The sequence below is a fragment of the Podarcis liolepis genome (assembly GCF_965112155.1).
Source record: "Podarcis liolepis genome assembly, chromosome: 1".
NCBI classification, from domain to species: Eukaryota; Metazoa; Chordata; class Lepidosauria; order Squamata; family Lacertidae; genus Podarcis; species Podarcis liolepis.
In genome coordinates, this window is record NC_139554.1 from 90,195,617 (window position 1) to 90,267,705 (window position 72,089).

The 72,089-nt window shown below is 43.0% G+C and overlaps 1 long non-coding RNA gene across 1 annotated transcript; it reads left to right on the top strand.

Annotated features, from left to right (window-relative positions):
- Positions 1-21,522: 21,522 nt before the first annotated feature.
- Positions 21,523-38,260, top strand: LOC310701410. Its single transcript, XR_014523041.1, has 3 exons — positions 21,523-21,622; positions 27,737-27,842; positions 34,557-38,260. It is a non-coding gene; the product is annotated as an uncharacterized lncRNA (long non-coding RNA).
- The last annotated feature ends 33,829 nt before the right edge of the window (positions 38,261-72,089 follow it).

Here is a 72,089-nt window from a genome sequence, read left to right on the forward strand (position 1 = left end):
AGTACATGAGCTTGTCCACTCCATTTCCCAGTTCTAGGTTTTGGTGCAGAATGGCCGATAATCAGGGAAGACCACTGAGTTTTCTCTTACAAGCTTTTAAAGTACTATCGTGGTTGAAATTCCAAATCCTCACATCACACTCCTTGCTCCTCGCTGCAAAATCCCCCAAACTGATAAAAAGAGGTATTATAAATGGAACCACATTTTGACATATTTTTCTGCTTCCCATCAAAATGAGATCCGACCTTGAAACTTAATTCTGAACTGTGTTTCAGATGACAGGAGATGGACATACAGCTAAGCTTGGTGTACCAAGCCAGTCACATCAATACCATCCATTTAGAAGACTTTTATAATACTTTAACAGTCTTGGATCCCTTCCCCCGCCAAGAATACTGGGAACTGTCATTTGTTAAGGGTGCTGGGAACTGGAGCTCTCTGAGGGGTCTCCTAACAACCCCCAGAACCCTTAACGAACTACATTTCCAGCATTATTATTATTATTTTTTGAGGGAAGCCATGGCTGCTGATGGGTGCTTGAAATGTATGTGTGGATGTGTTTAATGAAAGGCAGGCAACCTATGAGGAAGTTCTCTTGTGAGGCTTCTCTTCATTTGAATGGAGAATGTCATGGCAGATTGTGACCATTGCTGGCCAAAGGAGATAGTTCATCCAGGGAAGATGCCTGGGTGCATGTATTAATTGCTGCTTGCAGGACAATTAGGTTAACTGAGGGCAGGACATTTGTCCAGATAACCAAGCTTATCTCTGAATTCCCTGGATTTTATGGGTTTCAGTCTGATTCTGAGCAGGCCTACAGGGTGTTTTCTGGGAGGATTAGCTGGACCTCCACTGGAACAATTCCATCCCTGGTACAAACTGGACAGGAGGCCTTTTAAATTATTATTCCCCGCCCCCTCCGTGTGCTTCTAATTCCTCTTATCTACTTGCCTCTGCTAAGCCAAATAGCTCTGAAATGGGAATTAGCATTGGGTACATGACAGGATGGGTGGAGAACATACTTCTTGGAGGGGATTTGAAAGGCTCATGGACATGTCATAAACTGACTTTGAAAACCACTCCTCAGAGTGTGCTCAGCAGAGGGATGGTTTGTGTCATCTCTCTCTTTCTCTCTCTCCACCCCTCAACTTCATTTTATCAGGGGTATTAGTTTGGGAAAACAGGAATGTACACAGGCCAGCATTAACAAGACAATGAACTTACATGACCTAATGTCTTATCCATCTTAAAACCTGACTCTGTATATTGGTGTTCAACCTCCAGAACTCACCGGATTTGTACCGGCACAAGAGTACAACTTGTTCCTTCGTTCTGGTATCACCAGCTCCTGGCACTGCTACCCTCTCAGGTGCCTTGAATCAGGGCAATTTCGCCTAGCTTTCTGCCTTATGTGCTAAATTTTCTATGCACGCACAGAGGGGTTTTCCTGTGGGGAACATTCCAGGATTTTATTCCTGCTCACACAGCGTGAAGTGATGCAATTCAGGAACCGCTTCATCATTTTATTCTACAGACTCCTTACAACACACTGGTTCTGGAGAAAGGCCACTGCCGTACGCAGGGAGCCTGACTGCAAGAATTTGCAGAATGGTGTAGCACAAATGAAACAGCTGGCTCAAATTTAAAGCTTCCTGAAATGTCTGGGGCATTGGAAATGATTTAATTTGTTGCTGTCCTGTGACATTGGCTATGATAAATCCCATGCCTGCCTGGTAAGGAGGAGTTCAAGGTCTTCTGTTCTTGCTTCTGCAAAGCACCTGGCATTGTCTTCACCATAAAGGGGAGTGAGATGCCATCCCATTGATTTTTAGGGAAACCTAAAGTCATGCTACTTACGTTCAGCAGATGCAAAACCATACGGGAATGCTGCACAGAGCAGAGTTGCACCAGTAATGCAAAAAGTTGCTTGACTTAGGAGAGCTGAGAGGGGCAAGCAATTGCAAAGGCAGCTCCATCTTCCTCCAGCTACTGAAGCCATATTAAGCTTTGAAGGAAGAGGGAGCTGTCTATCCAAGTGCCTGCTTGCAGCCTCTCCAGCTCCTCAGCTCTGACCCAGTCAAGGATAGAAGATGGAAGATGCCCTTGTAATGACACCAGAGCAGAGGTGCCGAACAATTCCGCAGGCTGTTTCTGTTAAATTCAATGGCCACCATCGTGGGTGGCTTATAGGGGCTCTGTCCCTGATCCCATCCATTCTCTTTGCTATTTGTAGACCTGCTTTATGCTTTCTGGTGCCTGGTAGGATTGGTGCTGCAGACGAACTGAATTTAGTAAGAGCCTTTTCAGGCATCTGTGTTTAACATGTGCCAAAGTGGGTGGCAAAGCACCATCTGGTGTTTCAGTAACATCACTAGTGGGCTGGATTTTATTTTCTTGATGGGGTTTTCTGCTGATAGCTGCTTAGGTTTTCTTTTAGACTGTAACCTTTCACAGGGGATTGTTTTATGTATGTACGCAGGCGCTTGTGAGGTGCAGCTGAATGCTCATTTCACTGCGGAACACAGGCTTCCTAAGATCTGTATACCACAGCAAGAACAGCAGCAACAGCAACAAAACAGATTTTTAAAATCACACTGCAAGTGTTACCAATGCCAGGATATCTGTGCTCTGTTTCTTGTGAATAGTTCCCAGCTCTTCTGCAGCTGTGAATACATCACCTGACTGTTACTGTTAAATGTTAAAGGTGTGCCTTTATTATTTTTTATTAAATTTGTATGCCATCCTATACTCATAGATCTCAGCTCCAATTATCACTGACTACAATTTTCATATCTCATTGCCATTTAGCTCCTACATTATAATTTCCTCTTCTATATGCTTCTAAATAGTTCGTTTCATGCATCGAATGAAGTGGACGTAAGTGCACGAAAGCTTATGACACAATAAATTTGTTAGTCTTTAAGGTTCCATAAGACTCTTTGATTGTGTCTGCCGCAAGAGCTCAACGCAGCTCCCCGCTCCCCCCGAGGGTGGGGTGGGAATGAATAACATTGCATACTGTACATATTTTCTTCAAGGATTACCAGGTACACATGCTTATGCCCTGTTGAAAGCAGTCGGGGATCAACAAAGAAGCATAAATGAAATTAAGTGGTTTTTAGCCGTAATACTATAAGGGAATATGAAAAATGGATTACTAATAGGTAAAAAATTAAGGTCACAATATTTTAAGATTAAAGACTAGGATAAACAAAGAGGGGAAGGATTTACTGAACTGGAATACAAAAAAGGGAGGCGCGAGGAGGTCCGGCAAAGAAGCTAATGAAAAATAAGTAATGGAAAGATTGAGTTGTTTTTAACTATTTTTATTTTGTATTTTTCTTTTTCTTTTTTCATTTTGTAATATTTTGAAAATTTTAATAAATATCTTTAAAACAGAAACAAAAACAAAGAAGCATAAATGGGCACTGACTGCAAGAATGTAGCTTAATGTGATGCTAGCATAGTGATACTGCTACGTTCTACCTGCACAGGCTAAAAAACCTCCCTATAATTAGAAAGACCTGTAGCTCAGTGGCAGAGCACATGTTCTGAAAACACAGGACACAGACCTAGTCTTTGACACCACCAGTCTTTTCTAGACGTATTCTCCATGGATTTCTCTTTCCACCTTTTAAAATAATTCAAGCTAGCAGCCATCACTATATCTGATGGTAGTGCATCTCAAAGCTCGGCAACAAGCTATGTGAATAAATGTTCATGTTTGTTTGTCCTGGCTCTCCTGCCAGTTTCTCTGCAGTGCCTTCTAAGCTCTACAAGCATTTTTAAAAATACTTTTTTAAAGTAAATTTTATTGGTTTTATAGCTAGCTCTCACTCAGGTTTACACACACACACACACACACACACACACACACACACACCCCTGTAGCTAAGGGAGCCATCATAAAATGGAATTAGTGTTGGATGTAAGAATGTTGGGCACTTTTGCACATCCATTGTGGGAGTGTTGCAGGAGTTGTTCTCCTGGTGGAGTGGAGCTGCAGCTCTCCCAGCAGCAGTGTTGTGTCTCCTTACTTGGAGGAAAGACTGCGGCCTATGCAGATGTACCAGTGGAAGCACCTGGTTGGCTCAGCCCATGCACCAGTGTAATGCCATCAAAAAACTTCCACCCTCCAAGGCACTTTATAATCTGCACATTTGCTGCTCTTAAGAAATAAGCAGTCAGTGGTGTCTGGGGCTCATAGGGCAGAAGGCAGGAAGATCAACTATGGGTGGAGCCAGAGCCAGTGATAGGTGGGGCCAAGTATTTCTAGTTTTGTCCCTCCCCCCTCTTGAGTTCCACAAAGGCAGTGCTATCTTCTAATCAAGATACAAGAGATGGGAGGAGGAGGAGGTCATGGAAAGAAGGTAATGGAAATTGGAGAATTTGAAAAGGATGGTTTTATTTTTTCTTCTTATGTTTTTGCTTTTTTCTCTTTTTTCTAATTTTGTCTTTTTTTCTTGTGTAATTTAAAAAAATTCTTTTGTTTTAATAAACATCATTTAAAAAAAAACAATTATGAGGAAGCTGGCAAGTGGTGCCACACCCTGGGCTGGATGTGAGTAAAAAGGCAGTCAGGTGGGGGCTGGCTGAGGTTGGAGGATCAACAACTCATGTGCCCAAATGGACCAGCCTCCACAATAAACAAAAATGCCACACTTCAAAAATAACTCAGGTGACTCACATGAAGATTTCCAGCTTTATTCGCAATCAGGTTGCTTGTTTGCATGGTTATCAAATTGCAAGTGAATGTGGAATCCAAGCTCAACCTGATGGTGGAGGGATGCATGATGATTTATCATTTTGGCCACATTCACACCATACATCTTAGGTACCTAAGAATTCTGGGAGCTGTTGTTTGTTAAAAGTGTGGAGAGTTGAAAGGAGGTCCCTTTCCCCCTCCCAGAGCTAAAATCCAAAGTGGTTTGACAGTCAAGCCCTCTCCACAGGGAACTCTGAAAGTTGTAGCTCTGGGTGGTGCTTTGGGATGTTCCAGCCCTGCCATTTCAAAGCTGAAATAATACTGAAGATCAATCATATAGAGGCTTCTTGAAGGCATTCTCGAATAGGCATGAGAATTGCATGCCCAAGTGAGGGGCATGCAAGGACCTCTCAACGAGGTACTTTAAAATACAAAACCTGCTTGGGAGAGGCGAACAACAGTGGACAGGGACCGTCATTACCAACAGTTTCCTTCTGCTTTTCTGCCTTACTTTACTATTTGGGGAGTTTTCTCATTAGCTTCTAACAATCTCAGCAAATATGTGCAATTCTGAGGACATATTCAAGATGCCCTGCTGGTTACACTGAGACATTAGAGTCCCATGTTGCTGTCCCTTGTTTGAGTTCAGACACAATGCCACTAGTATGTTGGTTATCTTTGTTGTGTCTTGGCTGCTTCAGTTCTGGTTTGGACACAAGCTTTAGATCATCACTCCCCTCCCCCAAACTCTTAAACAACACTGAGTATTTTTTCTGATGGAAATAAGTAATAATTGCGGCTTTTAGTAGACTAACCAGCTGTGCATGTGTGAGTGTTTGAGGAACATAGAGCTGTCAGCTGTTTTCCTCAGCAGAAATCCGACTAACCTTTATGAGCTCTGTGGTGGGGGAAAGAATGTGTCTTATCAGGTAGTCTTTGTCCTTGCTTTTACTCTATCCTTCTGCCCCCAGCAGCCCATCTTCCCCCTACGGAAGTGTGGAACTAGTTATAAACATATCACAGTTGGGTGAAGGTGCTCGGATGACAGTGTGGAATTGGAGTGGATGAATCCATCTAGTTTGAGTTCTCTCACTTCCTCATTTGCCCAATCTTAAGTGCAGTTGCCCACATTTCTAAATCAGTTTGTGATTTAGATTCTCATGAAAATTTGTCAGCATCTTAGTTCACATTTCTTCTAGTATATATATTTTATTGTACACAACTTTGCCCAATATAGATTCTACTATAACATAGATTCTAAGTGCCAAGTCAATGGTCTGAGGGGAAAACTCTGTGATAGGAGCTTCCCTGTCCTCCTGTCCTGGACACCTGTTCCGCTCCTAGTTGGGGGAAACAGTGCCTCCGCAGAGGGCATGTCAGCCATAAATGCCACTGTTACCAGATGTAACCTTAAAAACCTGTAACACAAAGAACTAGTGCTTCATCTTGTTTCCCCCTTCTCCCTCACATTCTTTTTTCCCTCATGTGTTAGGTTTTTTAGATTGTGAGCCTGAGGTCAAGGACCATCTTAGAACTGATTTTTGTAAGCTGAGAGCATTTTTGGCTATAGGACAGGGTATAAATAAGTGCTGAAAATAAACAGCTAAGTAATATAACACACGTTTGTATGCTATGTTCTCTTATATATACATTTTAATGCACACTTTCCTGAATAGATGAATTTCTGTACACATTATTTGGTTGGAGGACTTCATTGCAAAATTCAGAAGAGTGTGCATTTTGAAGGTAGGTGCATTTCAGTTTGTGTATTGCTTCAGGAACTTTGAGTTAGTTAAAGGGTAAAGGGATCCCTGATCATTAGCTCCAGTCATGACCGACTCTGAGGTTGCGGCGCTCATCTTGCTTTATTGGCTGAGGGAGCCGGCATACAGCTTCTGGGTCATGTGGCCAGCATGACTAAGCCCCTTCTGGCAAACCAGAGCTGTGTATGGAAACGCCGTTTACCTTCCCGCCGGAGCAGTACCTATTTATCTACTTGCACTTTGACATGCTTTCGAACTGCTAGGCTGGCAGGAGCAGGGACCGAGCAATGGGAGCTCACCCCGTCGCGGGGATTCGAACCGCCGACCTTCTGATCGGCAAGTCCTAGGCTCTGTGGTTTAAACCACAGCGCCACCTATGTCCCTTGAATTAGTTAGGTACGCATTAAAATGTTAACCAAACTGAATTTTGCAGTTAAGTTTAATCGCACCGGAGGAAGCGCATTGGATGAATGGGACTGCTTCGTTGGATGCTACCCAGTGCCTCAGATTGACAAAAGGATCAGGAATGCAAAGTGATAAATTAAACTTCCATTAAATTTGAAAAGATATCTAATGGTGACATTGGACATTTCAAATATGACAGTCAATATTGAATTCTCAATATTTGTTTTAAAAAGTCAAAATCTCAAGCAATTATCTGCACATTAAGTCCCAGTTTGATTAATGGGAATGTGAAGTCTTCCAGATACACAATCCAATGTGATAAAAATGATGATAATTTGGAAAAATACCTAAATACAGCAGATGCAATTCCATGGAGTTGAAGTGGTATTCATAACTCAGCAGGACAAGCTCCTTTCTGAATAATGTTGCCTAAAGGTCCTGTATGACATAAGATACCTGGGGTCGGTGGCAGTGCATGCTGGGTCATAGATTAAGAGTAACTTGAGGTCAAGCTATGCAACTGGACAGGGATGACTGCTGAACTGTAGAGGACTGTTTCATCAGAAACTACAACTTGTCCCAAGGTGAAAGCCATCCTTTTTGTTTTGATTTTCATTCCGATGCATAATGCAAACATTTACTTGCACTGTACATTGTCAGGCCCTGCTGATTTCTTATCTGGGGGTTTTGTTGTCACAAGAAAACAAATGCCTTTTGTATTTTATTAATATCATGAGGTCCTCCTGTTAACAAGCCAGCCACGGGACGCAGCTGGAAACATGATGCTCTGCAAACCATGTGTTTTTAAGATGCCAATCACTCTAGAGGCTAATTGCTGTAAGCAAAGTTTGTCTATTTTCTGAGATTTCTAATAGACGACATTCCCGGTCTTTTACTCAGATAGTGTAAGAACATAAGAAGAGCCCTGCTGGATCAGACCAAAGGCCTATCTAAAATAGCATCCTGTCTTCCACAGTGACCAGCAAGATGCCAATGGGAAGCCGGCTTGCAGGAGATGAGTGTCATAATGCTCTCCTGCTGATGTCCCCCAGCAATTAGTATTAAGAGGCAAGCAGCCTTTGATCTTGGAGGTGGTAGCCATTCATAGTAGACTCTGAATGTCCCTAATCTCCATTTAAAGCTAAGCTGATAGCAAATCATTCTCTGCCTTAACCAGCCAGTATGCAAGCAGGGTATGGTTTTGTGCAACCACAAATGATGCTTATGATATAGCATGTGCCATCAATATAGGCAGAAACCAGATCCTCAGTCAAATAATTCCTCTCTTCCTCCACACAGTGGGAATTTGTTTAATCAGAGGATGATAAATAGGATAAATTCATAGGCACTGTTATATTGTAACTTCTTTGTACTTCCAAATTATACTTGCATCTACTCCACTTTTTTTTTTTAAGACTCCATACCTTTTGGCCAAAATTTGCTCAGCACAGATATAAAACTGATTGTTATCTAACTATGAAGCTAACATATTCAAATATGTTATATTGTTCTCCATACTTCTTTGATCATGTCACTAAGAATAAGAAAACCAATCCCCAACATTCTGTTTGGAAATGTTAATCAAGCTGTAATTATTAGACAGATTATAGTTCCCAGTCTAAGGCCCAGATGGTGAAATAGTCCTATGATTGCTTCATTGGGCACCTAAGGCCTGACTTATTATTTAATGTCTTCATTTACTCTAATTCCATTCTCAATTTTCCTTGATGACAGAGAAATGAACAGTGATTACAGCAAATCCAGACTGCCTGTAGGAAAGGTGGTTACTGTAAAAACAACAGAGTCTTGGAGCAATTTAAAGACTGAGATTTATTGTGGCTGGGGACGGAGGATAAATTCAGCTCAGTTCTCATTGAAAGACAAACTTACCACTTCTCACTTCCCCAAACAATATGCGAGCCAAAGCACAGCATCCTTTGAATTTGCACTTTTCCAAATTTTACAATGCAGTTCTCTAGTCGAGCAAGGTATACGAAAATGCATATTATTAAACAAGGTATACAAAAATACATAATATCGGGAAATAGCATACAGAAATGTATTATATTAGGGGAAATTGCTTGCAAATATATATTTGGCTAAAATCTCACTCAAATGCTGATTAATTTTCATAGGTTTTTTTTAAAATCCAATTTGAGGTGCATTTAGGAAAGGAAAACTTAGAAATGGAGAGTATCAGAAATTGACAGATTTGTCCATCCCTTATGCTGGCATATGTTTTTGTGGACTAGAGGACAGAAAAGCTTATGTTACCATACATCAATTTGTCTTTAAGGTGCCACAAGACATTTTGGTTTTTTTGCTGCAACATAAGATGCTTCCCACCCTCTCAGTAATGCAGCAAAATATTTGCTAGATGTTTGCATGTACATTTGCTATGTACTTGAAAAAGTAATTTTGAATCATCTACCAATTCCTTTACTTTTTTCCAAAAAAGAAAAGAGGGGGGCGACACTTAGAATTGCAGATGGGTAGCCCAATTCTCCCATTGCAAAAATGGACTTTGGAAATCCCCTCCTGCCTTATACTAAGGCCACACTCATACCATACATTTAAAACACTGTGATGTCATTTTAAACAGTCATGGCTCCTCTCAAAGAGTTCTGGGAGCTGCAATTTGTAAAGGTGTTGAGGGTTGTTAGGATATATTCCATTTGGAAGTAATTGTTTTGAATGCAAGAGCAGAAGACCTGCCACTGCATCTGTCTGGTAGATAGAAGTGCAATCCACAACGGACTACACCTGCCCCATTCTACCCACTCTTCCAGGAAGAACAAAAAAATCAAAATTGAGATTGGTGTGTGAAAATTCAGGTATGAATCCTTGGCCCTTGGAGATGTAATTGCCACTTTATTTTACATCTTAATATTGCTTAGGACAGATTTCATTTTCCCCATGTAATCATGGCATTTATTTACTCACTTTTGACCTGATATGCTTTTCCTTATGTTTCCCTTCCATGAGATTGGTATGTGTATGAAGTGCTTTTGGTTTTCTTAAAATGTCCTGTGCCGTACCTGTCAAACAAAAATGCATTTCATCAGGGTCACCTTTTAAATCCATCTAAGTTGGTGGCAATCACTGTGACTTGTGGAGTTGATTTCCATAGTTCAAGTATGTGCTGTGTGAGCAAGGACTTTCCCTTGATTCTTTGACCATTCAGCTTCACTAGATCTCCGGTTTTAAAATTACTTCTCCCTATCCACATTTTCCACATTAGGCATAATTTCACACACCTCTAGCATGATGGCTGCCTTCATTGCCTTTTTCCCCAATGCAAAAGCCCCCTGAGCTGTAACCCTTCCACACAGGGGAGTTGCTTGAGGCCCTTCTTCATTTTGACTACTCATTTCTGCACCTTTCCCAGCTCCACAATATCCTTTTATGAGATGTGGCCACTGGAACTGACTGCAGCACAAGTAGGGGTCGCACCACATTGACTTACAACACTGCTCAGAGGCCCTTCCAGAGAACGTAATGCAGCTTCTTCCTCCCACTACAGCCTCCTTGTCTCCGCACAAGACTGACGCAGGAAGATTTATGCCAGCCTGGAGGAATGGGCTGTTACTCAATTAATGTAAACAATGTAAGGCATATAATTTTCTTGTAATTAGAGCCCACAGAATACAAACTTCAAAAATGTGCATCTAAAAGTGCCATTGTTTCCAGCCTGGGCTGTTTTTTATTGTGCAATGCACTCCATGTGCACCTAACCCATGGCTTCTCTTGACTAGGAGCAGAAGCATGTGACTTCTATTACGACAAGCGTATTTAAAAAGGTAGTGGCAAAGCAGCTGCCCATGTATGTCTGAGTGTTTTATTGGTTGCAAGCAGGGCTTTCCCCCCATCCAGAACTTGATGGAACTCAGTTCCAGCACCTCTCAGGCCACTGCCATTCTAAGAGACTGAGGGAGGTGTTCATGGTGCGTTCTGGCACCTCTTTTTCTAGAAAAATAGCACTTAAAGTAAACATAAGTTGTCATTTTGGCTGCAGATTTTCCCCATGTGTGTACCCATTAAACTTTCTAAAATGTTGCAATAAACCATTAAAACTTCTCACCTCTTAAGGATAAAACAACATTCAGGTTCTTGCTGTGACATCTCCATGCCTATTCTCTGCAAGTACTACCAGCCACAACTTTTGATTCCTGTAAGTCAAAACGTTGCACTTCGAAAGTGAATTAACAAAATGGCTGTTTGTCCAGGGTTCACAGAGCAGCTTCCTTTCTTTGAGGGGTGTATACCCATAAGCACATCACTCTCACAAATGGACACCTTCATCTGTTCCACCTACAGCAAAACGTGTCTTTCCTATATGTCTACAGCCAGAGCAGGCGCTGTAATTCTCCAAGGGTTTGACCTCACCCCTGAAGGTGCACTCTTCTTTTGTTTCCCGAAACAGATGCATGACAAGCAACCAACCAACTCCCTGCAGAGAATGCTGGGAACTGTAGCTCTGTGGCAGGCAAACTACAGTTCCCAGGATTCTCTGGGGAAAGCCATGTGCTTTAAATGTATGGGGTGTACACAGTTCACTACTGATATAAAGGGTTTTCACGTCCAGGTTCCCAATGCCTTCCCCCTAACCTAAAGATTTTTTGTGGCATTCAACTAAGTTTGGATCTGATTTAGTCATTTTTCACTGTGTGTACTCTAAATAAAACTTAGTTGAATATCACCCTCGGTTGCTCCCCCCGGGGGGGGGGGGACACGGGAGGCAAGGGATCCATGCACACTGAGGATTGAGCTTGCAGTGGTTTCAATGCAGTGTGCCCCCAGGTGTCTGGGTGGGCAGTCTTGCCAAATGAGAAGGGAACATCGTCCTAGCTGCTGCCCGTCGCTGCTGTTGGCTGGCTGGTTACAGCGGCATGAGAAATGGCTACATTCAGCTACAACACTGGGATAACAATGGCCTTTTTCAGACTCTGGACTTTTTAAGTCTCCCATGTGAAGTGGAGCAAGAAATTAGACAAAACAAAATACTAAAGAATAAACTGCGAGGTACAAAGTAGATGCCCCACTGGGTCTTTTCTATAGCTGCTTTCTGTAAGTCAGCGAAATCCAAGGCAGGAGGGAAAGGGGAACGTTCCGTTTAGAGATGAAAAGATTCAGGAGGAAAGCTAGAGCGGGCCACCAAATGCTGTAAAGGCTGCTAGAAGGAAGAGGGAAAACAAGCTTTTGCCAGGTCCACCGATGGAAGGGCAAGAAGCGATGAGTTCAAATTGCTGCAAAGCAGGTTCTGGCTGGACATCAGAAAAAGCCTTCCTGGGCTAGAGCCAGGCTTGGGCTGTAATTCTAGCCACGTCCACTCAGAAGTCAGTCTTGTTGGATTCAGTGGGACTTCCTCTCACGCAGGTGGGGTTAGGACTGCAGCCATGCTTAGAACAGAGCCACTGAAAGGGAGAATGGGCCTTCTCTAAGTATGACTAAGCCCCTCTCCTGCAACCGAAAGAAGGGTTTTCTAATGGAGCAGGAAAACCCGGGAAGTGCTAGCATCTCCAGAACGGACTTCCCCTGCCTTTGGTACATTGTCCTATTTTACACATTGTGGTGTTTTATACACCGTGCTGATATTTAGCTGTGATTCCTGCACTGCAGTGGGTTCGACTAGATGACCTTTGGGGTCCCTTCCAGCTTTATAATTCCATGGTTTTGTTTAGAACCTGTGTCACTCCAGATGTTCCTATAATATCTGGCCAATGGCCACGCTGGCTTTGGCTGATAGGTAAAGGTAAAGGAACTCCTGACCGTTAGGTCCAGTCATGACCGACTCTGGGGTTGCGGCGCTCATCTCACTTTATTGGCTGAGGGAGCCGGCATACAGCTTCTGCGTCATGTGGCCAGCACGACTAAGCCGCTTCTGGCGAACCAGAGCTGCACACAGAAACGCCGTTTACCTTCCCGCTGGAGTGGTACCTATTTATCTACTTGAACTTTGACATGCTTTCAAACTGCTAGGTTGGCAGGAGCAGGGACCGAGCAACGGGAGCTCACCCTGTTGCGGGGATTCGAACCACCGACCTTCTGATCAGCAAGTCCTAGGCTCTGGGGCTAATAGCTGTAGTCAAAAACAACAACTAGCAGGACACAGGTTTCCCACTCTTGGAGCATCTTATTAGCCATACTGTTCACCATAGAAAAACACCACCTTTTCAAAACTTTAAAAACAGAGTTTCAGTCCTGTCTCTTGCCACCTTGCCATGCCTCATTGAGGCTATTGCTGAAGGCTGAGAAGGATGTGGATTCAGGTATTTTTTTTAAAATGTGACCCCAACCCCTGTTCCTCCAAGCTGAACATGCCCCCCCCAACCCTTCATCCCTGGGACTTAAAGTTCTATGCCCAGCTTTCACAGGGTGAGTGACTCTCTAGCTGCTTCTTCCTTCTCATGGTCTGAGTCACAGTGCTGAGTCCCACGCAGTTCCCAGTGAGAGCAGCACTCACGGCAAGGGCTTGAACTTTAATTCATAGCTCTCCCTGGAACAAACTTCAGTCATGCCCTGGACGAGCTGGAACAAAGGATTTCCAAAGGTGAACAATGTGGTTGTGGTGCCACCGTCTTCCTTGCCTCGCTGTCTTGCTGGTTCCAGCCAGTGAAGGTCTGTCAGGCTTTTAACAGGCCATGGAAAAAACATTTTTCACAGAACATAACTTTTACAGAACACATAATAGTGCTGGACCTAAAACCCAGCCTTTAGGGGACGGCAATTGGTGGAAGAATTTGGACCCTTAGAGTTCAAATAAGAGGCTTGATTCAGGTCCCTGAAAAGCAACCCCGAAACAACATGCATGACCCATTTTTCCCAAGTGCCAGTTTCTAAGTTTTCTGAAGGCACTTCTATGCTCTGTGCTCCAAAAAAAAAAAAAAGTTTTCAATTTAGAGTGCTGACATTTAATGCATGGACAGATCCTGGCTATTTCATTCCATTTCATTATTACGTTTGCATCCTACTTCTGTAGAATTCAAGGCAACCCAGGCAGGAGTTCCCAGGCAGTCATGACAGGCTGTTTCCTTCCAGGTATTCTTAAAAAGCAGTATCAGAGTGACACAATCTTTCATTTGCCTGGATGAATTGAATCTCCTGTTGGGGAACTGAAGCAATGCAGTCATGCAGCACACCACACGAAGGAATTATGCACCTCATAGACCAGAGATTTACATAGGATTGCAACCAAACATTGTGGAACAATGAAGCATGGTGTTGTTTTGCACGAGCTCCCTCAAAAGTGGCATTGCTCCATGTAAGATATTAAGGAGCCATAAAGACTCTTTGACTTCAGGGATCATATTTAGAAATGGAAGTAATATTATTAGATGCAAACTCTTTGCTTATCTGTATATTTATTGTTGTTGTTTAGTCATGTCCGACTCTTCGTGACCCCATGCACCAGAGCACGCCAGGCACTCCTGTCTTTCACTGCCTCCCGCAGTTTAGTCAAACTCATGCTGGTAGCTTCGAGAACACTGTCCAGCCATCTCGTCCTCTGTCGTCCCCTTCTCCTTGTGCCCTCCATCTTTCCCAACATCAGGGTCTTTTCCAGGGAGTCTTCTCTTCTCATGAGGTGGCCAAAGAATTCGAGCCTCAGCTACTACTTTAAACCATCATAGCTTCTTCCAACGAATTCTGGGAGCTGAAGTTTGTTAAGCATGCTGAGAGTTGATAGGAGACCCCTATTTCACTCACAGATTTCTCTGAGAGACGTAGCTCTGTGAGGGGAATAGGGGCCAGAACAAAACTCTTAAGTCCAGTTGCACCATAGATTTGTATAATGGCATTACATAACTATATTACTCTTGAGCACTCACTAAGGGTTCCTGCACCAGCTAGCCACCAGCACTATCCAAGAGGCAAGCAAGAGTAGGCATTGGCTGTGCTGCCAAAGGTATAAACCATGTGCTTTGCTACTCCAGATAACACTAGTGAAAGAGAACACTTAACCCTTTCCTGCCAGCTCTGGGGATTACTTGCAGCCAATGCAGAAGTAAAAGCCCCAATTTGGCACCCTCTGGACCATTAGCAGTGGTGATCAAGGATACTTCAATAGTACGTGCCCCCTAAAGTAAATAGGCAAGTAGCAGATACTGCTGCTATTTCTACCAAGGCTGAAATATACAAAACTGGGTCATTTGACAGCTAATGTACAAAGCACGTTGGGCTTCATCTGAGAGCATAAGTTGTCTGGGATACAGGCTGTGGGTATAAAAGCTTCTTTCAGTGAACAGATGTAGGGCTCTGCTGGGGAGATTGTGAAACTTCTTTGAAGCCTGGTTTGCAGACGCAGTAGAGTCACCATCTCCCCATCACATGTGCTTCTCTTGGGGACATAAGTAAATATTGACATTTGTTCTTATCTGCAAAATTAAAGAATGATAAGAAAGGAAATGTCTTCAGTCTAGGATGTAAACAGAAACATCTGAGTCTGGCATTAAGTCACCACTATGAAGCCCATGGATCATTGGAACCTAGGAATTGTTATTCTGATTCCATTCTTTTAATACATTGTTGACAAGCCAAAACTAAAGCAAAAGGGGGGGGGGATTCTGTATTTTAACTAAGAGTTAAGTTGGATGGTTAATGTTTTTAATTTTCCATAACTGGCTATTCTATTCTAAAAAGACAGGAAGTTTAAATTTTAAGGTTAAAAAGAAAAATTCAAAGATTGTGCATCCATGACATCTTACTACATTGTCCTCCTAAAGCATCCCCCCCTTTTCCCACCTGAGGCAATGGGGGGAAAGATTCGAGCTCATCTAGAAGTATAGCAATGTTAACTATTTTAAATTATGAAATATGTTTCGCTATCAGTTAGCTGTCCTGTAATTAACTGTACAATATGGTGCTCAGAAGTTAGCTCCACTGAGTTCAATGAAAGATACTCCTGGGTAAGTGGGTATAGGATTAGTAGTAGTAGTAGTAGTAGGTGGCATGAAGCCATCAAAGTAGTGTACCTGGTGAAAACAGAATAAAACACCAAAACACAAGCTCTAAGAATAATAAAATCAATTCAACAAACTCTAAAACAATAAAACCACTCATACAAACTCTGAAAGCAACTAGTTCTCATCTTGCCTCCATCCTTTCTGCCCTACCTACAAGGGCAAAACTGAGCCTAAAAGCGGGGAAGCTGATGGCCACTGCCAATCCCCTGCACTGATTAAGTAGAAGGCTGGCTGAGGTTGGCACTGCCTCCTAATGAGCCAGCCTCCACTGTTAGCAGCTGTTTATTTGCTCTGATGCAGGAAGTTCATTGAATCTCTTCCTCAGAGAGATCTACTTCTCAACTTTCCACATTTCCACTTTCCACATTCCACATTTTTTGGTGCTATCTTTTCTGGACTGGATGGAGCAGATGACACCATCTGATGGACCGCCAAGGGAACTGACAGACTCACTTAGGGTTTGTCACTGGGAAATGAATCGGGTGATAACAAGGGTTTCAAGTTTGTTTGTGACAAACTAGCACAGAGAAAGAGAACGAGGGAAAGTTATCAGGCGGGGGTCGAATACTTTCCCCCCTTTTCTTCAATGGGGTTCCTACTTCACGTTTGCAGTTTCAATTGTAATAATTTGAATTTTTTAAATTCAAAGCTGAAAGCCTTTCAGCTGGCCAAAGATATATAATTAAAGCTTGGCGTGTTTCTCTAGCCACAACAATGCAGTCAGAAGCAAAGAGCCCTGTGTTCATTGGAGCTTAACCCCAGGAAGCTATGCAGAGGATTGCAGTCATATTGATCCTAGTAATCTGGGTATTATGGGAAGTGCTACTGTTCTTTGCGTGTGTATACAGTATATAGAGCACTTCCAAAATGTACCCCTGCTTGTACCTGAATATGTAAGTGTATCCACTGGACAGCCAGAAGTACCAAACACAAGAAAGCAACAAAGTCACCCAGCAGGCTCTTTTTTTCTTGGGACCTCTACCACTGAAACAAGGCCTGTGGGCCATATTTCTTGCCAAGAGCTATGTATAGGGTGAATTTTATCCCTTAACCCCTTTGCCTTCTATGGAGATCTATAGAGTTTCAGCTGTGTCCCCACTAAGGAAGATATCTCTTGTCCCATCCAAAACGGGGGCGTGAAATAGAACCCTAGAATTTTAGCTCTGTTTTCCTGATCTGTTTCCACACGTCTCACTCCAAGATAATTCATACTGTGCATGGTGACAGGGCTGAAGGGTTTGATTTGTTGGAGCAACAGAAGTATGTAACCTTCCACCCTGGAGAATTGTACACATTTGCTTCATATCCACGGACATCTCGGGTCTACCGAGCTCAGCAAGTTATATTTTTGCAAAGGTATTTTGCACCATATGTAACAGAAAATGGCAACCTGGACAATGGCAAAAGGGAATTAAGAACAGTTTTAAATGAAAAAAGAATCTGGGAATGGTCTCTGTGGGAAGAAACAATGCCTTTCCCAGGGACAGTTTAAGAGCCGCCAGCCTTGCAAAAAGGACCAAAGTTCTACAGCTAGCATGTTGTTGGATCAAACGTACAACGCACCTTTCAAGGGCCTTTTGTACCCCATGGAATGGGACCCTAGAGCTATAACCTCTGAGCAGAAGTCTTAATGAAATGTCATCTTCCCACCAGATGGAAGAAAGTGACAACTGCTATAAACCATCAAGCTGGAGAAATTGACATACACATAAAAAAGAAATCCATGACAACACTGTGAGTGTGTCACACATACCCAGTCAACGGCTATCCCTTTAAAAACTCAGTTATATGCTACCATTCCCCAAGCACCAACTGATTTAAAAAACAAAACCATAGAGAGTTCAGTAAGATTTCATAGCCAATTCATATGGTGCCAAAATGACTTTTCTTGGCAACACTGTTTTGCCAAGGTAGGGCTGGGAGAGATCCCTGTCTGAAATCCCAGAAAGTTGCTGCCAGTCAGTGTAGACAGTGCTGAGCTAGATGGACCAAAGATACACTGAGCCAACGTTGATGAGAGTGTTGGATTAGGACCTGGGAAACCAGGGTTCAAATGCCCACCCAATCATGAAGCTCATTGGGTAGCCTTAGGCCACTCACTATCATTCAGGAAAAGATGGGGAGAAGGAAACCATGTATGACGCCATCTCAAGCTCCTTGGAAGAAAGGAGGGATAAAATAAAACTAAAACTAAAAATGTATACCCAAGTTCTGGGGTTGGCTAGTGGGTACCCTTCGAAATGCAGACTCAGGCAGGATGAGCTTCATAAATCTGGTTCTGTACCTGGTAGGTCACACTTCCAGATTTTGGACCAATTTCAATTTCATAACATTGTGCACAGAATTCTGAAACTCTTTAATATGCTCCAAAAATACGCAGGCCTGATAACAGCCAGAAAACAGGTATATCTTAGGGAAAGGTGAACCTATTAGTATTTTAGTAGTAAACTCTTCAAGCTAAGCAGACTCAACATTAGGAGCATAGCCATAATTTCCTGATAGTAGTGAACCTAGAGTGAGATGCCCCAAGGTTTTATTGATGATCGGCTGCACTGCGAATACTGATATGGAGCACTTTTCTTCTTAAGTTGCTTGTTTCGCCATGAATGTCTGGCCTGGCACATTGCAACCATCTTTTATATCTGTTGTGTTACAGCACTGGGACAGGTTTCAGCATCCATTGGCGCAAAACATCCAACGGTGCTGTAAAAGACTGGCTTTCTTTTCAGGAAACGGTCCAATATGTTTCAAGCTTTACAGCTCTTTTCCAAAAGTGTCTTTTTTCCATTTGCAACTCTCTCTTTCCACTCACCCCATTTACTCTTGCTTGATTGACCATCCTCTGGATGGGCAAATCTATCAATCTTGGTTTGTCCCAGTTTTGTCACATTTCCAGTCTTCAGCCAAGTTCTCCGCATTTCCACATCATTGTGAATATTCGTTTATTTATTTCATAAAATTTATATACCTCTTGATTGTAGGGAAAAAACCCTCAAACCTCATCAAAATTCATCCACAAATTTCTCTGAATATGTTTGCATTTAGTTTCGCCTTTCACACATTTTTCTAAAGAAACTTCCCCAAATCGAATGCATTTTTTGCATGTTGCTTTCACTAATATAAGCATTTGAATGCACACTTTACTCCAGGGGATGTATTTTTAAAAAGATTGCTGGAGATCTGCACAGCTAAATTCAGAGAAGTGCAAATTTTGAAGGACAAGTCAGCTTCGGTTTGTGCATTGTTTCAGAAAGTGCAAATTCAACAGGTTCATCTTTAAATGTGAACTGAATCAAACCTCTCCCCCAGCCCTACCTCAGTGAGCCATATGCCCAGAGAGATGTGCATAGACTTGCATCCTGAGGTCTTTTTCAACAAAAGGTAACTGAGGTCTATGCAGTCCGCTTAGGAACCCCTAATCACAGCTTCACATCTTCTGTCGCTTCCTTCACTTTAATAGCTGAGTTGCAACCACACCCAGCCCAGCAGCTGAAGCTTTCTTTGCCTTCAGTTTTCCTGCTGGAGCACCTTCCTCATCTATATTAACAATAGATAACTGGTAAAAAAAAAAACAGAGGGGACTGCAACAGACAAAAAAACAACAACCCACCCCTGAGATGAAACACCTCCTGCAGCTTCCAAGATGGTTTTTACAAATGCAGTATTTCATCCAGTGTTTGATCAGAAACATTATCGGTGCATGATCAAGTGAATACAAGTAAAAACCACATTCAGACCTCCCTTGCACAATATGGGACTGACTGGGAACAGAGATATTTGGGATGGGATTTATGCACACTTTGAGCATTTGCCTGTTCAAGTGTATGCATGAGCAGGCCTCAAGTGACAGCAATATTCTGACCTTTATATATTGATCTTTAGCTCTGGCTGTGTTTAAAAGACAAGGAAAAGTGAAAAGGTGGCAGTCTTATAGTCTCTGAACAAGACACAGCCCTGTCAGAATGCCTAACATTTTTAAGGGTAGCCCAGTGGCTACTAGTATCTCAAATGAGAAAACCACATGGTGGAAAAGTCTGATCTTGGGATAGTAACAATAAACCCTACGACCTCTCTGGGCTGCAAACCTAAGGAGCAGGTGCTTGTATATGTGTGCCTGTTTGTATAGCAAAACCAGGTGAACAGTAAATATCACAAGGAATTTCACTTTCTCAGGAGTCTCTTCTTGAGGCCTATCTGAGTCTCCATTAGAAAGATTGTTAAATCTGGATGTGTGGGATTGTACATGGAAGAAGACAGATTTATGGCCCTATGCTCAGGCAAGGTCAGAGCTTGTGTGCTGTTGGGAACAAAGGGACCGGGCAACCTTGGAATGAGTCACTGCACACCTGGTCAGCTAGAGGCCACGGCTTGCAATACCCTGCCCACAGCATCCCTGAAGAACTGTCTAGCCCTTTAGAGATGCAGAGATTTCTGGATACAATATACATTGGATCTAGCTTCCTATACAATGTGGCCAGCTTGGGATGGGCAGTGTATGAAAAACCATCCCCAAACAAACCATCTTCCTTCTGGGCAATCATTGAAGGTATTGAGAGTCCTGCTTTGTATTGAAGGTGGCAACAGCCAGGAAGATAAGTGGACCACACACAATTGTGTGACCAAGCTAACCACACGTTTAATATGACAGAGCAGGAGGAATCTGTCATTTTTTTCAAGCAGCCTATGTTCCTCTGCTTCTTCAAAGCAAGGCGTTGTGGATGAGTTGACCCTGGAGAGGAGCTGCACTGCTGCCACTTTCCAGTGGCAAATGCTCTTTGATGTTTCAGAGCTTAATAGTAGTAAGTGTGAAATTTCACCATCCCTCCCTCCTGCCAGCAGCACTCCTGGAGTCCTAAGCAATGGCCACCCGGTGGTGGAGCTTCATGCTCCGGCACCGGGGGGTGGAGAGCAGGCTGGGGCAGGGCTGGCACACACCCCGCATTCCTCTTCCTCTGCCAGTGTGGCCACCAAGCCAAGGTGGCAGCTGATTGATTGATAGCCACTGCCATAATAGTAGCCAGCATGTGAAATGGTCATGGGGAACCTCTGTGGGCATTTCTATAGGTAGGCACAAACCCACCTGGAATAACAGCTCTCAATGTTGCATTAAGTCTTCACTTCATTTGAGCTTTTCCAATCCTCCTCCTCCTGTACATTTGAAAGACCCTTAGGGTGTATGCACCACCCTTGGCTGTTCTGGCTGAGCATTGCAGAAGTTCATTAGGCAAATGCAGTTGCTTAATTCCAGTATCCCATCTCCTTGCTTCCTCCTCCTTTTGTCTTCTGATCCTGTGTTCACTTCTTCTGCTTCCAAGTGGGGATCAGTATTCCTCATTCTTGAGTTATTACTCAAACAATTATAGCTGAGTTGCTACAGAGTAAACATTTTTGTTGGCTCGGTCCTTAACACAATGAAATGTTTCACAACCACCTCTTATTTTATATTTTAATTACCTCCGGTTGCTATCAAGTTTCAGTTCCTTCCTTAATAATGAGACATCTAAGTGCAGTTACCACAAACTCCTGTGGTAGAACGCTAGAAGCCATAACTCTGTTTGCTTTGTTAATCAGCCTCCTCTAAAATAAAAAAGGGTATTCTTATGTGAATTTGCCACACCTACAGAGATAACAATACTATTGTTCTTCATCCCTGTTTTTCATGGAAATGACCATTTTTCTTCTCTTGCAGTAACCAAATTTGTCACTCCCTTGGTTTTGGCTGATTATCAGAACTTCAGCAGAACAAGTTTCTTCTTGGAAGGACTTCCCATTGGAATCAGTGCTTCTGGGTAAATATCTAAGCTATCACCTCTGGAAAAGATTCTGTTGCTAATTAAATAAAATTCCGTAACTTTAAATCTCTAAATGCATACCTCCCCTTTTTTTGAGGATGTTGGCACAGGAAGGAAGGGCTCAGATTTTCTGAAGTTTGAACTTGTGGGCAGAAAGCTAAGAGCATTAGGTAGGGAGGGGAAAACCCTTCTTCAACCTTTCCCTTTTCATTACTTTGGAAATATGGAATGTAAAGCAACCTCTTACTTGGATATTGTTACAGCAACGGACCAGAGCAAAAATGACTTTGGAATCGGATGAGCTCAAATGGTGAGGGGAGTGTAGATGGTTCAGATTTTGCCATGACATGCATTGCAATGAGCACTTGATTGCTGTAGAGCAAGAGTGGGGAATCTTTTCCAGACCATGAGTCACATACCTCTAAGGACAACCCTCCAGGGGCCAGAAGTGGGCAGGACAAGGGGCAAAATGCTGGCATAGGTAAAAGCAACACATGTGGCTCTTACCTTTGTGCAGGAGGATACATTCCAGGCACACAAAATCCAGAGCTTCTATATACACATGCACTTCTCTCTTGCTCTGCACAGGCAAGTGAAATACATCATCACAGCTCTAGGATGAGACAAAAAGACTCCTGGAAGTCACAGAACAGAACTGGCAAGGGGCTGGTCCTAGGGGAGACTGAAATGCAAACTAACCACTACCTTTGGAGGAAGCAAACTGGAAGGAAAAGTCCTCTCTATGTTTCATCACCCAACCAGGCATGTCTATACAGACTGCCTATCAGAGTGCCTTTCATTTTCAGCCACACCAGTTAATTAAGTAAGAAAAGTTTAACCGCAATTAAAGCTTTAGTTATTTAATCTACTAATTAAATCAATTAACCATGCAATTGAAGGATATATGATAAGGACTGGGGTACTGGCTGATGACTAATATGTTCTCTATAAATGCTATATGGGGCTGTCTTGCGATGATGACTTGATGAGCAGAGAATGACACTCTGCACATGCTCTAGAGACCTTGGACAGTTAATCTTCTCATAAGAACCCAGATGGATGATTGAAAGCCTGGCTGTGCAGACAAAACTCCCAAGACCAGGGCTGAAGATTCTAGTATGCCAGAAGGACCTTCCCCAGGTCTGCCTCTATAGGATACCCTGGAAGGATATTCAGGGTAGGTTCCTGGCCTCACCTCCACCAGAGCAGCCTCCAGCCAAGTCAGAGGCTAAGTCACCCCTCCCAAACCCTTGAGAGTGTTGGAGTCAGAAGGCTCAAGCCCTGGAAGCTAGTTGATGACAGAGTGAACACCTGAGAACCCAATGTCACAAAGCAACTTTAGAGTAAAGGCTTCCTTGAGAGTAATGGTACAGGGATCTTAGCGCAGACTTCAGCACCGGCAGCTGGTATTGGATATGATCTGGGAGGCCAGGCTAATGAGCCTTCAGCTGGAATCTGCTGTTTGCTGAAGCAATGTGTGCCATTCATATCCCTACATGACCCCTTTGCTTCCTTGCTCGCTTGTTACTGCATCTTCTCAGTTGCTTCTGGATCTTTGCTTATTAATGCTGCCCCTGGATTTTGCTTTGACTTGGATCTCTCTCATGCCTGATCCTGGCTTCACACTGCAGTTTAAGCAGTGGTTGGATGGCCATCTCTCTTTACCTGTGATTCCTGCATTGTAGGAAGTTGGACTAGATGACTCTTGAGGTCAATTCCACCTCTACGATTCCATGATTCATGTTTGGGAGCAATGTTGCATTGCAGTACATTGCTCCCAAGGCACTGTGGGAAGAGTGGTTGGTAAGACATGGTGTGAGGCTATTTCCGTAGCATTCTACTGGCTGCCCCTTCTGGTAGCAACCTCCTGAAAATATTGGAGAAATGTCTCCCCCAGCTTCAGAAAGCAGCTGAAAATTAGTTTCCGTTTTCATGGTGGGAATAATGCTTTGGGGAAATTATGATATCTATATACTGCTTAATGCCAAAATAGGTTTCTAAGAGAGTTGCAAAGTATAAAAACTAGCAATACAAATATTAAAATATAAACAACCATAATTAAAATGGCCAATAAAAGAATCCTGATAAGCTAAATAAATCCGTAATTAAAATAGACAATGAAACAATCCCATTTAAGCAACAAAGTAATTGAAGCAAGAGACTCAGAAAGAGAGATCAAGAGAATGCCTGTATGGATGAGATTTCAACCCAGCTGCACCCACTTGCATCCATGCATTCTGCAATAGAATGGCATATGTTCTTTCATTAGAATAAGAGAGACTAGAAAAGAAACATAATTGTCCTAAAATAGCTTATCAACAGCGCAAAATAGCTCAAGAATAAGGAATACCGATCCCCAGTTGCGAGCTGCCATGTTTGAAATGGCAGGCTGTGAATACACTCTTGTGTCCTGGTGTTCATGTGTGTGCATTTACATGCATGTGCTTAGAGACAGGATGTGGACCTGTTCTCCGCTCTCACATTTAGCTCCTAGAAATTTTACGGGAGGTGCAAAAAGCCTGAAGAATTAGCAACTCAAAATGCTAACAATGAACACCCAACAGGCAAGAACAGACAGAAAACAGAGTAAATGATATACCAAAGAGAGGGATGAGGAAATGGAGACTCTGGTAAATTGGGAGAGTGGGAGATGATTGTATATGCGTGTTCTGGGAGTGTGCTTCACTTTCCACCTCTGACACACCTTGCTGTTGTCATCCAGTCATCTCTTTGAGCAAAGATCCTGGCAGTCATGTTGAATTGTAGAGCAGCTTTTTGATGTGGCTAAATATAGTCTCCAAAGTAGACTGAGCCCACCCAAATGCATCCAAGTTGAAATTTTGCCAGAGGCTACTAGGGGCTTCTCTACTTAGTGAGTTTGGGAGGACCCTTTAGTATCTGTCATGAGGTAATGAAGGAAGAAGTGGAAAGTGGCCCTTCAATGTGCTCCAGCACTTGGTCTCAGACATGGAACCAAAGTTTCTAAAAGGGGAAACAGATGACATTTGTTTAATTTTTTGCTTCTACATTATTTGGAGCATGACAGCTCCCCTGCAAATGGCTCACACTAAGGTACACTTAAAATAAGTAGTTTCGGTTGAATCTTGCATTAAAAAGCACATAAATCTAGGGTAAAATCCACATGTGATTATATGACTAATGCATCTCTTTCCTCAGACAAATAAATATTCCATAACTGAGCTCAACGAGGTCCCCCCCTCCAAGATTACACATTTATATTTAACCACTTGTGATTTTCTTACCTTACAGGTGCACTTTTGATGAGGCTTTTAAAGTGTGATCTAAAGGCGCATAATTTGGTAACTGGTTATGTAATGGCTCTTCAGGGAATATTCAGAAAGAATATTTTCTGGATCCAGTTAGGATCTTATAGGACAAAGCTTTAGTCCTCTTCACAGGCTGGATAAGAATGCTGTATCATTTTTAAATGTCCAGGACTGAGCCAGTTCAATTCACTTCTCACTTGAACAAAAGAAGCCAAACTGGTGCACTCTGAGTTTGCTGTGATACTAAAGAGAGAGAGAAACTCACCACCTTCTGTTTGTCTTCTGATACATTTCTTCAAAAAACACAGATCCTGAACCATATATAAATATATATAAATCCAGCCGTTAAATCCTTGACTATTTGCAGATTCAGGAGTCACTCCAAAGGAGCAGGATTACAGAAGTTGCATGTAGTTTTCTTTATAGCTGTGTTGGTTTAATGGCAGTTTTATTAGGGTTTACTTCCCTCCTCCTTGAGATTATAATTAAGCTTTATATAGGAAGCTGAGAAAGATCCTTCCCATAAGTGGCTTGCTGAGTGGGGCAGGGCCACTACATTATCTTGCTGATGGGTAGGTTGTACTTGCTTATCGGGAGGGAGAGGAGGAAGGTCAAGGTGGTGGGGAGGTTGGCAGGGTGCAAACACCCCACCAGGAGTGCCAGATAGGCTCTGCCAGTGCTTTTGCACCACACAGTCCTCCTTAGCACCTTGTCCCTCATAGTAATCAAAAGCAACCCACCTGCCAGGCAGCTAGCATAGCAGATCCATGGCACCTGGAGAATCACTTCTGATCACTCTGGAGTACTTTGTACCTCAGTGGTAGAGCAAGTGGCCACTGGTTCAATCTCTGTCATCTCCATGTAAAGCTGAGGGGAGACCCCAGCCTAAAATCCCAGAGAGCCTCTGATAGTCAATGTGAACAGTACAAAGCTAGATGGACCATTAATCTCATTTGGTCTGTGACTGGTGAAGTTTTATCCTAAAAACAGGGAGGGACAAATCTATCACATTTTGATTTCTTGCAGTTTCTCCCTTTCTCCGTTCCCCCCATTTCTGCCTCACTTTATGAATGTTGTTGCTGTTAAACGAGGATGTAAAAATAGTTAAGAGATTTCGTGTCACATAAGGTTTCCTTGAGATGGAGTCGTCTTGGCATGCAGACTTTTCCAAAGTCACAAATTGTTGGGCTCCTGTTGCTAAAAATAAGGTCCTGAATTATTTATTAAACATTACATCTAGGATTTGCAGCTAAAACACACAAGAGTGTAAAAGTTCAAAGGCGGCACGTTCCTTCCCATTGAAAGGAGAAATACTTTTAAAAGTTGGATGATTCATTTTTGATCACCCTGTCTTGTAGTCTTTGAAGGGCTGGTTTGCCATTTGAAAATGAAATGTGATTTTTGAGAAAGAAGAAGAAAAAAGTGTGTGTGTGTTTTAATGTTCCAAAGGAGGCAGCAGCAATGGTTACAGCTGTTTAGCAGGAACATCTTTTCTTTGCAAAGGAAGGCATTTCATACCTTTGACCATGTTGCCTCCAAGGAAGATGGGCTCAGGACTTAGTGCTGGGTCAGAGCCTGGTCAAGTCGTAACGCTTCATGGTTCTTGACACAGCTCTGATATAAGAAGCTCTGGAAATGCCAGAGAAGAGACAAGTGAGCTCTATTATTTATATCTCAAAGCAAAAAAGGATGTCTGGGTTTTTCCCCCCTTGTACTGCTTCAACTGGTAAGAGAGAGCATTGGATTTACAGAGCAGCTTAATTTCATCATTTGCAGGAAATATATATTTATATAAAATGTGTATCTCTCCCCGCACCCCACCCTATCACAACAGCATCATTCTAAATAGGCTTGGTCAGTGCTTTTTTCCTAAAACAATGTTTAGGGGTACTCTCATTTTCCTACTCATATTGAAATACTGCCCCTCAATGAGGTCAAACTTAGACTCACAAAATGTTTAGGCGTACCCCTGCGTATCACACCCCCTGCCCAGAAAATAAGCACTGGGCTTGGTGGTGGGAAAAAGGCAGGCTCGGATTGGGGTGAATCTCCAGGGCAAGAGAGTTCAAGGGTAGAGAGCATGTATCTCCCAACCATTGATGCAGTAATGGAAATAGCTCACTTGGTGGGGTAGAGCTGCAATGCTAGCCTCCCAACAGGCATGTCACTGATGCTTACTGGGAGGAGAGGAGGAGACAAAGGTGTGGTGAGGTTGTGGCTGTGCAGGCATACTGGTGGAACCAATGCCTATCAGATGAGTTGCTTTTGTAGAGAAAGATTTTAGGAAGCAACCCTCTCTGACATGCTACTTAAAACTAGACTTCCAGCTCAGATGTTATTGGGACAAATTCACATTTAAAGAGTCAGATGTACCATCTTGGAGATGGTGCTTGGCTGATTAGCTGAGGTAAGATAGTTAACAATAGAGAACATGTTTTAGACCTCAGATTTAATCTCTGCCATTACCAGTCAAAGCAGTGTTCTTCAACCCACGGTCCCAGATGCTGATAGATTACAGTTCCCATGATCCATGATCGTTGGCTGAGATGGCTGTGGATGATGGGACTTCTTATCCAACAACATTTGAAGAACCTATGTTGAAAAGCACTGAATTAAGGCATCTTGGGTAGCAGGTCTGGGGAAAGTTCTCTTATTGATATCTTGGCACTGAGTTGCTACCAGTCAGAGTGGACAGTACTGGATATGTGGACCTGACTTGGTTACTGCAGCTTCATTTTCTTATAACAGTTTTGAATATATGTGCATTGCTCAGCACTTGTAATCTCACCTAACATTTGTTTGTTTCCCTCTGTTCTTTTCACAGTTCTGCCCTTCTTCTCATCAAGGTCATTTCCAAGTTTATACTTGGAAATACTGCTCCTGCAACTCATAAAGGGTTAATCTATGCCTAATGTACGAGTCAGGCACAAGTAAGTCACTCCACTTTGTATTCTCAGTGAACCCTTGTCCAACTTGTTAAGTGTTAGAAAATTGACTTCTGGCCAGTCAGAGGAGAAGCACAACCCTATGATGTCTGCTCAGAAGATTGTCCTATTCAGTTCAATGGGGTTTATTCTCAGGTAAATGGGTATAGGCTTGCAGGCTTAGATGTTTTGAAGTTTCCCTGCCACCTGCTCACATGATCTGAAGGGACTTACATTCCTCCTCCATTCCCATCCTCTTGTCATCAAGTCTGTCTTCTTTTATGAACAGATAGGTAGCCGTGTTGGTCTGCCATAGTCAAAATAAAAATAAAAAAATTCCTTCCAGTAGCACCTTAAAGACCAACTACCAACATACCAAGAACTAACTTAGTTGGTCTTTAAGGTGCTACTGGAAGGAATGTTTTTATTCTTTTATGAAGTTTATTTGACTTCATCTATGTGGCCAGGTATTGTGTTCCTGACCACCACTCTGCCAAAAACACAACTTTGTTAATATTACATAGTAGGCAGAAGTAGAGATGTAAGGCTGCAATCCTAACCCCATTTATCTGGGAGTAAGCTCACTTGATGCAATGGAACTGACATGGTTAGGATTGCAGCCTAAATGGTTAGGTTTTGGAGCACAGTCAAGTGACTGATGCCTCTTGAGAACATGAGGATTGTCTTGCTGGATCCAAACAAAGGTCCATCACTAGGCCAAACAATGGCAAGATAGTTGTTTCTGGGAAGCATCACAAGCAGGGTGCAAAGCTGGTGGTGACAGACTTTGCCCCAGCATCTGTTAACCCAAAATATGTTGTATATGAACATGGAGGTTTAATCTGCAGCACATTGTTATAGCCATAACTTGGGTGACTGGTGAGAAATTTCCACAATTAAATCTGGTTAACATTCAGGAGACAATTACGATATGGAAGGGCGTCATAGTTCATTGGTAGACCACTTGCTTTGAATGCATAAGATCTCAAGCTCAGTTCCAGTTAAAAGGGGGGGGGGTGAAGCAAGCAAGCATTGCAGGACACATCCAGGAATAGTGTTCTGGCAACTAACTCATCCTTCCTGTATTACTGTACTTCCTGATGTCCCGGAAGCAGCAGAAAAACCATTGTTCATATGTTCACCATGATCATTCTTATACTGAAAAAGCCATAGATAAGAAATGGAAGAAGGTGGAAACCAAGCATCTGGAATGAGCTCCATCCTTTGAAGGGACAGTTGCTGGCCACCCAAGGGACAGATTCACCCATGAGAGTTCAGTGATTGACCAGTCATCTATGGTGCAGAGTTGTTGTTACGAATATGAATGGGGCAAGAACATTTTAAATACTCAAATAGTGTCTGGAAGCAATGACAAAAGAGGAAATTAGAAATCCTCTGTCTTGGTGTAATCATGCCTTTTAAGTTTCAAAAATGTTATTGTCAACAGAGAGAATGTGTTCATTAGTTTAGTCGCAGTTGTTCAGCACTTTCCAAAATGAAAGGCGCTGCTGCAAATGCTAGGGCATTATGTTGTCTGACAACCCCATGCTTTAAGACTACTGTGTTTTGCATATGAGCTAAGGAAGAGGTGAAGGGAAGGTTAGTTTGAAATGGCATCATGCCTTGGTTAGGTGCAGTCAAATCAGTTGTCAGATTAATTGCATTACGGTGTGAATGCAAACAAACTTTGCAGAGAGATTGAGGGAAGGTTAAACCATTAGCTGTGGAAAACCTCAGGATCAATGTTTATCAGAGTCAGGTGAATTGCACTGTGTGCTTACCAGAAGTTGACATCTTATCCCCAGATATAATTCACTTTTGTCCTCGAGTATGTAATTATGTCACATGCTGAAGCCTGGTGAACAATGAAATGTGGATGACTGAATAGGCAAACAGGAATATCAAAGACTTAAGAGACAGCACGTTGGCAGCATATAGTTTTTCAAATGTCTTCTTGTTTTCTCTTCTTCAGTAAAACAGAATTAGTGCCAGGTGATAATAGGTTTTCCAATTTTCTGCCTTCAGAAAAGCCATGGCATATTGACCAGTATTACCAAGGAAAACCTGTCCATCCAACACAGAACTCCAGGACATTGCCAAGAATTGGGGGGGGGGGTGTTTTCAAGGGTGCAACCTGAATTTATGCAGGTCCAGGGAGGCCTGTGGACTTTACCTGCCCCCCAAGTGAGCAAAGAGCATAACCTGACTCAGAACAGGTATAGGACTTCCTGATGTTATTGGACTCCAAATCATATCAACCCCAGCTAGCATGGTCAAAGGTGATGGGAATTGTAGCCTGGCAACAGCTGGGGGGCTGCATGTTCCCTATGCCTGACTTAAAAACATACCCAGTGCTCTCTTGTGACCTGCACCCTATAGGATGAAATCCATAATGATAGCATAGTGGCCCTTCAGGGACTCTTGTTTGCCACTACTAATCTATTCACTGAGGAAATTTTGAGAAGCAAACAAGGACCACTTGGGTTCTCTGGAACACAATTGGAAAACCACTGACCTAGGTAGCTATCAAGCTATCTCTCAGCTACCACTGCCAAGAAGAAAATGAAAAGACTCCCTGCATCTACTGGCTGCTACCAATGGAAAGCAAGTAAGATGGAAAGCAGGAAACAGGTCCAGTCATTCCATACAGATAGGGCCTTGTCACATTAGTCCAGAGATCAGAAGTTATATTTATGTGCAAGAGCATCTTCATTCATTTTAATGCAGAGAACATCAACATGCACACACAGGAGCACACACTGAGTTGGCCCCTCCAATGAAGAACCTCACTAATGAGGTTGAGGCCATGGGTTTAATGTTCTTCTCAAAGCTAAAAAAATTCCTTCCAGTAGCACCTTAAAGACCAACTAAGTTAGTTCTTGGTATGAGCTTTCGTGTGCATGCACACTTCTTCAGATACACAGTGTATATCTGAAGAAGTGTGCATGCACACGAAAGCTCATACCAAGAACTAACTTAGTTGGTCTTTAAGGTGCTACTGGAAGGAATTTTTTTATTTTGACTATGGCAGACCAACACGGCTACCTATCTGTAACTTCTCAAAGCTGTTCTTCATAGATTTAGGTGCATGTGAAAGTGAGTACAGGCCAGCAACTTGAATGGCTTTGAAAAAGGATTAGACAAATTCATGGAGTATGTGGCAGCATGACTATTAGTTGCTGGAAAACCAAATGCGGAGAATGCTGTTGAATTCTGGGTCTGCTTGCAAACTTCCTATGGGTACCTAGTTGACCACTGTGAGAATATGATGCTGATGCTGGGCTGATGCTTAGACCCTGATCCACCAGGGCTCTTCTTAGGTTCCCACTGTCGACATGCCCAGGAATTCTGAAGGCAGCTAACACAAAGTGAATTTCAACAACAGGGTTATATATACAACAGAATTAAAGCACAACTTTTTAAGATGTCTACTTATGGCAACAATAGGTCCAGCTTTCTTTCTTTTTTTACCCACACACCAAGGCCTTTTGCCAGCTAGTCTCCTGTCTTTTGCCTGTTCTAAGAGCCTTGCAGACAAATGCAGCCTGTCTAAGACCAAGGATTCCACCCCATGCCCCTTCTCAGGAGCCGCCCTCCTTCAGCATTTGCCATCTGCCGTGCCAGTAGGACCTGGTGAATCAGCAGAGCACAAAAGAACGTTGCTGTGGCACCTGCTGAATATTCATGATATATGAATATTCATTAAATTAGCATCTGTATGACCAGGCCTCCAGATTCACAACTGGCATTGCAGGAAAAGGGCCTATTGTATTTTAATTAAATGCCAGCTTGATTTCTAAACAGCTATACTTACCAGGATTTAATCAACTGAGAAGGATAGCAACACATTTCCAAACCCTGGGGATGCAACCCCTCCTCTCCCCCTTTGCACGTTTAATACGAGTGGGAGTTATGTGTTTGCAAGGAAAGGAAAAAAGACCTCTCTGAGCAACCAAAATAGCATCAGATTATCTTTATAATAGATTCACACTGTGTGGGATCCATCAACATTTTCCCTGAGGCACAATCAGACAAGAATAGTAAAGTGGTTAATATATCTTCAGGGAAAGGAGGGACATTTTCATATGGAGTGGCGCAGAGCTTAAGCATCGCCATAATGTACAGATCAAGAAGCAGAGGAAAAGAAAGCAATACTATAGCCTTTAACAAGGAGCAGGAGAGAGAAATTTGGCTAGCTTTATTTACATCTCTCAATAGAGTCAGGTGTTTAAGGGGAGAAAGAATAAACATTGGCCATTGCCTAGTACCAGGGCTAAACTGAAAGAAGGAAATCTAAGAGGTAAACATTCACACTCAAATCTGTGACCATCTTATTTAATGAAACAAATGAGTAGCTGTACCAGTCCCCCTTTATTGGGATAGGGAAAAGGCAACTTTATATGAAAGTGAAATGTAACAGTATTATGAAATTCACCAAATAACAGTATTATTAATTCATTGACACAATTCAGTGTTTATGGTTTACAGTTTCACAAATAAGATCCCCAATCCAGGGAACTAAGTATTTACACTTTGACAGTAACATAGGGAGAGAGGAGAAAGACAGGCAAAGGTAATCAGAGATGAAAGTGAGCAAACCCAGTTTCAAAGTTGTAGACATACTCATTTTCATATGGAGATGAAATTCCATCTTTCTCCAGAGGAGTTCAGGATGGCATCCAGGTGGTCTCCTGTTAACCTACCGCCTAAATTCATAACCGCAAAGCTTCAGCAAGGTTTCTGTAGCATGTGCCTTGAGATCATGATTTGCCCGTTTCTTAAAAACACTTCTGGATAGTAATCTATTGTTCTGTTAATATGCATTTTAAAAAACAAAACAAAAAATACCATAAGACTCCTCTCATTCTACAGAGCAGAAAGGAACCATGTCTATTCTCTGTTATTTGATAAATGTGTGGCATCCATATATACTTTGGTTGCATCCAATTTATTGAATTTAAAACCCATCTACTGAAAAGAAAGATGCATCTATAAACATTCCGTGGTCTTGTTTCTGAGAAGCATCACCCCACAGCTAGGACACATTACCACATGTGGTATCTGATATGGCAATGGGATAATGTTGAAGGTTCCGCATTTTTCGCTGCTTTTTCTTTGTTTGGGAGAAAGCAGGAAACTGCTTTCCAGGAACTGTGCGGTCCTTTGTAGTAGATTTTACAATTTGTTTGGGTGGCCATGGACGGATCTATCTCTTTTTCTATGCAGTGTGGTTCAGATGAGATATGGGTAACTTGCCCCAATTCCTCCCTTTTAGGTAGAATCCTAATACCCTAATATTGACTGAGCCAGAGAGAGAAAATGATGCATTCACACACACACATGCACGTGCAAATCGGGTTGTTTTCAGCTGTTCCAGAGAACTGACACCAGCAGCACAATGAAACAGAAATGAGCTGGAAGAGCATTGTGGGTATTGACATGCTAATGAGCACGCTAAGTCCTTTCTGAAGGGAAACTGCACACTGGGTCGCTTAAAGCCATAGACCCACCAAAACAGTTTGCAGCCCCTTAATTGAGTCAAAACCTCATGCGCACACATCAGTGTCAGATTTGCAAGAACTTAGTCTGTGATCATATAGATACAGGTACCCTAAAAGAAATAATTTATTAATAATAATAATAATACTTTTAGACTGTTTTGGGGGAAGATGCCCATCTTCCCCCAAAGTGACTTACAGTTAAAAAGGGAAAAAAAGCAGAAGATGAAAAGAACAATAATGCAAAATTTTAAAACTTAAATATCTACCATGCAACAACACTCCACATTGAACAAGCAACTCTTTAACAGAGCTGGAAAGAACATAATCCAATCATACCATAACCAAGTTAATAAATGCCCTGCTTTGAAGGGCAATTGAGAAAAGAAAAATAGGCGTTCAAGGCCTGTGAGGTAGAAATTTGATGCAGTTCCAACTGAAGGGAAATGACTATGGCATAATCATTCTAAACATGAATATTGCTGTGCCATACTTAACAGTATAAACCAAGACACATTTGGTCTTTCCACCAAGAATTCCCTTCCCCTCTCACCCCATTTGACAAGCTCTCTTTCAGCAATCCAAATGTTGTGTATAATTCCAGAAACAAAAGTGCTGCTCCAACTTTCAGAGCTCTTTGCCCAGTGAGGAGCTCCCTCTCTTTCTAAGGCTGTCCTCTGCTTGGCTCCTTAGATGGTCAGATGTCATAATTGTTGTCTTTCTTCTCTCTCTCTCCTTCCCTCCATGCTCTCAAAACATACATGGTCTCTACCCCACTCAACATACATGGTCTCTACCCCACTCACAGAAACACATTTACATACATACCCATCTTGCCCATGCACAACTGCAATAAGAGAACAGGAAGTCCACTAGGACTTCTAGAGATAAGGGGGGTAATTCTTGCACTGATGGAGCACATTAGCTAAATGCAAACCAATGGGACTTCAGAATGGGAACCAAATTTCTTACAAAGCATTACCTAAAAGACTGTTCTTTAGTAGATTAAAGGTTGAAGAGTGGAGAAACAAGCCAGTGTGTAATAAAATGAATTACTTTTATATTTGCACATAATATTAATTGGCCACTTGTTGCTTAGGTGGAACTACTTTTTTTGTAAGCTGAAATTCTGTGGGTTTGTTGTCGTCACCCAAGTATTCAACTTCACTGAGCCTCCATACACACCCTTTCTCCTTGACTGATTGCTCCTTCTATTCCCTAGCATTTTCTAAGTGCTGCAGAGTCCCTGCATGCAGGCTCCGAATCCAACACACACAGTGCAAAGGGGAAAAGAAACGGGGAAAGAAGATGCAAACAATCATGGAAGCGCCTCCTCCTCCTCTGGCTGATTGATGGAGACAGGTTGGTGTCGTCCTTGCCATGATGTTCTCCATGGGAGGCAAATGGTTGTATCCAGCACTCAGTTAAAGTCACTTAGCGGTGTCGACCACAGCAAACTATGCAAGTTCTTAAAGAAATGGGAGTGCCTAATCACCTCATCTGTCCCCTGAGAAATCTCTATGTGGGACAAGAAGCTACAGTTAGAACTGGATATGGAATAACAGACTGGTTCAAAATTGGGAAAGGAGTACAACAAGGCTGTATATTGTCTCCCTGCTTATTTAACATATGCAGAATTCATCATCATGCGAAAGGCTGGGCTGGATGAATCCCAAGCCGGAATTAAGATCGCCGGAAGAAATATAAACAACCTCAGATATGCAGATGACACAACCTTGATGGCAGAAAGTGAGGAGGAATTAAAGAACCTTTTAATGAGGGTGAAAGAGGAGAGCGCAAAATATGGTCTGAAGCTCAACATCAAAAAAACTTAGATCATGGCCACTGGTCCCATCACCTGGCAAATAGAAAGGGAAGAAATGGAGGCAGTGAGAGATTTTACTTTCTTGGGCTCCATGATCACTGCAGATGGTGACAGCAGTCACAAAATTGAAAGACGCCTGCTTCTTGGGAGAAAAGCAATGACAAACCTAGACAGTATCTTAAAAAGCAGAGACATCACCTTGCCGACAAAGGTCCATATAGTTAAAGCTATGGTTTCCCCCAGTAGTGATGTATGGAAATGAGAGTTGGACCATAAAGAAGGCTGATCGCTGAAAAATTGATGCTTCTGAATTATGGTGCTGGAGGATACTCTTGAGAGTCCCATGGACTGCAAGAAGATCAAACCTATCCATTCTGAAGGAAATCAGCCCCGAGTGCATACTAGGAGGACAGATCCTGAAGCTGAGGCTCTAATACTTTGGCCACCTAATGAGAAGAGAAGACTCCCTGGAAAAGTGGAAAAGACCCTGATGTTGGGAAAGACTGAGGGCACAAGGGGAAGGGGACGACAGAGGACGAGATGGTTGGACAGTGTTCTCGAAGCTACCAACATGAGTTTGACCAAGGCAGTGGAAGACAGGAGTGCCTGGAGTGCTCTAGTGCATGGGGTCACGAAGAATTGGACACGACTAAACAACTAAACAACAACAACAAGTGGTATACTTGCTCCACTGGTGTAATTAATGTTTTGTGTCAAAGGGACATTGTTGCACTACCAGCAGCTTGCTGGTAACTTTGTACAATATATTGCACTGGATTCCTCTGTTGTGCAACATTTAAGCCTGCAAGGACTGGTGCAGCCTCCCAGTGGCTCTTGGTCTCCCAGCTGGTAGCTGGAGATGGGAGAGAAAATGACTGATTTTCTTCACCATCTTTCAGGCAGGCACAGAGAAAAGTTGGGAATACTATCAAGCACATTTTCAGCTTACATGGGATGATAACTAGTTCCAAGCGGCCTGACTGGTGCCCCTAAGCAGGTGGGACAGAGTCACAACACAAGCTTTACTATTTACCAAGATGAAGCAGGATGAGGGCAGGGCTATGAGGGCACATGGGCAGAGTGACACCCCAGAATCCTTTGCCACTGGAATCCTTGCCTATTATATAAATGCAAAGGCCCCTCAGGAAATAAATCAAAATAGATTTTTTTCCCCCTTTATGGTGGAAAGTTTGAATACCACTGATCAGAAAACTACATTTCTGAGCTGTCAGGCATAGGATTATGCTGTAACTCCAACTGAAGAAAAGGTGGGTGGGGGATCGTCATGAGTAATGGGACTGAACTGGGTATTTCATGCTCTTGCCAAGAGTACACCATAACGAAATGAAAAAGTGCAGTGTTAGCTGACATCATTCAACAAAAATGAGATTCACGTACAGTTTTAGGGATTAAATGTACACATAACTGAGCTGGAAAGTGAAATCTGGCCACAGAATGATACTTTGTTTTCATAAACAGAACATTCATAACAGTCAATTCTTCAAAACACACACAAAGATATGTCCAGGCTGCTGCCCCTGGGCCCTGGCCGATTCATCTTCAGTTGTGAACATTCCGGAACTTGCTGAGTGAAGGATTTCATTTTTTTTTTTAACCTCATGATTTCTTACAGATAGAGAATCCCATGATGAAGGGGAACTCTTAAGAGGAAATCCCTGGAGATAGCAAGGGAGATATATGTCACGTCACAAATACTATGAGTTTCAAGCATGCCTGTGGACAAGGGCCTGGAAGTGGTTTCTACATGGATTCCCTGATGTGAAAGCAAATGCCCCAGAATGCAGTCGCTCTACAGTGATGTTCTGGGGTTTGCATGAACGCAGGAAGTCTCTATGCATGGAAAAACCTTCCTGTGATTAGGAGCACTGCCTGATTGGGGCTCTTGAATGTGGGGAGGCATCTAAGGGATTCGAACCCCTCTTCAGAAATGCATGATAAACATGTGAAGTTCTGAGGAGGAGAACACCACGAAGGTGTTCTGTGCATGGCATTTGGGCACCTAACAGAGGAAGTCTAGCAAACTCCAAATTTGGAGTTTCAAATTTCAGTGGCGCCTCATGCAATGCCAAAATTTGGCACCCCCTGCCTCTCGCACTCCATTCTAAATAATAGTTGCCATGCCCCCTGCAGCTGTGAGCCTAGTGCAACCAAACTGATTGTGCTCCCCTAAAGCCATCTCCAAGTCTAGTCTCATAAGCATCCTTTATTCAAATGTGACATTTATTTGCATTTTTACAGATCTGTCATGGACCACCTGAATGAGGCTTCTGGACCTCAGTTTGGGAACACCCTTGCCCTAGTTTATGCATTTCTGTGCACATTACCTGGCTGCAGAACTGCATTGCAAAATTCAGAGAAGTACGCATTTCAAATGAGGTCTGTGTTTCAGTTCACATACTGTTTTGTAATGTCAGATTAGGTAAGCTCACATTTAAATGCAAACTGAATTGAATTTCACCCCCATTCCTAGGTGGAGCTCAAATGTGATGGGCCCAGGGGCAGCAAGGTAGAAAGTCTTCCAACAGTCTTCCCAGCAGTGCCACACAGAGCATCATATTGTAATCATGCCTCTAGGTTACAGAGGCAAAAAGAAGAGTTGGCAATGCCTTTTTCGTAAGCGCTCATCCCTTTGTTGAATGGAATTTGTAGTATGTTGCCCTAGCTGCTTCCAACCTCAGCTCCAAAGCTCCGGATCTAGCAACAGATCCACTGTAAGGTCTGCTAAACCAAGAGACGCTCTTCCCCCATGTGATGGAAATGCCCAGCTTCAATTGGAGACACGTTATTTCAGAACCCTACAGCTACTGAGAATGAGAAATGAAAGGACACAAGTCCATCTTCACCCACACAGATGGTGCTTTGATGCAGATGTCATCAGCTAGGCCGAGGTAATGTTGTATATAAACGGCAGTCCCTTAATTGCCTGGCATGCATACTTTCCCTGAAGTGTAATCAGCTTGCAGAATTTCTCTTGTGCAATTATACCAGGAGTGCCAATGTTATTTAACTGCAAACAAAGAACATTTGAGGGAAAGGCTGTATGTGTTTGCTTTTAAAAAAAATAATGAAAACAAAACAAATGTTATTTCCCCAGTCATTCTTGTATGATTAAAAATGAAATTGTCCTGAGATTGTACACTATAGTTCCCATCTCATATGTAGTAGGAGAGAAAATACTTCTTATAGTTTCAGCGCTGAGCCTCCTTTCCTGTTGCCATTCCTCATGTTTTCTACTGTACCAATTGGCTTCCAGCGTTCCATGGGGGCCGCCACGTTCTGTTATGATGTGCTTTCGGTCAACACCAGGAATAGTGGAAGTAGGGGCTGAGTGCAACCGGGATGACAATGACGGGACTCGTACATGTAATAATTTAAATTAACACTGCCAAGTGAGGGCTGACCATCTTGTGACCTCGGATTCTTTAACCCCGGGAGGGGGGGAGAACATGTGGCCTTCCAGATGTTGTCCAAGTCCCTTCTGCCTCTACTAGCATGGCTAATGGTCAGATATTATGGGTGCTGTAGAGTCCAACAGCATCTGGAGGTCCCTTGGTTGCTGAGGTAGGGGAGCTTCCATTGCACATGTAGTGTTGGAGGGCAGGGATGCAGAGTTTAGGAGGTACTCAGAGAGGAATGCAGCATGTAGTTGAGGTCCATTGTTTTCTAAGGTTGGTGATAAAGCACCCAGTGCACCAAATTTAATTGTGGATCGTTGTTCAGGAAGTATTGCTATTTCCTGTTTTAAATAGGGAACTGAATCTGGATACCTGAATGCAGATTTCACTCCAGTGTTCTACCTCAACTGGCTCAGGCATTATGCTACTGAATACCAGTTGCTGGGAATCGCAGGTGGGCAGAGTGCTCTTGCTGTCATGTCCAGCTTGCAGGCTTCCCAAAGGCATCTGATCAGCCACTGTGAAAACAGGATGCTGGACTAAATGGGCCACTGGCTTCATCTGACATGCTTATTGTATGTTTTTCAACCAAAAATGAATATTCAACAGCCGGGATCTGAGAGCAGCTTTCCACATTATGGCCTTAGTGTGAAAAATATCCACTGGGTTTTTGAAATGACTTAAAATGTTCTGAAATGTGGACCCGCTTCTACATATATTCTTCAGTCGGCAGCATGTTATGCACCTATTTCATTTCCAGGATTCACAGTTTCTGTGTGGTTCCATATCTACCAAAGTTTGTTCTGCTTTCCTTTGGGCCACATCAGTGAGGCCAAGAGATGGGTCTTGCTGTCTGGGCAACCCAGGACCTCCATAAACACTGCCCAAATTTGTGTCCCAGAGAGGTCACTTTGGTGTTGCTAACACAGCGGTTTGCCTTCACCCCCAGAAGTGCACTCCATTGTTTCTTGAGACAAACAAAACGTTTGGCAAGCCAAAAGGGGATGGCATAGGTGCATGGTCCATCTCAAGCATTAAAAACACACACACCAAACCTACTGTTTTAAGGTGCAACCTACCTGACTCACAAATGGTCTCTTGCAAAAATCAGGCCTTTCTGCTATGTGAACCTGAGTAAATTGTTATGTGGGTACACCCACACACCTATGCAGTTCTGCATGAGTCAGTGCATGCATGCCAGCTGCCGTGCAGAAAGGTGGTCTAAAATTTCAATTGTTCTGCCTGTCACTGTGCTGTCTTGACCGTTTTCTGAAGCAAGTTGGAAAAAATATGAAGGGGGGGAGAGAGTCTGCACTGTAGAGATGGACAAATAACAGACACCAAAAGAAATGTGAGTGGGTGGGAAGGAATTTGATTTCCCATATGCTTTTTGTTTCTCTGTACTTAAAATGCAAGGTTGACATCCCCCACCCTGCCCAATATACTAATTAAATAAATACATTGCTAATTTTAAATTGAACACTCAGTGCACATAAAATGTCTCTGTACTGGTAACATTGGATCAGATCTACACTGAGTTAGCTGCACTGAAGTCCTATCTTAAGCATTTATATCTCAGCCTAATCTACCTCATAGGGTTGCTGTGAGGATAAAATGGGAAGCAGGAGAACTGTGTACGCCATCTTGAGATTCTTGGAGGAAAAGGGGGGTACAAATGTAATAAATAAATACTCCTCCCCCAATATTGATGTCAAGAAGACCTAAGTGTGAGTAACTTAAGCTGAAATCCTCGCCAGCTTCTTGAGAGTAAGCCTTACTGAACTCCACGGGACTTACTTCTGAGTAGATGTCTAATCCTGTCCTCAAACAGCAATCCTAACATGGCGCCTGGGAGGATCAGAGTGGCAGAGTCACTGTGGTGAACCTGAAGTTGTGACAGATCATGCTAGCCAGGGCTGAAGTGTGGCACAGTTTCCTTTTGTGTCTAGCACAGCTGAGGGGCCTAAGGATTGGGTCACTTTGTGGCTCAATGGGACTTTGGATCCAGCAGATCCAAAGCCATCATCACTTTTCTCTGTCCAGAAGTGCACTGTTTGGGAGGATTTCCACACTGAATCACTGGAGAGAGAAACCGCATTGGCAGCTTACTGGGGATTTCAGGGTACCTGCTGCAATACGACACTCTCATCACCAGTGGCACCAGTGTACATGCCACCCACCCCAGTAATCAAATTGGGAGGGTGCTTGGGATTCAGTGGTTAACCTGGATCCAAACCATTAACTGATAATCCTCTAAGAGGAAGTGAAATTCTGATCCATGCAAGAACAAACTAGAAGGAGACAGATAATTTTAAGCAGTGGTAGAAATGAGTATGTGTTCATGTGGCTTTATTGCTACATGTGCAGTCAAAATTAAAAACCGAAGCCTTTTTTTCCCCATGAAGGAGACCCTGAGAACTGTCCTATTTGCCCATGCCTTTTGTTCCATTGTCCTTTGGCTACCTGACTTGAGGCCCATGACTTAAACTTTTTAAATGGCCAAGTTTTATAGTAATCTAACAAAAATATTCTTTTCTTTTTTAAAAGTTTGCTTCTTTGGGGCAAGGAACCCAATGCACACAGACAAGGATACGCTGCGTTTGCCCGAGGGCTGCTCAGGTCTGCTTCCTCCACTCAATAATGCAGAAGGTGCTTCCAGCGATCTCCAGTAATTTGCAGGTCTCATGGGATCTGTGGTCAAAATTGTAGGAAAAGGTCAGGAGAAGTGGTAAGGATCTTGGAGTCTTCTTTCCATATCTGCCCCCTAGAGAGACCTAAGCTTATCCCACTCCATCTTTACTTCCCAGAAGCTTTTGCAGCACTGAGATGGTCTGTGAGCAAAGGGGCTCTCTGAATTCTTGAAGACTATTCTATGCCAAACTTCTGGCTAGAAAACTGACGTTCACAGTTTACTGGGATGTAACTTAAGGCATCCACCGCAGCAGAGCGCTTCACCACAAGTGGCACTCCTGTTTACTGATGGGTGTATATGAAGGTTGGGTAGGTAGAGTTGGCTGAAGGCCTGAATCCAGAAGTTGCCAACATTCCATAGGTCATTTTGACAGGGATCTTTCTTTATTGGCTTTCTGCCATACAGTGCAGGATCATTCTTAGGTAAGAATCAGGGTTTTTTCCTTGCTATTTTTCTGTGAGTTCCAGCACTGGGCTTCTGCTACAGCACTGACCTGATAAAGAAAACCAGGGAAGTAATAAATACAGAATTTTTAAAATTAGCAAAACAAATCAACAAAAGTTTCAAAGCCTGGGGAAATAAAATGGTCTGCTCCCAGTGCCCAAAGATGCCCTTTCTATTGGAGAGTGTGGTTAACTGCAGTTTGGTCTTGACTCTTCCTGCTTGTTTCGAATTGCTTTGCAGTTGCCCAGCCATCAACCACCCAATGTCATCCAAAGTCAGCTGATTGACATCTCAAGCCAAAGCTGCAAAGGGACACAGCTGTGGAAGCATCCCAATGAGCCCAAGAGAGAAGCCAGCAGGAGAGGTAAGCTATGGACCGCCAGAGCCTGGGCACACCAGTAAGAGGGTAGGCTGCTTAGAAGGAGGTCAGGTGGGATCTTGAAACTAGGGAAAGACAGAAACCACCAACACTTTGCTGGAAGAAACCTGGGTTTGGGGGGCTTAGTGGGGCACCGAGACCAGAAAGAAAAGAGAATAAAAGCAGAGAAACTAAGACCAAGACCAAGACCTTCAAGACACTCCCACTCACTGGCTCAAGCAGTGGAGGAACAAGTCTAAGAGGCCTCCAGAAGAGTCTGTGTGCCTGAGGGTGGGGACAACTAACACAGTGCCCCTTGGATGCAAGCTCACTGCAAGGGGAAATCCCAAATCGCCCCCTGACTCATCTGCCACCAAAAAAGCCCTAAAAGATGCTCCCACCCATAAGGTAGTCCAGTGCTGGAACTTAGGGGAAACTGGAGAGGAAAAGACAATGATTCTGACATGAGGATGATTCTGTGCTGTAAGGCAGAAAGCCTATAAAGAAAGAGGCCTGAGTATGGGTTTTTCTGTGAGTTATGGATACACACTGTTTTGATGTGCTCCTTCCGCCAGACCCTTCCACATACTTCTTTATTCTAAGACACCCTGATAATGTGTTTGAAATGGGTGGGGCATGAGTTCTAAAAAATAAATTAAACAGAGAGCCTGCCTGCTTTCCTCTCCTCTAACTCCATATGCCACTTAATATAAAAAATAATAATAAAAAGGGACAGAAGTGGAACCCAACAGCTTGCTGATTCCTAGCCCTCAGATTTTTAATCTTTAGACGTCATCTACTCCGATGCCAAATGACGCTTCTCTTGTCTAATTCTGGCTGGGATTTTTTATGAGAGAGAGAGAGAGAGAGAGAGAGAGAGAGAGAGAGCGCGCTTAGAAGTGAGGCACAAAGAAGCAGAGCTCAAAGAAGTCCCTCTTAACAATTTCTACACAGCAAGGGCACAAAGCATCTATATGCATAGAGCACCCTTCATTATGATGTTCTAAATATAGCAGCGCCCACTTGAGTCAATATTTGAAATGAAAAGCCACTATAAAAGAACTTACATATGCATTCACCACATCTGTAGGATGCTGATTTTTAATATATATATAATTCAGTGGAATCTTTTAAACCCATAAAGGAACACCTGATAAAATAATTAACCTGTAGCCTGAAAAGGATTCAATACAGGCACTTACGCAAACGGGATTGCCAGAGGGAGTCCACTGCAGTGCCTTCCCACAATAGACAGAATAACAGGAAGTGCTGGCAGCTGTAGAACCTGCACTTCAGCCATGGTTTGCTAGAGATAGTTACATTCCCATCCACTTGCATGGGATCAGGAAATTAAATGAGGTGTTCCCCTCCACCCAAATTGGAAAGTATTTCACTCCCCCCCCCCAAGCCAGTTCAATATTCATATGTCCCCCACCCAGCGGTGGAGGAAGCTGCTGCGGGCACCTGGGGTGGCACACCCAGGGGTGGCAGGAGCCACCCATAGGGGCAGGGCAAGGGCAGGGTAAGCGGCCATAGGGGCAGGGCACACCATGGGGCCTCCAGTATCTGCCTGCCTCCTCCCACTCAGCTGCCCTACAGCTAGGGGGGAGGCAGCGGGCGGACCGTTTGGGCAGTGTGGAGCCTGCATGTGCCCAAGCCACCGCGTCTCTCCCAGGAGAGATGTGTGGCTCAGGCACATTGCAGGCCCTTCAGTGAGTGCCACCCGGGATTTTGTCACCCCCTCAATGATGACACCCGGGGCAGCCCACACCCACCAAACCCCTTCCTCCGCCCCCTGCCTCCACCCATGCACTTGCCCCAACCTCATTCCCCTATATCTCCTTTCAACAGAGCTAGCTCAAGTTGTTCCAGAGGGATACCAAATCCCTTTCTTTTCCATGCCCCCCCTCCCGCAATCTCCAGAGTCTTGGTGCAATGGCAGTAGTCCCTGGGGCTCTTCCCCCTTTGCACCCCTAAACTGCATGACAAAGAAAGAGGGACCCAGTTTCTTTCTGGCAATGTCTGGAGTGCCGCTGCTGTTGCTAGCCTTAAATGTTTATTCAGCTCAGATCTGAGCGAAAATCTGCCTCTTCTTTGACGTGAGCGTTGCAGGCACACAATGTTCATTTCTGGGCCCATTGCCCAGTGAATTCCCTCCATTATCTCTGCATGTAGCTTACATCACATCCGTTACAAGAACTCACAGCAGTAATGCTGGTGATAGTGCTTGTGGTACACAATACTAGTTCTGAGCATCCCCAAGAAAGGGGCATTAGATATTGTGGATGGTTGTAGGAGTCAGGGTAATCTGAAATCTACTCAGAGTCAAGAGTGGATTTCATGTTCTTTATTCAGCTCATAGTGGGAGGAGGAATGAAAGTTCCCACAAAGTATCTGCTTTATATTCATCATTTACACAATGGGCTGCACGTGATTGGCTAATTCTGGAATTCTCCTGTAGGCCAATCAGGTTGTGGATTCACTTCCATCTGGAGCTGGATTGGGTGGCTCCTGCAGACCAATCATACTGCTGCATTGTTCTAGGACCAGTCAGATGGCTGCATTTTGGATCCTATTGTTCTAGGACCAATCAGACTGCTGCATTTTGGATCCAATTCAACTCAGTACATAACAGAATCAAAGAAAATCAGGCAGAGGCGGTTTACAATCCTTCCTTCCCAGTACATACACACATGCCCTTTCATGAGGACTTCCAGGAGAGGTTTGGAAAGCTCAGGGCCTTCATTGGGGAGTAGGAATGCAGCCCACCCTTAATAGATCTGGTTTAGTACTCTGTGTTTTGAGATTGCTGTTGCTCCTATCAAATGGGGGGATGCATATTGAGGGGTGTGCACTGGTCACTAGCTTAGAGTTGTAACTGTAGTTTGGGGAAGCAGTTGGGTCTGTTTTGGAGCAGCTCTGTCGTTTCCCAGTTCGACTCACTATTCAAGACTGAATTAGATCTGTTAAAAATGAAACCCTGTTGTTTTTTCCCCATTCACTATAATGGGAAATCTAAAACTGACTATAACTCTTCCCCCCATTTTCACAGAACTCGATGCAATTTGCAGACATGGTCATTCCTTCTGAGAGGGCAAAGCTTGCCAAATTTCAGTGTAACAGCTGCAGAGGTTCTCCTACAAGTACAGACTTTCTTGTTTTGGGGTGAGTATAGTAGGAATAAATAAGAAACTGGGTTGTAGGCAAAAGAGCATGGATCCTCAGGAAAGACGGGTGTGGGGGAAATGACACCCTCCCAGCAAGTACAGTAGTACCTCGGGTTACAAACACCTCAGGTTACAAACACTTCGGGTTACAGACTCCACTAACCCGGAAGTAGTACCTCGGGTTAAGAACTTTACCTCAGAATGAGAACAGAAATTGTGCAGCGGTAGTGGGAGGCCCCATTAGCTAAAGTGGTACCTCAGCTTAAGAACGGTTTCAGGTTAAGAACAGACCTCCAGAACGAATTAGGTTCGTAACCAGAGGTACCACTGTACCTTGTTACACCAAGGATCACTGATGTTGGATAGGCATCTCCACCCCATTTACAACCAGCAACAATGTCTGAGTAACCACTGTTATCTTCCTCAGTGGGTTGCACAACAGATCACCACACTTTTATAATATCCGTGCTACTGACTTTCAAACTTTGGGGTTGTTGAAATATATGCAACAACAAAAACAATTTGATTCGTGCAACTCAGCTTTGCTCTGCTAGACCTAAAACGTTTAAGCAATGTGGACTAAAGTCACTTTGGTGGCCCCTCTGGGATTACTGGTTCTGAAACTTAAGCTTCATTAGTTTCATAATAGATCTGCCCCTGCTTGGGAGAGAGAGAGATCTCTGTATTGACTTGCACAGGGAAAGGGGTGGGGGAGGGGAAAAACAAATCCCCTTTAAAAATAAACACAGCTTTTGAGCTTTCTCCTAAATCACTGTGATTGGAGTGTCCTAGGAAATGAATCCACTATCATGAAAATCTAGGCCTGTTAATCAAAATGAAAGATTCTGCTACAGCTCTCCACCCACACTAACCCCGCCTCGAGCTTCGTAAATTGCGGTGCCCAGAATTGAACACAGTATTCCATGTGTGGTCTGACCAAGGCAGAATAGAGTGGTACTAATACTTCTCTTTTTCTGGACACTATACTCCTGTTGATGCAGCCTAGAATAGCATTAGCTTTTTTTGCTGCTGCATCACACTGTTGACTCTATACTTGTGGACCAGTGTAAGTCTCAGCCAATGGGAGCTCTTCCTAGAAGACATTCATCTCACCAGCACCAGGCTTCCCCCGTTTCTCTACGATTCACAACTTCATCAGGCACTGCTGATATTGACACTCCGTTGCTAGGTTACATGTTTACCACTAAATGAATAGCGGAGAGAGGGAGGGAGAGAGGGAAGAGCGAATATTCAACAGATTGGCAAATAGCAAAAACGTGCTGGGACTTGATTTGTTAATTGCAGTCAGGATAAATGGCTCTATTGATGACTATGATTTTACACTGCATTAGTCCTCCAAAAACAGCAATTAAGAATGTCATGTAAACATATATCTGCTTCTAGCGACAAAGACAAGTCTAAAACTACGGCATGGAACACTTGAAAAGTTTAGATCAAAGTCTAGAAATGCTTACATTTACTAGAGTGTGTGTGCGTGCACATTGAGGGAACTCTTGTGAGTAAGCTTAGGCTCTTAGAGTCTGAAAAACATTTTTGTGTTTTTTAAAACATATTTTTATTAAAGATTTCTTGGTTTACAAAAGTATGTGCAGTGTATCTTTTTTCAAGTTACATTTTCCACAGATCAGTTTCATTTGTTGAGACATTAATGTTACATTAGGAAGAAAGGGGGAAAGAGGAGGAGGGGGAAATGGTGAGTGGGGTTGGGGTTGGGTGGCAATGTTTCTATTTTACTTAATGTATGTGTGGGGTTTTCTGTCAGCGTCGCTTGTGCAGGTTCTCTTTACTATTCGCTTGTGTTCCTTTGGTGGTGAGAGAGGTCGGGGTTGGCCTAGGGTGTGGTTGTTTGTTTGTGATTGGCTGTGGTGAACGTTGCTTTCATGTGTGAGTGGGGTGGGTGGGTGTTTTTGAATGAGGTTAGCCAGATTTATTCATATGCTGTTGGTGGATTCTTGTCATTGTCTTATTGGACTGTGTATGTGATAAAGGGGAGCCATAGGCGCCTTCTTCCATTTGCCCCCATGTCACTGTCAGCTTATTGGTTAGTTTGCTATTAAGGCTGTTTCCCATACTATTTGATACCACGGGTCCATGCTTACTCCTGACAGGTCTCTCCAGTGTCAGGCTATGATGTTTCTGGCTCCTGTGAGTAGGTGGGTTATGAGCTCTTTATGATGTGGACATTGTTGTTTTGGAAGTAGGGCCAGTTCTGGGGGGGGGGGGGGCGGACTTCTAATACTTGCTTGGTTATTTTGTATATACATTTCTGCTTTGTTCAAGGATTGTTCAAAGCCATACCTTGCTTACCAAGACTTGTCCACAAGAAAATTCCCATCCATTATCTTTTTAGGAACATGGGAAGCAGCCTTATATCAAATCAGACCACTGCTCCATCTAGCTGAGCTCTGGCAGCACTGACTGGGACTGGCTTTCCAGAGTTTCAGTCAGGAGTTTTTTTTGTTTTTTTTGTTTGTTTTGTTTTTACAGCCCTACCTGGTGATGCTGAGAGTTGAATCTGGGACCTTTTGCATACAAAACAGGTGCTGTACAGTTTGCAGGGAGGAAATAGCTCAGTTTGCAGGACCCGGAGCCAATCTGAGTCAGGTGCTGGTTCGCATGGCGCTATGTTCTCTCAGGCTGAAGATGGGAATTGGGGGAGCGGTGGCTTGTTTCTTCAGAAAGAAGGATTTACCTGCATGCCTCAAGGGGTCTTTCCACCTATGGAGAGGGGTCTCCCATAACTTTGTCCTTTCCCTATTCTGACACTGAAGGCATTTACACACAGCAGAGTCACTTTACCAACACAAATGTGATATTACGCTTGAAACAAAGAGGTTGTGTATATTTACTCTCCTTCCCCAATGTGGCTATTTTAAGCACTATTATAATAACGAACACAGAAAGAATTTTTGACTGAATTGGACTGCAGAGGGGCACCCTCACTTTCATCTGCAAGCAACAGTCTAGTTCACCATTCATGTACAATGAGAATCGGCAGCCATTCCAGGGCATAGTATTCCTGTTATGGAATGTACAATATATTTAGGAACCCAGACCAGATGCTTTGATGGAATCAGCCCAAAAGGTCTGGGTTGGAACAATTAATCGGTTCCACCCAACATTGTTATTACATTGAACCAGTACCACCACAATGGCTGTTTTTTTTGTTATTATTACATGGTATATTAACTTTACCTTGTTCTAAATTACTTATTCTATATTGCTAGCTTAAATGGGTGATATGCTGTCGTTTAGGTAGAGTTAAAAATGGAACTTTGCAGATTTCCCTGCAATTTAATTTGATACTGGCTATGAATTATATTGAAATTTGCAAAGAAGGTGTGTGTGGACTCATTTCTTTATCTGTTACTATTGTTATTTCAGGTCTGATAGCTATATTTATTTTTTAGGTAACATCCGCATGTCACTTTCACGTAGTCACCTTGAACTCTGTATTACCTCAGAGGAGGCATGTAAATGTAAGTATGGCTTTCGTGTTGGAACTCTTTCTGACAAATTCCTTCCTGCATGAGAATCCAGCGACGAGCCACTGTGTGTGGACTTTACCACCTCAAAGGCAAAGTATTAATTGGCCCTCAATAGAGAGTGCTTGACTGTAGCTCCAAAGGAGAGTGAGAGCAATCCTTGAGGGATGGAAACCCTAAGTGGAGCTATTGAGGCATTTGAGCAGTTCCCACCTCGGCTCCTATTCAGCCACTGGAGTTAACTGAGGATAACGAGAACAAAGTGTACATGCGCTTGAGAGAAATAAAGAGCTTGCCTTGGCATAAGTGTAGCCCAATATATTATGCCACTTTCTCCTGGGCTCTTTCTCTGGCTGTCATTGACCAAATCTGTTCAGCACTTGCCATTTCAGCAGCACGTAGGTGAAATCTCAGTTTTCCCTCCGTCCAAGAAAGTCTGTTTGTGCAATGAGCATAGGAGCTTTCTAGGAAAACTTTTTGGAATTACCCCTCTTTAGTGGAGGTGGGGGGTGGGGAGGAAGGAGTTATTATACCCATAAAAAAGAAGGGGGAAACACACCCTAACAAGGTTTGCAATATAAACAACAACAACAACAACAGGAGAAGTAGCTGTGAGGCATAACAAAGCAGTGTATGTATATGTGGTGTTCTCATAGAACGTTCCGCTGAGCCTGGGCAACGTGAAAGCATGCATAGCTAACACTCTTGCCTGTGTGAAACCCTTTGTGTGTTCCACAGCCTCTGCAAGAAACTTTGATTGCTGCATTTGGCATGATACCCGATACATTTTTGGAAGGGCTTCATGTCCATCGCTGAGAAATAATGAGAAATTTATACGCTATCCAAAGTGGAAAAATTAATTTCAAACACTTCAGACCTGGGTCAACAGTGCCTACTGGCAGTGCCTATTATTTCTCCTTTCTATTTATTTTTTTTAAAGAGGAGAGGGAGGGCAAGAGAGAGACATTAGTCTTCTTCATGGTGATGCCATGCTAAACAGTGTAAGCACAGAACTGCTGAGATAGGACCTTGGCAAACACATATATAGCTTTGTTAATGTAATTCTTTCTTGTGTTGTGGATTATTTGCCAGGATATGCAATAAATACAATTTATTTAGCACACGATGGGTATCTTAATTTTATGTCACATACATTCATTACGTTTTTGTACGTTTTTCTTATTGATAACAAAACTTCAAAGCAGTTTACAAAAAAAGGCAGAACAAAAAAGTTATCAATAAGAAAAATTAACAACAGATTAAACCTTGCATCAACTTGGAGATTTATTTACGGAATCATGCATATAGGAAGCAGTATGTGTGTGGTAATATATGAAAAGTAGTAAATAATTTTTTTGGGGGTAGGGGGATTTGGTTTGATTTGCATTTTAATACAAGTCTACCTAATAGCCACTTACCAAAACAATATGTGAGCTGAAATGCAGCTGTACTTTCAAATTCTGAATTTTGTGTAAAGATACGTAAAGAAAAAGTGAACAAAAATGTGTATATTAGAAGGTATGCACAAAAAAGCATGTATTAGTGCATACTCGGGTTCTAATGAGGGATCTATAGGTTGTAGAGGGGAGAATACAGCATAGCTCTGTTGAACCTATACAATTTCAAAATGCAGGCGTAATGTTTTCAAATTGGAAGTACAAGGTGGACAAAGGCTATTGAAACATGTTTATCCCTTGTATTTTTGTATCTATCCTTCACCTGTGCATTTTGAACTCCCACCTGCACATTTTGTATAAGAAAGATAGCTCAGGGTAAGAACCTTGGGAGATAGATACTCCATTTAAATTCAATCACAAGGGCTTCCTTGGGACCTTCTAGATGTGGGGGGACAGCTATATGATTCAACAGCTAGATGGCATTATATGTTGCATTCATTATGGTGAGAAAAGGAGGAGCATGATAATCCTAAAATAGAACACCAGTGTTTCCAATTTTAGTTCAAATCATGAATCCATTTACAGAACTAAATGTGTCACCTCTGCTCTTCCGTTTAATCGATGACACAGTTGCCCAGTGCCTAAGAAACAATTACTGCATTGTTAAAGGGACCCCTGACCATTAGGTCCAGTCATGACCGACTCTGGGGTTGCGGCCGAGGGAGCTTCTGGGTCATGTGGCCAACATGACTAAGCCGCTTCTGGCGAAACCAGAGCAGCGCACGGAAACGCCGTTTACCTTCCCGCTGGAGCGGTACCTATTTATCTACTTGCACTTTGATGTGCTTTCGAACTGCTAGGTTGGCAGGAGCAGGGACCAAGCAATGGGAGCTCACCGCGTCGTGGGGATTCGAACTGCTGACCTTCTGATTGGCAAGCCCTAGGCTCTGTGGTTTAACCCACAGCGCCACCTGCATCTCATTGTTAGTGCTGGCCTTTCACATAACTGTAGGTGATTTCAGCCAGGCAGAAAACTCTTTATCTCCCTTTCCCAGTTTGAATACACCTTGCTTTTAAAAGCAATCATTTTCACACTTAGAATCTATTTGCATAATCTGTGAAAAGCATACTGCTTACACTATCCTTTGTGAGAATGAAGCTATTATGTGTGAATTATGCAGCTACCAGTGGTGCCCTTTAAATATTACACCAGCTGTTTGGGAGTTGATCGTACATGAGCGACTCCTACACAGCTGGGATAATAGTTGTTGTGGTTTTTTAAATGCAACGATGCGGAGTGTTTGTGTAAAACTGTTGATGCAGATATGCTGCATTAGTGCGCTCTGCCTTCTTCTTCTGCACATTGCCCTTTAGGGATGAACTGATGTGAAATTTCAGTGGATTCGTGATCATGGCTTCACACCCGAGCAATCCTATGGCTGACATTTTACCTTCAAATACAGCAGCTGCCATATCCTATCCTTTTACCTGATAATGTGAATTAACTAGAGGCAATAGGTGCAGTTTTGTCTTAGAAGAGACGGTTCTCAGCTAGGCTCAGATTTATCTCATGCACATGTAGGTGGTCTCATAAGGTTCTTTCAAAAATTGAATCACACCATTTTGCAGCTTGGGGTTTGTGGACTTCATTTTTAGTGATGCAATGTTTGATATTGGGCTGGGGAATTGTTTAGCGGTTTCTGTTGGGGGGTTCCTGCTGTTATCGCTATCAGTTTTTTCGTATCTTCATTTTAGATTTTATTATGATTCATGTGGAAATTGTTTGATTTGGTTGTGTACTTTTTGATGTTTTATTTATTGTTTATGACTACTTTTGTTATGTTTGGTGTTATGTATTTTTTTTAAGGCAGCTGCCATGAGGATGGCCTTAACTATGGAAAGGCAGCATAGAAATAAATTGATGCATGCATGTTTATTACAGATGTATGGTTAAAATACAACTGATAATGGGTTGCATAGAGATGGACAAATCTCTTTCCATTCTACACCATTTGGCATGTGTTCACCCATAAGTATGTTCTGCCCAGTATCTGTATTAACCTGTGAACTTTCTATTTATTTTTAAAAATAATGTCCGTCACCCGCATAAAATTTAAATGTATTAGGTACGATCCAATGTAGCCTGAGCAGGTGTCTGCTCACACAATGGGGCCCACCCTTTAACTCTTCCTTCCCCCCCCCAGCTCTCCATTCCTAAAGTCTGCTCTGGAACAGATTCTGGGGTGCAGAGGAGGCTGTAAGAGAGAGAAGAGAAATCGAAAGTCTTGTGCAAGTGGACTTCTGTTGTGAAAGCTGGCAGACATAAATGGATGCCAACCATTATGCAGTCTTTGAGATGAGAATTGCACTGGACCATTCAGTGTGAGATCCAGTGGATAACTAAGTTCCAATACGAACTTTCATCTTGGAAACTGTGCAGCTGGTCAGTTCATACCAAATTCCTACATGGCACCCAATATGACAAAAACAGTGGCCACTGATAAATAGATTAAATACATACATACATACATACAAACACACATACATACATACATACATACATACATACATACATACATACATACTGTGGGATCGTATGTTAGAGACTATCTGGTTTATTGTGACATAAATGTTTGCTGGTAGGCTTCTGATGATGGTGATGGGTGTCACCATCAAAAGTACAGTCCATAATAAATCACTGAATTGATACAAGCCAGATAGAGCGAGAAAGACAACCAAGGGGCAAATTCAGCTTTGGTAGAAGAGGGCTCGGTGCCATTATTTTTCTTGGAAATGAGCCACGACTGAAATTGGTCCAATGTCTTCTGTTACAAATTGTTTCTCTGGCATACAACAAAAGAGAAGTTACTGTATTTTCAGGAGCAAACCTGCCTATACATAATAGAGCTGCTGGCGTTATTATTGGAATCTCCTTTGGGAACTTCAGAGGCAACGGCCCAAGGAGAATGAGTGGTGGGTGGGTAATGAGAGGAAATGGGAAGCATATATTTCTGACACTGACAAGAAAACTGGAACCTCTAGCTCGTTATAATTACATAACAGATGATGCATTGTACAGGCTGTACCCTCTCTCCAAAAAGGGAGAAGTGGACAAGCCAAGGAAGGCTTCAGCCTGGCTCAAGATGAGTGGCCAAATCTGGCATAACTCCATGGCTGTGAATAGAGACAAGTTAAGGAAGAGCCAAGCTAGTGAGAATATGGTGGGCATAGCCTCACTGCTTCTTCAAAGTAGCCAGATGGTTCTGTATTCAGCAAAAACCCACTTAAAACCATAGTTCAGCTATGCCTTTGTTAGCTCCCCTTATTCCTTGAGCCAATTTTTTGGGGTACCATCAAAATCAGAGACAAAGTTGCCAGTGACACAAGTCCTTTCTGTGGAAATCCCTCTCAAGAGAGGTTAGATTGGCTCCCTCTTTGCAGTGGCAGACTTTGGGCTTTCAAATATCCGTGGCACCCTGTGCAATGCCAACATTCAGCCGCCCCCTGCCTCTCACCTTCCATTGCTCATCATTGTTGCAGTGACCCTGCAGCTCCCTCTCAGTGTGGCATCAAATGCAGGTAAACCGGTCACACTCCACCAAATCTGCCTCTGCTCCTTGCTAACTTTCCATTGGCTGGCTAAGACCTTCCTATTCAGACAGGACTTTGGAAACTTGGCACAGATGATGCTGACCACTGGACTGCTGTCAGAGCAATTGGTATTTTAATGCTGGTTCTAAATGTGTTTTATTGTCATTTGTTTTTATTACTTTATATTTTATAAAGATGATTTAAAATGTTGTAAGCCGCCTTGAGTCCCAATTTGGCAGAAAGGCAGGATATATAAATATATTAAGCAAATAAACAAATATTCATTCATTCATTCATTCCCTGCCCATGTGGCTGGGTTTCCCCAGCCACTCTGGGTGGCTTCCAGCAAAATATTTACAGCTTCCCTAAACAGGGCTGCCTTCAGATGTCTTCTAAAAGTCAGATAGTTGTTTATTTCTTTGACATCTAGTGGGAGGGCGTTCCACAGGGCAGGCGCCATTACTGAGAAGGCCCTCTGCCTGGTTCCCTGTAACCTCACTTCTCGCAATGAGGGAAATGCCAGAAATTAGCCTGTTTCCTATCAGAAAGAATACTTCATTGTGAATTCTCCTGTACTAGAGAGATATTCAACAAAATATATGTGTGTGCGTTCAGGAACAATTTTCTGCACTGGATCAAGTGCAACATATCATATCTGGTAATAATGCACACAAAGGGACACCAAATTCCAAGGAAATAAATTTCTTCCTAGCAGTCAAAATGACATTGAGTCCAGGGAGGCATGCAGAGAGCCTAGAGTGCTTAAAGCTTATCTGGGCAATGTTCCTCTTATTGGATATTTATTAACTGACATAGATTCATGACAATGCACATTATGACGGGGGTCAGCGTCACTTTGGGATTTGTCAAGAACTGATATGTGAAGATTCTGTAAATGTTCAGATTCGACACAGCTATGCTCTTGTTACAAACCTAACAGATGTCTCAATTTTTTTATAAATACTCATTCCAGGCCAACCATCCTGTATAAATGCCACTGCTGAGGACTTAATCAAAATATTTTAACAACAACAACAATTTGATTTCTTACCTGCCCTTCGCCATAAGGTCCCAGAGTGGGCTACAGCAATTTAAAATTCAATATTAAAAACATTTAAAAACAAATTACAGTTAGAGGAATAGGATGGCTCCTGAAAAAAATATATAACTCAAGTGTCAAAGGCCAGGGTAAAAAGTTGTGTCTTCAGGATATGACAGAAGCTATTGAAGGTGGCGGATATACTGCTGGGGGGTGGGGCAAGTCCACAACTTACGGGCTGCCACAGAGAATACCCTTTCCCAGGCCACTACCCCCGAACTTCTGGAAATGGTGGAATTAGCAAGATGGCTTCTTGGCTGCTCTTGATACCTGACACTGTCTGTGGGGAAAGAGGCAGTCATTCAGATATTTGGGGCCTGGGTTGTTTAGTGCTTTAAACACTAATGTGAGCACCCTGAATAAGGCCCAGAAACAGTAACCAATGCAGCCGTTGTAAAACGGGGGTTTTATGAGTTGTAAATGGAACCCCAGCCACTAATCTGGCTGCTGCATTTTGAGCCAGTAGAAGCTTTAAAGTGATCTTCAACAGCAGCCCCATGTATAAACCAATTCCTGACTGACAAGAAGACATCTCCTCTTATTCCTTGACTGCTAAGATCACCCAGCATGTATTCTTTGGTGATGTGCTCTGTTGAAAGCTTTTTGAAAGTCCAACTACGCTACGTCAACCAGATCATCTCTATCTATATATGCTTATTGACACTCTCAAATAACTCTAATAGGTCAATGAGACATGTTGGCTTTGTTCCAGTAAGGCTTGTTCTTCTATATGCGTTGTTATTTCGGCTATAACAATACTTTCCATCAGTTTTCCTGGCACAGATGTTAAGATAACTGGCCTGTAATTTCAAGGATCCACTCTGGATCCCTTTTATTGGTTTGATAAGAAACAGATATAACTGAGATTTGTTTGCTTCAGTGGTGCAGGATGCATAAGCAGGTATATTAAAAATTCACTTTACTACTCAAGGGGGGCAGAGAGCTCTGTGTATACTTCCCTTTTTGCATGCACAGTCCAAGGCTGTCTCCTCTTCTTTGCAAAAGATTGGCAAGTCCCCTCAGGCAGTCTTCAAATTGCAGGATGTGTTTTAGCTTTTCAGTCAGCCCATCTCCCTTAGCATCTCCTGCCTATCATCCTTATCTAACATTCAAATTGCAGGAAGTGTCATGGCATTCCAACAAGAAGCTGCTGCCAGCGACTTCAGATTCTGTACAAGCATATGCAATCTGTGGCTTGCAAAAAAAGTCTACTATTCATACCAGCAAACAGGTAGAAAAGGAAGGATAGGGAGGAAGGGGAATTGCTGTCTGGCTGCAATCATTAAATGTTCAGTTTGTTAACAAATGGGGGTGAGGAATACGCTCCCCCACCTTTCATTCATCTTGGACACTAATAAGTGGCTGGTTCTTTGCTTCAAAAATGACTCTTGAGAAGGGATTTGAAATGAGGGATTTAAACAGGGATTTGAAACATTTGGTCACTAGCTGATCAGCTTTCCCAGTAATGATAGCTGAGCTTTATCTTACAAATCTTGCGCTAACTCCCAAGTTTTGATCCAGCATTGTTTTCTGGAGATAAGCCTTATCTATGGTTAAGCATGCTCCTGCGTGTTACCTGTAATGAACAGGGCTGGGTGTGGGTTGGAGGGGAGCCTTGTAACTGTGGTCGATTCCCTTCCAAATCAATGGACCTTGCAGCAGCTGGCAACTAAAAGCTGCCATTTTAAATATCCCACGATGCCTCTGATGTAGTGTGAGTCTAGGGCATTGGGACTGCCACTTTCCTCAGTGCTCCGGAGTGACGTTACATTGGGGGTATTGGAGAAAATTTAAAATGGTGGCTCAGCTTTCCAGGGCAGGAGTCAGAGCTGGTGAGTCCTGTTCTGGGGATGAGTGGGGTGGGGTGAGGTGGGGAAAAGCTAGTCTGGGCAGCAGCACGAAGGTGTGCAGCCTATAGAGGATGGGCTTGTGTCAGTCAACAGCAAAAGGAGGGAATGGGCAGCTCTGATTTCTTTATCTTTCCCTGTGTCTTTTTGCTGGGGGAGAGGGCTAATGAAGGAGAACCAGCCCTTAATCCCAGTTTGATAGCCCACCTACCCACCCCTGCCCAAACCAACTGCCCCACTTGCCTGTCAGACTACTAACCAGCACTGCCAAATGCCAAAGGCCAAAGAGGCAAGTTGAGCTGTCTCCCCAGCAAATGCTTGTGCTCCACTTTATTGTTTCTCCCTTTCCTTGGTGCCTTTACAGTACAATCTGTTTCATAGCTGCAGTCCAGACCTCTGCATGGTTACTCAGTCAGGCTTACTTTCAGGTAAGTGTGTAGAGGGCGGCAGCTTTAACTTTCTCTTGTTTTTCTGAGAACGTCTTTTCACATTGTTGATGCCGTTATTATCCCTTCCTCCCAAAGGGGCCTTCCTTCCATTTCTTCTTTCACGCACCCTTTCTTCGTTCTCTCACTTCGTTTCTCATTCCTCCCACACTGTCTTTTTCACTTTCTTCCTGTTACATCCCAAGTCTGCATTATTTTTACTCATTAAGTAAGGCTTGCGGAACTGATTGGGACTTACGTAGGGAGCTCCCAGGCTGCTTGGTATTTTGTGGGTGGGATTCCTTAGATTCATACCAGACAATTAAGGTTGTGTGATTGAAAATGATTGTACAACAAGCCTCCTTCCTCTCACCCCATCGCTTCCATCATGGGTGTTTTATGGTAAGGAACATGGTGGGAGGGTGTACTGTGTAGTGGTGGGTAACATTTGCTTGATGAAATGCCATTTGACCTCCCTGCGGACAAATCAGCACGGATGCTCAATATGCAGCTGCTGTTGTCCAACCTCTCAGAAAACTTTATGCAAACAAATCACAATGACGCGCAATAAACAAGTTCCCCGGAAGCGGCCCTGCATGCCTTTATTCCTGCCTCACAGTTGTTTCATTTTTATGATTCACCTGCATTCCTTGAAAAGGATTATTTTCTTCCTACTTTTATATATATATATATAAAAACAAGTATCCAGACATACACAATACATTTTGCTTTAAACCATTTCTTCAAAGGTCAAACCCTCTCTCTGCATGCAAAAGAGCATTTGGTCCTGAAAAAACAACAGCCTTGTTCTCTTAACCCCAGGCATAGGCAAACTCGGCCCTTCATATGTTTTGGGACTACAATTCCCATGATCCCTAGCTAACAGGACCAGTGGTCAGGGATGATGGGAATTGTAGTCTCAAAACATCTGGAGGGCCGAGTTTGCCTATGCCTGTCTTAACCAATACTTTTGAACAGCATGTAAAGTGTAAACAATACATCCAGCAGCTCCATAGGTGCTAGGGCTAGGCATTTGGAAGTGATGAATCTACAGGCTGAAAACACAGAATACATCACATGGACAGTGTATCAGTTGAAAAGCTACTGCATGATCACGTCACTATGTGTTTTCTGCACAATTTCCCTTCTTTCCCACAAGATGAGAAGATGGTAGATGTCACCAGGATTTATTTAATTTGGACACGGTCCAAGTAAAAATGATCTGGCTCTCATTTCTCCAGAATGACAGTTATCTTAATTTACTCTATATGCATATATATATATATATATATATATATATATATATAGTGCTTTAGATCTTCATGAGCCTTATGAAAACGTGATAATCAAATACTCTGAGCTTGAGCTTGTGTGCACTTGAATGGGAGAGCTGCAGTCTCATCTCTGATCTATAGATAGGACTGGGAAGGACATGTCTCAAACTGCTGGAAAGCTGCTGTGTACCCAGTACTAAGTTAGATGGTTCAGTGGTAGGACAGAGTCAATGAGGGAAAGCCTAATAGGCAGGAAAAGTTTATTGGATCCCTACTTCCATAGGCAAGCTCTGGATCACAGTATTTGTATATAGATGCTAGGGCTTCCAACTTTCTTACTGGCACTCATTCTGTGTCAAGAGCTACTTCTAAATGGGCGAGTTTAAGAAGTCTGTGCGAACGGTTGTTGAAACAGGTCATGCACTGAGCACTGCTGCGGGGGGGGGGGAGTGTGACATCAAACTGGTCTGCTTCACTGCACTGCGAACATCCTGAATTCTCCCTTAATTAGAATAGATCTATACTGTTCAGTGTTTTAAAACAATTAGCATAGGCTAGAGGATTCCCGTTACCAATTTAGTGACTAATTAGGTAATGGTCATTGGCACTGCAATTACCTATTAGGAGCAGGCAATTTGTGGAAGGGTTTTTTTGATGTGTCAAGCTGCAGGTGCAGATGGCGTATCAGCAGGACTTCTGCAACATGGTACCGCAAAGTATTTTAATTAGCCATGTGACCTTGATCATGGTTAAAATGATGTGTTCATATTCTCTTGTTATTATGTAGGGCTGCTGTTGAAGGAACCTGGCTTATATATCATGAAAACTTCAGAGGCAAACACAAGCTAGTACCAAGGCGCAGCTGCCCCCCCATCAAGTAAATCAATAAAAATAATTACGGTAACTAACTGAGGTTCTGCCCCCCTCCCCTAACATGAAGCCTGCCCCCTAACATAAATCCTAGCCATGCCCATGGCTAGTACTGCATTCATTTGCCTTGTTGCTAGTTGTTTTATGGCACATTTTGCAGTGACGCTAAGCAAGTCTGGGTCTGGTCAGTTCCTAAATGGGAAACTGCCTAGGAGCCCCATGTGCCTCGCTCTGAGACTGGTGAGAAAAGAAAGGTGGGATAAACTCAGTAAAGAAAATGAATAATAAAAAACCCCAAGTTCCAATGTATTTTCATGTCACTAGTTTTAAACAGTGAGGATATTTTCACATAGCCTACCTGTGTAGAGTTGTGGTAAATGTTGGGCTAGGCTTGGCAGACCTGTGTTCCAATCCTCACTCAGCAGTGAAGTCTACTAGGTAGCCTTGGGCCAGTCAGGTTCTTGTGAGATTGAAATAAGGAGAGGGAGATCCATGCACATGCGCTCGAGGTCCTTGAAGAAATATAAATATCTATAAATGTACTGATTCCCATGATTATTTACGCATCAGCCATATTCTTTGCTTGGATAAAGGAAATGATATCAATAAAAAAAGGGACACAAATGAGTTGTCAGTATTGCAACAGTTTTGCCTGAAATGCATAACAGAGTAATGACAGAAATGCTACAGGTATAGTCTTTAAAAAAACTAAAAAAACTCCTGGCACTCCCTATTCTAAAGAAAACTATACCTGTTGGGTTTTTTTTGTTTTTGCTTGTTTTACAGCTTTTATTTTTTCTCTAATGGAAGCAGGGGGTGGTGCCAGTTTTCACTTGGGGTGAGGCAAGTAGGAAGTGTTTGCCATAGCAAACTCTGTTGGGAAACTGCCAGGGAGATAGTGTCCATCATGAGCCCCCAAGCCGGAGTTCTGGACGTCCATCGGCCTCCCGTACTCACGCAGATCCAACAGTTAGGGGCACAAAGCCTTTGGAAATTCTTAGCCACATTCCTAGGCTGGTGCACCCTCTTTATCAGCAGAAACGCAGTCGAAAGCTTGCATCACAGAAGAGCAGAAGAGCATAATTTACAGACTTTATTTAGCGTTTAACAGAACAAAAGAAAACACGTCCATTCTGTCAGCGTGTCTGAGCCGACTGAAAACGAAAGGAATATAAGAACATAAACATCCTGTTAACAGGACATGCGCAGACTCTGTAACTTACAAAAGCCTGCTCCCTTTTAAGGTGGAACGGAAATATCCTAACATCCTCCCCCTTTCCGTGTAACCTGTTGTACCTGTGGTTCACCCAATTGCAACCTTTGTACATAAACCTTAAGTTGTTCTTTGTTAACAACCTTAGACAACAGATCAGCAGGAATTTCATTTCCTGGCATGTAGGACACCCGAATCAGTCCTTTCTGAATACACTCTCTTGCACGATGTAACTTAATCTGCAAGTACTTGGTTCTCTGCTTGCAACTCTCGGAGTTCAGCAAAGCCAAACACGATCTATTGTCTTGATACACTTGTACAGGACATTTCACAGACACCCTGATGTCCTTAAACAGTTGCATCAACCATTCACAATCCATGAGTGAAAATGACAGAGCATTGAGTTCTGCTTCACAGGAACTTAGGCTCACTGTTGTCTGCTTCTTGCACAACCAGTCAAACAGGCAGTGGTTGTACATGTAGCATACTCCAGAAGTGCTTGTACCATCCGTGGTGTCACTTCCAAAACTTGCATCAGCGAAGATTTCAAGACCTCCAGTCTTCTGACTGGTGAACCTCAGCCTGTAGTGCATAGTCCCTTTCAAATAGCGGGCTATGCGCTTCAGAGCTTTCCAATCCTGAACCGTAGGATTGTTGGCATGTCTGCTAAGCAGATTACAGCTTACAGCTATGTCAGGTCTTGAACATCTGGCAATGAAATTCAGCTTGCCTAGAATGCATCTGTACAGCGTTGTGTCAGAAAACGCTTCAGCAGTACTGTCTACCTGGTAACCTGTCACCATCGGTGTGTCTGCTGGGTTTGCATCAACCAAATTCAACCTGGTTAACACATCAGCAATTTTCTGTGTTTGGTGTACCAGAAAATTACCTGCTTGGTCCTTCTCCACCTGCAGAGAAAGATAGTTGGATACCTCACCAAGATCCTTCATGTCAAAGTGCTCCTTCAGCTGAGCTAGGGTGCTTTGGTAAAAAGCCTGATTCTTCCAAAACATCAGAAGATCATCAACAAAACATAAACAATACAGTTTGTTTTGCCCCTCCTCCTTGACAAACACACATGGATCAGCTTTGCCCTGGTGAAAACCTAGAGAAAGCAATGTCTCAGTGAGTTTTGTGTTCCAACACCTGGCACTCTGCTTAAGACCATATAAGGATTTCCGCAGTTTACAGACCATACCCTTCTGTATCTCCATCCCATCAGGTGGAAGCATGAACAGCTCCTCATTCAAAATCCCGTACAAAAAAGCTGTATTAATGTCGTGGTGGGAAACATGCAGTTTCTCCTCCGCAGCGACCTTGAGCATCAGCCGAATGCTCTCATATTTGACTGTGGGTGAGTAGGTCTCGTGGTAATCCTGTCCTGGTACCTGTGAAAAACCTCTGGCAACTAATCTGGCTTTGTGTCTGACTACCTTGCCATTCTGGTCTGTCTTGGCCTTGAAGACCCATTTGCTGCCAACCAGTCTCATTCCTGGGACTACCGGTACCAGTTCCCAAGTTTGGTTCCTGTTCAAGGAATCAACTTCAGCCTTCATGGCATTAAGCCAAGGCTCAGCATCTTTAGAGGTCAACTCCTGAACCTCTTTGAAGCTTGAAGGTTCCCATACCTTCTCTGAGCTACTAAGAACAGCAGTTGCTGTCTTAGCAAACTCATCAGCATACCTCTTTGGAGGTCTGACCTTGGTCGCCCTTTCAGATCTGCGTACTAGACGCAAATCTTCTGGACTCATCTCCTCTTTCTTAGGAGAAAAATGACCAATGGTGAACAGTGGTTCTTCCAGTTCATTGTCAGACGCATCAGATGGTCTGACTGAGGCTTTTGCGCTCTGGTAGTCTGCTGTGTCATCACTGTCACTGACACCAGCAGCCGCGCCGCCCACTGAACTGGAATCCGAACTCTGATCATCATCATCATCATCATCATCCTCCTCATCCTCATCAGCATCAGCAGCTTCCTCAGCTTTAGCTGCTTGCTTGACATCACCTTCATCCTCCTCTGGGTAACTCTGGAAAATTCCCACATTTTCCCCCCACTTAGGATTGTACTCAACACTCCTTGTGAACTTAATGGATTTAGAGTCAGTCATCCATACCCTGTATGCACCTTTTTCGTACCCCATGAACAAACCATGTGCCCCACGCTTCCCAAGCTTGTTGGTTTGTTGTGTGCGTACCCACATGTCCGAACCAAAAATTCTCATGTGTTTGGTGTTGGGTTTCTTGCCAAACATCTTCTCATAGGGGGTACAACCAATGGGTGATGACAATCTGCGATTAACGGTGTAAACCAAATTCCCTAGAGCCTCCCCCCAAAACTTATCAGGGAGATTGGCATCATGCAACAAGGTCTTGATTCCTTGCAGCAATGTCTGATTTGCTCTCTCCGCAAGCCCATTCATCCATGGCGATCTGGGCGTTGACATGTCATGCTGGATTCCCTTCTCAGTCAGGAAAGCTTCAAACTGCTGAGAAGTAAACTCCCCGCCCCGATCAGTAAATAAACAAGAAATACGTTTACTGTGCACATTCTCCAACCAAGCACAGAATTCCTTAAACTTTGGAAACGCTTGCGATTTCTGTTCAAGCAAATACACATGAATGTACCTGGAAAAAGAATCAATCAGAATCATGAAGTACCTTGATCCTCCTATAGAGGGCGCAAGTGGACCAACCAGGTCCGCATGCACTAGCTGGTAGGGCTTGGAAGCCTGCCTGCTAGACTCCTTGCCTTTTGGAGCAACCTTCACCTTGTTCTCTGCACAAGATACACATTTCATGTGAAATTTACAGGGTTTGATGTTCAAACCTTCAACCACCTCTGGCATCTTGGCCAGTGCCTTCCAAGAGAGGTGACCAAATCTTCGATGCGCATCATGAATGCAACCTGCATGAAGAACTTTGTTAGTTTGTGCAACACAACAAGAATCAGCATTATTCACAACAACAGTGTCATCATAAGTTATATGGAACAAACCATCCATAAACTTTGCATGCAAATAGTCCTCTTTGCCTTTACTGATGACACAGACGCTCCTCTTGAAGGAAATCTGAAAACCACGCCCAGTAAGCTGTGGGACGCTCAACAAGTTGCTCGCAGCGCCTGGAACATATAGTACACCGCTGATGGTTGTGTGCAAACTTGCAAGTTTCACAGTCCCTTCTCCAGCAATTTGCAACGTCCTTCCATCAGCCAGGTGGATCTCACCTTCCTGAGGCTTGAAGGAGATAAAGAGATGCCTGTCCTTGGAAATATGGCGGCTGGCACCTGAGTCCACAATAAACCTGCCTTTGGCTGTTGGAGCAGTCTTTACAGCAAGCAAACCCTTGTTTTCCAGCGGTTTGGGCTTTTGCAGCTTGCCCCCCTGCTGCTCCTGGCCAGCAGACGTGCCTTTAGCCTTTGGTGAAGCTGTGCCAGCAAGCAAAACCTTGCTTTCCACTGGCGTGGGCTTTTGCAGCTCGCCCCCCTGCTTCTGGCCATCTGCAGACGTGCCTTTAGCCTTTGGTGAAGCTGTGCCAGCAAACAATGCTTTATTTTCCCCTTGCGCGGGCTCTTCACTCTCCCTCTGCTCCTGGCCATCTGCAGACGTCTGCGTCTGGCTCTGTTTACCTTTGCCTTTCCGGCCTCTGCAAAGGCGATGGCCTTGGTTCCCATGAGAAACAGAGCTCTCAGCTGCCGACTCCTTGGCTCCCCCTGGAGGCTGGAATGCTGCCTGGGATGACGTGACGGTCAGCTCCCCCTGCAGCTTGCAACTGGTGCCCTCAGCATCCCTGCATTCATTCGCATTCTGGGAAACAGCTAGGACCTCCGATGCAGTCAAACTCTGGGCTGGGACTATTGGCAAATGAGCTTTTTTTAAAGCATTCCACATTGCACGTGCAGTGGTGTTGCCAGCCAGCGTCTTAATTTCCTCAAGAGATACGGATAGGACTATTATGTCAATCGCTCTCGAATCAGCTGATCTCCATTTCTCTGTCAGAGGAACTGGGGGGGTTTCAGAAACAACATGCCACACCCCAAACTGACGCAGTAAACTCTCACACCATTTTGCCCAGGGTTCATAATTCTGCCCATCCAACTTAAGGGACTGAGCATCTCCAGAAGCTTGGAAAAACTCCATTTCAGCTTTTGGCAGTAGCCGTGAGTCTTATTCCTTCAAAGACTCCTTATCTTGGAAGCCCATTAATCACGAACTCTTTGGCTCGGCTCCCAGGCCAATTAAGCCTTGCCGGAGTTCAAAGGCTCTTTGCCGAGGTATAACAGAAAAAGCGTCCGTCCCTTTCGCTTTTCCCCCCTTCATACCTCTTACGCAGTCTGTTGCAGCTTTACTCTCCTGTAGGTGCCGTGAATCTGGGCCCGAAACCTTGTTGTTGGGAAACTGCCAGGGAGATAGTGTCCATCATGAGCCCCCAAGCCGGAGTTCTGGACGTCCATCGGCCTCCCGTACTCACGCAGATCCAACAGTTAGGGGCACAAAGCCTTTGGAAATTCTTAGCCACATTCCTAGGCTGGTGCACCCTCTTTATCAGCAGAAACGCAGTCGAAAGCTTGCATCACAGAAGAGCAGAAGAGCATAATTTACAGACTTTATTTAGCGTTTAACAGAACAAAAGAAAACACGTCCATTCTGTCAGCGTGTCTGAGCCGACTGAAAACGAAAGGAATATAAGAACATAAACATCCTGTTAACAGGACATGCGCAGACTCTGTAACTTACAAAAGCCTGCTCCCTTTTAAGGTGGAACGGAAATATCCTAACAAACTCAGTTTAAATAAATGTGGTCAGAATGATAATTTCCAGTCCCAGCTGATGTGCAATTAAAGATGACGCATCAAGAGACACCTGCTTTGCTTACTTCTGCCAAAACAGAGTGATGTGCTACATTTTCCAGGCCACCTCCCAAGACAAAAATGAGGTTCCTTTTCCATAACCAAACTACCAAAGCCCATGCAGTTAAACTGGACAGACCCTTGTTAGAAATAAAGCAAAACAAAATCAAAACAAACCCCCAAAGGTACAAAGATGATGTCAGAAAGAAAGAAATCATAACTGGCAAAGCAGTATGCCAAGATGGTACTCTTCATCTTGGAAATTTAAGCTTCTGGCTGCAATGTGCTGCACAAGTTTCATTGAACTCAGTGGGGTTTACAGCTGAGTAAGCATGCTGAACTACACTGTTAGACAGGCAATATATAGTTTATTTAAAAAGAAAGAGTTTGCCTGCTATATCACCTGCATGAGGATCTTTGGTCACAGACACCAAAGAGGAACCTAAAGCTCAAAGACGGATCTAGGGGAGCATGATTGGTTTGGTCGAACCTGGTGCAGTGACTACAAAGTCCAATGGAAGGTGAGAGGTGGGGGGTGGGGATTTTGGAGTTGCACAGGGAGCCACTGAAATTTGAGAGTCCTAGGTCCACTACTGTAAAGGTCTATGTAAAGTCTGGAAATGTGATTGGTGAGTGACAGTTCTACAGGGAGTTTGGAGAGTGGGGTTACTTATGCACTAGTTCTATTCAGCCATTGCTTTTCTCCGAGTGACTTGGAGTGAAAATTAACTGCGCAATTCCACCTAACACTTAACAGAGCCACATATTTGCAAGCAAAACTTGATCTCATGGCCATGCTCATTCTACAGTGTTTATTCAGAACAAATGGTGCAATCCAAACCAAAAACCACCAGCATCCATTAGTTTGGAATGGGCAGATCTTGGACTGTTCTGGCTCAGCTAACTGGTGTAACTCCCTCATCCCAACTCAGCCAATAGAACTTTGAAAACCCATGTAGTCTAGGAGGTGAAAATCCATCAAATGCGATAACTGCTTTGGCTGGAGTAAATGTTTGTAATGGTTCTTTTTGTCAAGACAGCCATTTGGCATCACTGTCTTTTGATAAATATCAACACATGCGTGCAATTTTTTGGAACAAATGATAATACAAAGTGCAATCTAACAGAGCATTGTTCACAGCCCATTTTTTTGAAAGAAACTTGTGGAGCACACGTGTTCAAAACGAACAGCAACAGCAGCAGAAAATTGTAAATTCGACCATTATGAGATAATCCTCAATTGACATGACATCCATCTGTGTGGCAAAATAACTAAATAAAACCCAACATGAATACACTGAATCAGCATGCATCATATCTTGCAGAGTGATTTGTGGTTTTAATTGCCTATCACAATCAGTGGATTTGTGCATTAATAACATTATGAGGGGTTATGACTTCCTAAGCAGCTCTGGAACCGAAAAGCTGCTACTTAGGTTTCAATCCTGATTCCGTCTGTGGGCTGCCCGTCTTTGGATTATCACTATATTATGTAATGTTCTCCTCTTCATTTCCTTCCTGTGTAATTAAGATGTAGAGATAACTAAATGATCTAGCCTTCAAGTGCAATTCTGCACAAAATTGAGTCCAATCAAGTGGACCTATTTGCACAAAAGAACAGTGCGCATATAATTTATTTCATTTGCTTGAAGTTGGAAACAGAACAATTATTTCCCTGGTTTATATAATTTGTGTGTCTGTGTGTGCGTGTGCATAAAAGAAATGAGGTTTAAAATGCAAAGTTGAAAACAGTAAAATAAAATACATAAAATCCATTTGTAATGAAATACATGAAATCCTCCAACCCTACTCCAAAGAAATATACCCATTTTGTGTTTTTAAAAATACGCTGAATTTTCCATAAGGCTCACCATCGCCATCTGGTGTCACATTGTATATTGCACTTAAAACGTTTTATTTGCAGCTGTATAAGACTCCAAGCTAGTGCTGTGTTCTACGTGCCTTATTCCAGGCCTGTGCAAATTGTGATTTGCCAAGCTAAATGCAGCCAATCAGATGCTGTGAGGCTTGCCCACCAGGTTCCCCATTTCTGTGGCCTATATGGGACAACATTTGTGGTGAGTTGTTAAACACTTAGGAGTTCATCTAGTGCATGGCTGGTGGGGGCGGACCGAGATGTTTCAGCACCTGAGGTGAAATGCCACCCTGCTTCTCCTTGCAAAACTTTGCCACTAGAAATGAGGGAGACTCCCTTGCAAAGCCTTTACACCTCACAGGGCTGGAGGGAGCTTTGGAAAGCGCTTCTCCTTAAGGGAGCAGAGATTCAGCAAGGGCTTCTAAGAAGAATCCCATTTCCTGTCTGGCAGCACAGCTTTGCTGCTGGTCCCTCTTTACCCCCAGGGGCAGGGGAGCCCGGCAGCAAGCTGGGTGGCAAAACACTGTGCAGCTGCCAAAGCTCCCCTTACCTAGATTGGTTCTGCAGCTGAGATTGGTGGGCCCATCATCGGGGTACTGTCTCTTCTGCTTTCACCACCTGAGGAAGCTGGTTCACCCCACCTCATGGGTGGGCTGGCTCTGCTGGGTGGAGAGATATACTCAGTTTGGTACTTTAGACTTTTAAAGCCTGCCATATCCTTAGTGTTATGTACTGAAGTTCTCACCCTGGGCCAGCAGGGGGATACTGTAGATAGTTATGCAAATAAGGGATCGAAAGTGACGTTCAGTGATTGGATAGTTTTAGAAAGTTGTTACAGTAACGTTGTACTGGAGCTCTATATAAGCAGGCTGACAGAATCCTTCAGTTCAGTTCTGTCCTGACCTGTGAATAAACAAGAGCTGTTTGAAGAATCGCTGTATCGTCTGATATGTTCACCCACAACTTAACACTGAGCATATAGTTTCCAGTAAGTGAATGGGCATATCTGATTGTTTCATGTCTATGCTGGTTAATCAGAATTAGCTCTCTGAGCCCAGCCCACTCGACACTGACATCTTTCCTCTTTCCTTCTCTTTCTGTCAAGCTTTCTGGAAGCCTCTGGCAGGCAACTGTGAGAAAGAAGATGCTAGATTAGCTGGACCTTCTTAGGCACATGCATGCCATCAAATCAAAGCGCATGTCCTCCTCCAAATAATCCTGGGTTCTGTAGTTTATCCTTCACTGAGCTGCCGTTCCCATCACACTTAACAAACTACAGTTCCCAGGATTCTCTGGGGGAAGCCGTATGCTTTAAATGGAACTTAAACGTGCTTTAAATATATGGTGTGGGTGTGGCCTGTGTTCTGTCTAGGCTGTATGTCAGGCACACTGACTTTGATCTTTTCTCTACTAGTACGATTATGTGCTACATTGTGAGGAGAACAGAGACAGATTATATTCAGGATAGACTCTAATCTGCCAGGCCTATGGGTAATGAGATTTCTGATCCATATAATAATAATATATTTTGTCCTGATGAGAGCATTTGATCACGTACCATAATTTTATGTTTCATTTCTGTGTTATAATTATGTTGCATAATCTGGAACTATTACATTAACGCTCTAAGCAAAAACAATTCCAACTTTCATGTAGCATTTATATTCTTGTGAATCAAAATGTCTAAACAAATCCGATATTATTATGAATATGTGTGCAGATAGACAGATAGACAATTTTCCAGTTCCATTTAAGAGGAATTCCTTAGGGATTATTGTAAAGTCTATATATCAGCAGCAGTTCCGTGGGTTAATTCAGATAAAACGGGCTCTTATCAGATTATTAGCCACATTAGGCAATTACATCCTTATCTCTTAGTAATAATTCTCGCAGGCTTGGTGCTTATTTTTCCTCATTAGCAGCAGCTAATTCCTGATTAAGATCCTTTGCCTTCCGTACAATAAACCGTTGTATTGGATTTGCTACATAAATGGGGAAACACCTTGCACCAGAGACTAGCCAGCTGTAATCCAACTTGGAAAATTATACCTCCTCCATTATTTATGGAGGTGTAGAAATAACAGTGTTGCCTTGCTTTGAATAAGAACATGTACTGTGGAGTGATGGGAGTCATGGATATTAAAATCTATGTTCCAAATGAAACAAAATCACACACACACAAAATAAACCTGATTTAGTGTATTTATGGTTTGCAGAATATAATTTATATGTTTAGGTAGTTTAAGGAAATGATTGTGTTCTTATGTGGAATTCATTCCTAGAAGATGCATAGCTATTTCACACATGCATGCACATAACTAGATCTCTCTATGCTTAATTACCATATTATTAGAGGTAGTTCACACCAGCATGTTTGTCACTTAAGGATTTTGACATCATGTGATGAGTTGCATGAATGAATGGACCATCACAGCTATAACACCACATTTCTTCTGAGATTGGGCAATGCTTTTCACCTGGGAATGGGTTTACACATTCAGATGGCAATAAGCAAATGGACATAGGAAGTAATGGTATTGCAGCTTTGCTTTAAATAAGATGATAGACAACTATCTTTAAAAAACAACAGCCATGTTTCCAGTGGGAAAAGACCACAAAACAGTTCATAGCATACATATACATGATCTTGCAGATTCTAAACCATCAATGTATATTCACGTTTGAACTGGCCCTTGATGGGTGCCAGTTGAATGTGTGAATGCCTTCTGCTAAAAAGCCTTGTTTGAGGTGATATGGAAACCTTTCTGTAGCTTTACAGATGTGATGATCAACAATAGTTGTGCCGGGTGCCCCCATGTGGTGAGATCTAATGGGTGGCTCCCATGCAGAGGGCGTCCTGGTGATAGTGCTGTAATTGTTATTGTTTTAAATATAGTGGAATACTTTTATTGTTTTAAATATTTTGATGTAAGCTGCTCCGAGAATCCTGGTTATTAGCAGCACAGAAATGAATGTGAATGAATGAAGGAATGAATGATAATAAGCATACATGTGGGATGTCCATGACTTATATGGCTTTAAAAGAGTTAGGCAAGATCTTGGAACATAGGTCTGTGTAACCATACTGTTGAAATAACAATAAAGTGGCACACAGGAAGTTGCCTTCCATTGGTCCATTTAGCTCAGCAATGGCTGCACTCAACTGGCAACAGCTCTCCACACAAGAGTCCTTCCCAGGCCCACTTGGAAAAGCTGGGGGTTGAATCTCTGACCTTCTGCATGCAAAGCAGATGCTCAGCCATTAAGCTACAGCCCTTCCCTGAGTGCTTTAAATATAGTCATACCATGATAACTCCATGATCATTGAGCAAATATCTTGGGGAGCGCTGTTCAAGGGTGTCGGGAAGAAGTTCAAGAAAGCTGACTAGAAAGGAGCCCAGCACTAGCTTTAGACATTGTAAACTATGAATTGGGGAAGACTTATTCTCTCTTAGGGCTGAATGTATTAAGCTCAATTTGAAAGGCAGCTATCATTCCCATCTGCTTATGGACTGAAGAAAGCGCATCTGAGACTGCCACATCTAGACCTTGAGAGGGATTCAGAACCTTTAAGTTTTACATAACATTCCTTCAGCGACCATTTTTCCATCATAGCAAGGAAGAAGCTTGACCTGTTGGATATTTCCCCCTTTCTGTGCAAACCATCAATCTCCAGGGCAACCTGTAGTACAGTCAAGGTGAAACTGGCAACAGGATTTGGGAAAAGCTGGTTTTTAAAACACGTTTCACTAGATTTTCACACACAGGGGAAATATTGTAATTCATTTGTCAGTAAGGATGTCTTTAACCTTCCTTTGTGCCACCAAATTGCTTTGAGGCAGTCTGATAAAGGAGCCAAGTTTCTGGTGTTTGTATTTATTGTCCTTTTTCTTCAGAAGCATACCTGCGTCAGTGCTCACTGGGGCTGCTTTAAAGCCATCAAACAGATACTCATCCCATAAACTGGATCTGTGTTTACCTCCAAAAACACACATTTTTTGGCAAAGCTCCATTTTATGAAGAAAATCTGGTGGGACAAGAAGAAAAAAAAAGAATTCTCAACAATATAACAAAGCAAGTAAACATGTCTCTCTGGTAAGGCTTTCTGCTAAGCTCCAGTCTTGGCTCCTGGTTAAATGAAAATGAAGGTGTGGCATGAGAAATGGCCAAGCTTCAGACTTGGCCTCGAAGACGATTTCACAGTTGCAAAAGATACACAGTTTCCTTTCTGGATTGACAGTTTTTAACAAGGACATTTCTGAAATTCACTCCCACCACCTGGGAAAAGAGGCTCTGAAGAAATAATGTTACAATTTGAGGCGGGTAGCATCTTATGACAAAGGGGGCATTGCCTACCTTGTCCCATTGATCTCTGTGGGGAAATGTACTTTTTTTTGGGGGGGGGTTGAGAGAATCCACCTTAAAAGTGCACAGAATATTTATTTTATTGAGCCCAACACATTTTAGATCTGTAAATCTCCTTCAGCGGCACTATAAAAACAGGGTTGTATACAATACATTGCCAAGATATATATGTCACACACACACACACACACACACACACACACACACACACACACACACACAAACACACTCTCTCTATCTCTCTCTAACACAGTATTGGGACTTTTGCTACTCCCCTCCCCACCAATTCTTTCCCTTTAATGCAATCAAAGAACCCATGCTTATTCTTAATCTTTGTACAAAAAAGCACATGACCAAAGCAACTGTATTTTGGCTGGGATAAGGTCAGACTGTGCTAATTTCACCAGTGATAAATGCAGTTTCATAAACATAAACACGAAGCAGCCATAATTATTATGACCTGCTTCTTTCCTCAGATGTTTTAGGATGTTTTTCATGCTCATATACTAAATGTAGTCTCCACACACACAGTGGTGTCATT